The 72,089-nt window shown below is 43.8% G+C and overlaps 2 protein-coding genes across 2 annotated transcripts; one reads left to right on the top strand and one right to left on the bottom strand.

Moving 5' to 3' along the window:
- The first annotated feature begins 1,915 nt into the window (after positions 1 to 1,915).
- Positions 1,916 to 7,144, top strand: LOC117848675 (uncharacterized). The gene is made up of 7 exons (XM_034730172.2): positions 1,916 to 2,264; positions 3,337 to 3,645; positions 4,318 to 4,526; positions 4,603 to 4,651; positions 4,850 to 4,939; positions 5,043 to 5,105; positions 5,246 to 7,144. Exons 1-7 carry the CDS (start codon positions 2,097 to 2,099, stop codon positions 6,896 to 6,898), a joined length of 2,541 nt encoding a protein of 846 aa, XP_034586063.1. The 5' UTR covers positions 1,916 to 2,096; the 3' UTR covers positions 6,899 to 7,144.
- Positions 7,145 to 38,221: 31,077 nt separating this feature from the next.
- Positions 38,222 to 42,787, bottom strand: LOC117850735 (uncharacterized). Its single transcript, XM_034732595.2, has 7 exons — positions 42,391 to 42,787; positions 41,924 to 41,965; positions 40,571 to 40,653; positions 40,317 to 40,418; positions 40,000 to 40,214; positions 39,127 to 39,221; positions 38,222 to 38,651 (listed from the first exon to the last, which is right to left on the bottom strand). The coding sequence occupies exons 1-7, from the start codon at positions 42,536 to 42,538 to the stop codon at positions 38,410 to 38,412; spliced, it is 927 nt and encodes a 308-aa protein (XP_034588486.1). The 5' UTR covers positions 42,539 to 42,787; the 3' UTR covers positions 38,222 to 38,409.
- Positions 42,788 to 72,089: the final 29,302 nt, after the last annotated feature.

Below are 72,089 nucleotides of genomic sequence, written 5' to 3'. Positions count from 1 at the left end.
GGGTGGCGACGACAGCGGAAAAGGCACTGGGCGGCGACAACGGCGGAAAATGCACAGCTAGCACGGCTAAGTGTTTAGGCGCGTGAGGGTTCACGTGAGAAGGCCAGCGGGGCTTAAGTCAGGGGGTTTGCCGAGTGCTCGCGATCTGGCACTCGGCAAAGTAAAGGTTTATTTTTTTTAATTTTCAAACGGTACCCGTGCCTGTCAGCGGGCCCGTAGACATACTTTGCCGAGTGTCAAGAGAAAACACTTGGCAAACTATTAGCTTTGACGAGTGTCATGTACAAACACTAGGCAAAGTACACTTATATTTCATGTATACTCCTTCAATAACGTGTTTTACTACCTTTTTTCTGATATACTTTGAAAAAACCTTGTCAAATTCACTCAACAATGCATATTTGATTTTTCTACTAATATTATTCCATTATTTCATGCAGTTATAGCTCAAATTGAATTTATATCTATTAAAATTCTATAATTGCAGTTAATAAATAAAAATTATCAAATGGATCCGAAAAATTCCCAAAATTTGACATGAAACAATCTATGTTGTCTGTTGCCTATACAAAAATTTTTGAAGTCAAACCCAATTCAAGTGTCACTTGAACTCCAAATCTTACCAGATCCTTCTAACTTCTACGAATCTTCTCCGGAGATGTTTTGGTTTGTAAGCATCATACGTCGGAAATTATGCGAAACCTTCTCAATTTTTTACCACAGCCTCTAGTATGATATCATAACATCTTGACAAATCTTGTGATTTTTTTGCTTTTTTTAGAATTTATAAACCATTCGGCCACACGTTCGTGGTCGTGTTTTCTGAAAAAAAATGTTCAAAATTTCTTTTCATTTCCTGGATGAGACCTCAATCCAGATTCAATAACATGACTACGATTTTTCCACTGATTTTATTCCATTATTTCAATCACTTGCAGTTAAAATTTGACTTAAATCAACAAATTCCTCTAAATGAAATCAATTCATTAAAAATAGCAAATAGACTAAGAAATAGACCAACTTTTAACATGCAGTACCGGGAGTAGAAAAAGTGTGGAGGGCAGAGGTGAAGAAAAAAGTTTTGTCTTTGCCGAGTGCCTCCAAAAACACTCGGCAAACTGTTGACTTTGCCGAGTGTCGTGGGAAAACACTCGGTAAAATAGTACTTTGCCGAGTGTAGTGGGAAAACACTCGGCAAAGTACTATTTTGCCAAGTGTCGTGGGAAAACACTCAGCAAAATAGTACTTTTGCCGAGTGTCGAGGGAAAACACTCGGCAACCTATTAGTTTGCCGAGTGTTGATAACAGACACTCGGCAAAGTTCTAACGGCCGGCATGCTATCCTGACGGACGGCGCATGTGCCAGCCACGTGCTCGAGAGTTATCGAGTGTCAAATCTTTGCCGAGTGTCGTCTGGATGTTTGCCGAGTGTTTTCTCTGTGACACTCGGCAACTAGAATATTTGCCGAGTGTATTATGTATGCCGAGTGTATAGGCGGATACACTTGGCAAACGACGTGTTTGCCGAGTGCCTGATAAAAAGTACTCGGCAAAGATTTTTAACACTCGGCATATCGACTGTTTCCGAAGTAGGGTTGCTAGAAATAAAATGATAGCTGGATGCATATTTAACGAATAACGAGGGTAGTAGTTTGGTCACTGAATAAAAAACATGACGTCAACTAAATTAATAAAAAAGTCAGTGGAGTATGTAGCTTCTACATAGCAGCAACCTACTTTTTTTCCTTTTTAAATGAGCCTAGTACAAAAACTTGGTTGTCAAGGTATTAGAAGAGCCCAAGAAGCATCCCCAAATTTGACCTTCGGGGCTTTCAATTTTTTGCACGATTAAGGCCACCCAGGCCAAGGCAACCGGGTTGCGAGTTGTTCCCAGTGCACAAAGCGGAACTCCAAGCGCGGCGAGCGAGGGAAGGGGGAAAAAAGGAAAAAGAAAAAGAAAAAGAAGAAACCAAACCGCCGCTCCCTCGCCCTCTCGAACCTTCTCGCCTGCCCGGCTGCCCCCATCCCTACGCGCCCTAACACTCTCTTTCTCTTCCCCGCCGCCGCCGGGACCGATCTCCGCTGCCCCGCCGACCATGGACGACACCTGTGCGGTGTGCGCGGAAACGCTGGAGTGGGTGGCCTACGGGCCGTGCGGGCACCGGGATGTGTGCTCCACCTGCGTCGTCCGCCTCCGCTTCGTTATGGACGACAAGAAGTGCTGCATCTGCAAGACCGTCTGCCCCTCCGTCTTCGTCACCAAGGTTTGTCCCTCTAGGGTTTGCTCTCCCCGGGCCTGACCAGTTCCTGATCTGTGGTGTGGTTGCGCCGCTGGATCTTGGGGTCGTCTAGGGTTTCGGTTGGGTTGCCAGATTTGTCCTTGCTTGTGGAACTAGATGTCTAAGGGTCCTGTTCCGCTATTGGCATCATGGATTAGTTTAGGCAATTGCCCAAAATATACGAGGCTATTGGTGCTTGTAGCCTGATGTGGTCAGCTTAGGTTTTCAAATGATTTGGTGCCTGGATAGTAGGGGCTTCGAACCGGTCTTAGTGTCACTGCTCACTGAGAAGGATACAAACATCATCAGTTTAGCACTGTAGTTTTTGTTTATCAGATGATTGGTAAGCCAGGCAATTAAATTGTTTAGGATTTTGTGTGGAGGTGTTTGGTTTTGAGGGTGCCAATGCTGAATTCTATGACTTTTCTTTTACACCTGTACGCGCGGAATGCCTTGCTTAGGGTTTATAATACTATCTATGAGTTGTAAACTATTTCTGTTGTGAGTTTTATGAATTATTGTATTTTCTGTGAGTTAACAACAGTTCTTTCTGATTCATATGTACTTGTTCATATAATGAACAGATGAAATATCTTTTTTGTTTTTTTGTGTGTACTTCTAATTTGATGAATTTGTTGTTAGTGAGATGTAGATGTGTTTCCTAGTTTCATTTTGTAAATTCGGCTAGAATCATATCGGACCATTCTGCTCTACTGACGTTAATTTTTTACTTGGTTCATGTGTTCTGCATTGTTAAGACATAATGTTTCCAACATTATTATGGCTGATTGATGCTTCTGTCAACTTTTGCATTTGCTTGAAATTAATCCTGTACTGCACCTTGTAAAATGTGGAAATCAAATGTGACCAACAAGAAATTTATGTGATAAATGTGTATATCCAGCATTTTGCACAATGTGAATCATAGGAAACTGTATGTTCAATAATCACATAAAAAGGTCCAAATACTGTTTTGAAACTGATATTTTCCTTTAAAGAAAACAATAAGATTTCATATGTTGTGAATATAATTATCTTTTGTCTTCCAATTTGACAGGCCTTGGGTGAATACACGAGAGTGGTCAATGATTTCTCTCTGTTTCCCGCTGGAGTAAATGAGGGCAAGACAGGGGATTTCTGGTACCATGAGGATACGCAGGCATACTTTGATGACGTGGACCACTACAAGATGATACGGGCAATGTGTCGGCTTTCTTGTAGTGTTTGTGACAATGCAGAGGATCAGGTTGCTCTTGCTGCTCAAGCAAAGCGCAAAAGTAAGTTCAGGAGCATCGATCAACTAAAGGGACATTTGTTCCATGTGCACAGGTTGCACATGTGCAATCTTTGCTTGGAGGGGCGGAAGGTGAAATACTTCTCAAACTAACTTGCATATTGTTGGGTGTTAGGAATTGCAGATATATTTTGAATTGGAAAATATTGATTCCTTACACAGTTTTGTTGCTTTGTGTAATGAGCTGGACTAATTATGTTTATATTAATGCTGTACTTTGTGTATTCATTCGAGGATATCTTTTTCTGACATCTCAACCAACTGGAGACAGTCAAAATGAAGAACCTATTTTCTATCAGATTTCTTATGTCATCAAACCTTTTTATTCTTTACAATTAACATGGTTGACATTGTGCTATCCATTGCTTATGTGAGTCTTGGGTCAAGAAACTATAGAATGCTGTATTGCTCAATCTTTAATCTTTCATTATCTTGTTTATCTACCTCCCTTATGCAGATGCAATTATACTGTTAAACATCTCTGTTGCCTTGTCATGTGTGCATGTTCTTGCACCTGCATGCATTTTCTGTTGCTTTTTATTCACTGTCATATGAGTGTTCACTAAATATATTTGTTAGGCATTATTGTCCTGTGGTCTAAATCTTATAACTTTGGATTGGATTTATGATTGTAATCTAAATTTGACCGTGTGATCTCTGCAATAAATTTTCAAATATAAAATGATAATTTTCATAGAAATTATTGTTATTGAAATATTTCGTGTGTGTTTCACTGTTTTGTAGGTGTTCATTTGTGAGCAGAAGCTTTATTTAAGGTCTCAGTTAACTCAGCATATGAAAACTGGTGACTCTGAAGTGGATGGCTCTGAGGTAGAGCGTAGTGGGTTTGCTGGGCATCCGGTGTGCCAGTTCTGCAAAACTTCATTTTATGGAGATAATGAGCTTTACACACACATGTCCAGAGAACACTATTCTTGCCACATATGCCAACGGTATACTGCAACCTTCGTCCTTAGCTTAGCTTAGCCAACAGTTTACTTCATGTGTTGACTTTGTGATTGTTTACAGGCAGCATCCTGCGCAGTATGACTATTTTCGGAACTATGATGACCTTGAGGTATGTTGTATCAAAGTGATGTTTTTAGGCATATATCTATTGTCCGATGTCTATGTAGCAAACTTACTTCTATAAATATGTTCCCTGACTCAGGCACATTGCATTACAGTTTTTGCTTTGTTGCCTAGCGGTGCTATCAATCCCTTTGGAAAGTGATCATAACTTCATTCTCACATATTCTCTTTCAATTCAATTTAGCTGCATTTTCGGAAAGATCATTTCCTCTGTGAAGATGAAGCATGTTTGGCAAAGAAGTTTGTTGTCTTCCCGAGTGAAGCGGAGCTCAAGGCAAGTTGTACAAGTTATTGATTTGCTAATATTTATCGTTTCATCAACTACATGTTCCAAGTGTTTTTTTGGTTCTTGCTGAGTGAGTAGTGTATTTCAACAGAGACATAATGCAATGGAGCACGGTGGGCGGATGTCTCGTGCTCAGAGGAATGCTGCACTTCAGGTGTGAATCTGCTTCTAGTATTTTTCTTTCCTTTTGTCGTTTCCCTATCCATGTATCTGTCTTATATATTAAGTAAAAGATTCAGTACAATATTGATACTTTATTTGGTTGGGCTAAGTTTTCTAATTTGTCTTTTTCAGATACCTACCAGTTTTATATATCGCAGAAATGAGCAAGACCAACGGCGTGGCAGAGGTAGGGGGCGTAATGCTCACCATGATGGAACTGAGAGTCATATCTCATCATCTGCGCAGAATGGCCGTGCAACTGCCGATGATGGTCATGTGGGCCGTGTTGATAATGTTTCAGGGTTTTTACAGTCATTAAGTGTTGGTTCTAGTTCTGCGGGAGCAGAAGTTAGTTCAAGGACTGGACGAGCACTCGAACAGTTGTCCTTTCCACCTCTTTCAGACCCAGATATTCCTGACACTAGAGTTGACTCTGTTCCTGATGAAACCTCATTTCCTTCGTTATCAGAGCAGCAATCCAGATATGCCCTGGCCCTCAATCAGAGTGCAAGGGGCACTGCAAGGCTTGGGGATGAGTCATTATTTCCTCCTTTGCCTGGGTCTAGTAACAACAGGGCTCCTGCTTCAGCACAACAGGGGCTACAGAGTCTAGCCAAGAGCACACTTGCAGCAAGGCTTCAACAACGTAGCAAGGGCCCTGTGAAGGTACTTAATACTGCTCGGCCTCGTCCCTCTGAGAATCCTGAATTGCTCCCTAGTTCCACCCAGACATGGCCTACACCTGATCAGGGGCTACTCCTGTCTGGATCTTCTCAGCTTCGAATGGGAACTCAAACAAGAGAAAATGGGTTCATGCCAGCTGTCTTCAGTAATTCGGCGTGGAATCCTGTTGCTCCAAACAAGATGAAGCACTCTGTTTCTACTCCTAATCTTGTGTCTGGTGGCTCCTCTGGCCAAGCGTCATCAAGTACAGCTTATGGTAGCAATAGAAGTCAAGAACCGCCTCAAGGTAGCCAAGCTTTGCCTGTTGCAGAGGATGTCCGTGCTGCAAACAAATCTCTGGTTGAAAGAATGCGTTCTGCTCTGGGAATGGATGAAGACAGGTACTCTGCATTCAAAGAGATTGCTGGTGAATACCGTCAAGGTATCATAGATACTTCAGAGTATCTTTCATATGTCGAACAGTTTGGACTCTCGCACCTTGTTCCTGAAATGGCTAGGCTATTACCTGATCCTCAAAAGCAGAGGGAACTCGCTGATGCATATTATACAAACATACGATTTAAAAGCCTTCAAGAAAATGGCGGAGGTGGAACTACCTCACACGAGGCCAGTCGTAAAAAGAAGGGGAAGGGAAAAGCTCCTGTTACAGAAAGCAGTGCTGCTAAGGATGTGAAAGATGCACTAGCAGATAACTTTCTGGACACTGTAAGAAGGCTTCAATCAAACCACCAGGCTCAGGAAGGAGAGGCTGAGGTGCTGTCAAAGGATGGGTATCGACCTTCTAAGGGGGTCCAACTATCAGCTGGATCCTCATCTAGTCTAGACAGTGACACTGGTTTCAATTCAAAAGCTTCTGGTGCCAAAGATAATGCTGGCAAGGGAGGAGGCAACTGTAGCAGTAAGCAACCAAAGAAGACATCAAAGTTCCTGAGAGCTCGTTTAGGTGACAACTCATTAGCCACACTTGATTTAAGTCGTCCTAGCGCGAGTCCTGAACGACCTGAAAGGGAATCACAAGGCCCACAGATGGGGTTGCCTGTTCGAGGTGCTTGGAAGAATGGTGGGGGGCAGAAACTCTTTTCTAGCAATGGAAGGAAGTAGAAATCATTTTACTGCTGCAGTGACGTGTCCATACATGGCCAACAATAGAGGGAAGCCCCATTGCCAAATGTGAGCATTTTGGGATGGGTTGTTTGCTGGTTTGGTAAGCCTTCGTGGGAGAATACCACTTTGGTTTAAGGTTTGTGTTCTTCTATGTTTGTCAGGTGAAACTCAAGGGTGGAACGTGAAAATGTAATGCCTTAATATCATTTTAACCTTTAATAGAATCCATCGGTTGGCTTATTACATGAACTCTGCTGAAGATTCTGGCTTGCCTGGCTGGCTCTTTTTTCTTGATTTCAGGCTGAGGTTGTCTTTTCACGGCACATGCAAGTTATATGCTGCCTTTTGTCCGATGTTCATTACCCTATGGATTAATACAAGCTTTCAAACCATTTTTTTTCCTAGTGGTTGCGTGCTTACCTGTTATCTCTTGGAATAATTCCGTGCAATTTGATGTTCGTCTATGCTGATTTTCCTGAAATGTCATTATCTTGTCAGCGTCAAAGCTTCTGCTGCTGAAGGTACTTTGTACTGTAAGTTGAAACCTACAGGCAAGTTAGAATGACCCTGTAACAAGATAATGTTCTTTAAAAAATGTCCAAGTTGTTCTATTTCTATTATATGCACGGGCAGAAAGGCCCAAAGGGCCAATTTCATTTCGCGAGGCTTCAGCTGCAGAAAAGGCGTTGGACCTGAGCGTGTACGCGCCTAAGGAACTTTGGCAATTCCGGTTCCAGTGTGGGGAAGCACGACGATATCAATTCATAGTCGATGCTAAAAGATGAGAAGAAATGGTGTTCAATTTACGGCCAATGCTAAAAGATGAGAAGGAATAAGTCCCAAAGTTAGGCTTGTGGCATGTGGGATATATTTTCGTGTTTTTTGTTAAAAATATATTCAAATATGATGTTATTCAATAAATTCAAACAATTTTAAAAATGGGGCATGATTCAATTATATTCAACCGAAACCTGTCAGGAACTTCGAAATATAATGCTCTCTGGTCAACTTTAAATGCCATTTCAGACAGCTAGTTTGGTTGCTTGTACTTTTTTGCTGCCCATGCCAAAATTTCCTTGTGCAAACTTTGGTGATAAACCAGATGTCCAAAATTTGCAGTCATCAAATTTTTGTAAGATTATTTTGGTAACGAACCAAACTTGCCCCAAAATTTATTAGATCTTAGTATATAAGGCCTTCAAAACTACATTAATCCTTCTTATTCCATTTTTCAACGCTGAAGTTGGGTAAAACTTGGGCAAATGCTCGCCTCGTTGAAGATCGCAATTATCAAAGATGGGAAGCATTGACGAACTCTCTGCCTCTTTCAAGCATGCCAAGCAAATATCAAGATCCTATTGTAGGTGTAAAATCTGCAACACCATTAGCTAAAAGAGTAATGTAGGAATAGATATTTCACTGTTTTCTCCACCTGACAATCGAAATGCACAAAATAGTACTCCCTTCGCCAAATTGTAGATTGTTTTAGCTAGATGCATAGAAAATATGCATCTAGAAAAGCTAAAACGACCTACAGTTTAAAACAGAGGGAGTAGCTCCGAAGGACGTGAGCTTTTCTCCTGAAAATATTTGTTGATGCAAAACCTAGCCTCCAAATCTTGCACTACGAACATGCGAGGGCTTGGAAGATCTGCTTCACTCTAGTACAAAATCCAACGGCTTACAAAGGTGCTGCGCATGCTAATCAATTTGATATGAAATTGACAATGTAAATGTTAAGAGATTTTCTTTAGTGCGGTTGGCATAAAGTCCCATAAAGGTTGGGTAAGCTTATGTTGTTGCGACACGTGGCACCATCTTTTTCGAGTCACGTGAAGGAGCAGAGAAACCAACCAGGATAGCAATGTCATTGTACAGCCGCGGTCTCTTCGTATCCCCTATCCTTTGTTGATGTCGTCGATGAGTAAATGTGCACGGTCGCTGGCGGAACTCTGTACTAATCGCGGCCAGTTCAGGATAATTGATCCTGCATGTCACCCAAGAACCGGTGGGACTCTGCTAAAATTGTTGCGCCGAGGAAACTCCACCGTTGATCGGTCGATGTCTGATCCCATTTGTGGCGACAATCAAATTGTATTCATCGAAGGAGAAGGTTGGTGGTAGGGTGCCGCTGCCGGAGGTTGTCTCTTTTACTCTCAATCGTGCAGGTTACGTTGTCAGGTCTCGTATGTTACGTTCCATGTTATCTGCGTAAAGAATCGATTCGAATGTTACGCCAAGCAACACCTCTATGCATGCGGCACAAACGATCCAAAATTCTTGGTTTACATGGTTTACGTAAGATGCAGAATCCATTCGAATAGTTACGCCAAGGCTACATTTTACACAACAATACAACACCTTTGTGCATGTGTTACAGAAGATCCAAAATTTTCAGGTTACACTAAAACTCTAATGGTTTACGTAAGACATCGTCGAAACAAATTCATAGCATATAAGCACAAAAGATCTCGTGTTCGGTAATAGTAAATCAAGTAATCATCTGATGGCCCTGGGCCATCTAGTATGGGCCACCTAGTTGGAAAATGTATTTGTTGTCTGTATTGCTAACGAGCCCTTTGTACTCATCGTAATTACATCTACATTTAAAAAATTGCTTTACCGGTATTACCTCATTCTTCTTAAAAATTATAAGAACCTACATACTATTTGGCTTCGTGCCAATATAATTTTCTGAAATTACGTGCTTTTATTTCGTACTTTCATCAACTGCATTTCATATCCTTTTCCGCTGAGGCCGTCGGATCCCTCAACGGTGAGGATAAGCTGCCCCCACGCCGCAATGACTTCTGCCCCTACCGCTCGCGACGAGGCACGGAGGAAGGCCGCGCACGTCACAGAGCACCGGAAGTTCAGAACACTGCCGCTGAGGCAGTGACCATGTTGTGCCATGCCTTGTGGGAGAGGCTAGCTGGCCTCTCCCAAGCATTCCATTGCGTCGCTGATGTCCTCCACGTCCACGGGCTTCTGGCTGCCCTGTCCGCCCGCTCTCTGGAGGAGGGCCATACTAGCGCGGTGTGCATCACGGAGTATGTTGTTGCTTGCTACCAGAGCCAGAGTGACACCTACGACCCCAGCGTAGCACTGCAAAGTGATCGTCGTCGCCGCTGCCCACGAACTGAGCTAGTTTGTGCGGGCAAACAGCCAAGAGGTGGCCAACCACCAGGCTGTGGTGCCAGGGCCACCAGCCATAGAGGACGACACCGATGAGGGGGAGCTAAGTGCTGGCAAGGCAGACAGCGCCCACTAAGATGCAGACAGTGTAACCCATGCGCACCGAGGAGACGACTTGCTGCCATCTAAGGCAGATTGGGTTACGACGATAGCAAATCCTAAGGCATGTGCAGCTGGCCAGCTGGTTGTGACGAATCTGCGTAACCTACACCCATTCGGTTACGCATGAGCCATGTGGCGTGGTAAATCCATCTGGGTTTAGCGGCTTGCTGCCATCTAACTATGTAATGCAGATTGGGTTACTAGATCCAATTCAATCTGCAAGCCCAAAGCAAGTATTCGGCCAAATAAAGAAGTTGTTCCTTTCAACTAGCTTGGCAGAAACTGATGGGGTGAGCATAATTAACCAATGACAGAAAACCAAACCGAAGTACCATGATGGAAACCGAAATAGCCGCACTGAAAAAGTCGGCCACCATTCGGCCTTTAAGTTCCTGGTCGCAACTTTCTTCGACGCCACGCTCGGCGTGTTGCGATACGAGGTAGGCTACGCTAGCGCAAAATAAAAATTTTCTACCGCATAAATCAGGAAAACTTCCATATATGGATCACGGGATTACCACTAGACGCGCAGATGCGGAAGTTGATGAAGCGCATCGGGGCATGCAGCTATCAACCTCCGAGCCACTCGGTGCACCGATCCGCGGGTCGCCCAGCATGGTGGATTGCCTGCGTGTCACCCCCAAGAGGTTTCAGTCGTACCTGCAGACGATTTGCCTCCCAACCACTAGCCATGTGCTAGCGGTGCTGAAGTCCCTGTATCCTCGGTCCCGCTTGGAGCCACTCGCCACTGGTTACGCCCATGGAACCACCTCAGGGGAGATAGACAAGCTGCTATAGGAGGTGAAGCCAATCGCCATTTCCCTCGCCAACGGTGTCGTACCCGAAGATGGCGATGATGAACTTGCAAGCCAGTAGCCAGAAACAATGTTGGGTATTTAGTACTGGAACTTATGTATTTTTCCTCAGTGGGATGTTCGAGTTGAACAAGTTTTTGTAAATAGATTTTACTTTTTCATTCCATTTGACTTTAATTTCATGGGTAGTTAATCTGTTATGGGGATCCGTAGTCCCATTGGCCTTAGTTTCCTAGCGCAGAGGGAGTACTCTCGTGCACGCATAGTACCTTGGCATCATGAAGATATCTAGGTCCCTTGATTTAAGATGTGTTCTATCAAAGTACTATATGAGTTTTTAGGGTTGGAGAAGATGAGTGTTTACGCAAGAAACAAATCGTAAAAGCAAAATTGCACAGCCCCAAGTTTCGAGCTCGATAAAAAGGGATCAAAATTTAGGGTGAAAACTAGGGTCAAATATATTGACTGCCAAACGATATAAACTTTGTTCATTATCTTATTAAAACAAAAATAGAAGATACATAGCTTATTATAGGAAGAAGCATCATAGGTGCTCTATGTTGCACGAGTTTGGCACATCCTCCCTCATCAGCCGGTAGGAGCCCAGGTGATTGACTTCCTTGATGATGAACGTCCCCTCCCATGGAGCCGCCAGTTTGTGCATGTCCTTCTGGCTCTAGATGTGTCAGAGCACCAGCTCTCCAATGCAAAAGCCTCTCGCCTAGATGTTCTTGTCATGGTAGCGACGCAGACCTTGAGGTACCTTTGCGGCTTGGATGCATGCCACCATTCGTCCCCCTTCGATGTTGTCGATGTCCTCAATGCGCGCCTTCTCAGCTTCATCTTCTTTGTACATCTCCACTAACAATGCACTGAACATGAGATCATTTGGGAATACCGCCTCTGACACATACACCAGGAAGAACAGGGTTTGGCCCGCGGCTCTACTTGGCTGCATACCAGCCCCCAGATTACCGTAGGCAGCTCTCACAACCATTTGGTCGCGTACTTTTTCAACCGATCGAAGATCCTGGACTTGATTTCCTGCAACACTACTCCGTTGGCCTGCTCGACTTGGCGGTTGACCCTTAGGTGGGTGATGAAAGTGTGACAGACCTTGATATTCCATTCAGCACAGAAGTCCTAGAACTCCCAGCCGGTGAAGTTTGTTCCCAGGTTAGTTATGACCCTGTTTGGGATCCCGAACCTGTGAGTTATCTCCACTATGAAATCGGCAGCTTTAGTGATCGTTAGCATCTTGATTGGCTTCACCTCTATCCACTCAGTGAACTTGTCAATGGCGACCAGTATGTGGTCATATCCTTCGGATGCCTTTTTGAAGGGACCGATCATGTCGAGTCAATAGCACGTCAAGGGCCATGACATAGGGATAGTTTGTAGCTCTTGTGCCAGCGTGTGGATCTGTTTGGCGAAGAATTGACATCCCTCACACCGGCGAACTAGATTCTCAGCGTCCACTACCACCATGGGCCAGTAAAAACCAGATCGGAATGTTTTGCCGATGATGGTTTTGGTGCCGACGTGGTTCACGCAGATGCCCGCATGGATCTCATGGAGCAGCTGTCATCCATCTCCCTGGGGGATGCACTTCTGGAGGACGTGTCATCATGCCCCTCGGTGGTACAGGTTGTCTCCTATGAGGATGTAGTTCTTGCTTTGCTGTGTGATCCACTCGTGGAGCATTCTGTGTCCCGATCTGGATTGGATTCGAGCCGTGGAAGTGCACCATCTTTAATGAAGTTCCTGATTTTTGTCATCATGACATCATTGAGGCCGTCTTGTGGGAAAGCCAGAGTTGATGCCGCGGCTTCCTCTTCCTCCTGGGGGTTCTTTATCAAAGGCTTTATAAGGACCTGGATAAACACCCCAGGGGGCACTGCCGACCTGGTGGACCCCATCTTGGCCAGAGCGTCAGCTGTCATGTGGTTGTCATGGATGACGTAGTGGAATTCTAGTCCGTAGAACTTTCCTTCCAGCTTCCATATTTCCATGCAATAGGCATCCATCTTCTCGCTAGTTCTTGACCAATTTTTGTTCATTTGGTTGATCACAAGTGTCGAGTCACCTCTGTCAATAAGGTGCTTGATCCTGAGTGAAATTGCAATACGTAACCCATGAAGGGCCACTTCATACTCTGTAGCATTGTTCAATATTGGGAACATTATCTGCAGGACATACTTGAGCACATCCCCTTTTGGGGAGATGAACAAGATTCCAGCGTGGCCCCCTTCCACTACTAGATTTTAGGGCTATTGCCACGGCCATCATCCCATCAACTCAAATTTTGTTGCAACAGGTAGGGGTTATTGCAACGATTTTGAGTTTTCGTTGCAACTGGTAGGCGTTATTGCCACCATTTGAAAATTCGTTGCAATAGGTAGGCGATATTGCCACGTGTGTTTTTCGTTGCAATCATTAATTTTTTTCATTGCAACATCGACGGGTTATTGCCACGAAATACGCAATATTGCAAGGCTTTGACATTTTTGCAATGAACTTGTCACGTTGCCACATAGCCCAAGGCAATAATGGAAAATCTGTTGCAATAGGTCGGTGTTGTCGCGATGAGTTGAAAATGGTTGCGAGTTGCTGAACAAATTGTCATGGTTTTTTTGCGTTGTTATAAAGTTTTTTTTTGCGTTGCAATATGTAAGGGTTATTGCCATGAAATACATAATGTTGCAAGTAGGAAGCAATATTGCAAGAATTTGTTACATTGCCACATAGCCCATGGCAACAACAAGAAATTTGTTGCAACAGATAGGTGTTGTCGCCACGAGTTGAAAAATGGTTGCGAGTTTTACTTAATGGAAAAATTAAAAGATGTGCAATGAGGGAATCGAACTAGGGTCTCTAGAGTTTGGACTTGAGCACCTCACCACCACGCTACGCAATAGTTGGGTGATGGATAGGAGCCGAAGTAAAAGAAATAAATTCTATGTTAGTTACAGAAATAAATTCTATGAAAATTCGTTGAAATAGGTAGGCAATGTTGCAAGGCTTTGACAGTTATTCTAGTAACCTCATTCAATCAGTAATTTAATACTGTAAATGTATTTGTCAGCTAGACCAACAGATTGATCGAAGGTAACATGATAGATGGGGATCATAGCAAACACATTGATCAAAATGAGGCTTATCAAGCAACGTTTTTCCACCATGCACACAGGTAGTCCAAAAGAACATGATAGATGGGGATCATAGCACTAGAGGTTATGTTACAGATGAAACTAAACACTTTGTGAACCAAGACCTACTTATTGTCTACCTTCTTCTTGCCAAGCCTCTTAACTTCTGCAACTAATGTTTTTGCCTTCTCTTTAGTTATGTCAAGCTTCTTGGCAAGGTCATGGCGCTCCTGTACCACTTTGTTGTACTTTTCATTTACATGATTCGCGTACTTCTTGAGAGCAGATTTCAACTCATCAAAATCAGTCTGCAGTACATCAAACAGTTAAATAAAATCAATCTGCAATACATTCTGACATTCAATGTTCAGATTCTTTTAATGTTCAATGATTAATGTTTTAGGGGTTTATGCATGACTGACATTCTAACGTAGATACATAGATAAAAACATAGACATTCCCCTGTTCACATTCCTGTCATGTTCAATGACCAATGTTGAATCAGTCTCCCAAATATTGCCTAAATGTTCAATGGTTCAGGGGTCAATGTGCAACACATAGCTACATAGATAAATGTTCAATGGTTCAATGACTATCTAAACCATCTTTGAATTGTAGTAAAAATGAGGGATACATAGATAAAAACATAGAAGAAAGTAAGAACATTATGATTTCATCGATGCACTGGTCGCACATGTGGTCAATATCGTCATCTGTCTCTGTGTCGGACTCAGTTTCAGAGTTCAGGCCGATGATAACTACATCGGAATCGTAGTCGGAGTCGGCAGTTATCTTCACCTGAAAAGATTTCCCCGGGTAAACCCCCTCAAAACCGACCGCATGGTAGGCCGCCTGTTGAAGCCGCTGTGCAATTGTTGATGACGTGAGGAAGAAGCCTCACCACGGCAGCCCCGACCTCCCGTGGTGTGGGCCTTCGACGGCATCTCCAACTTTATGACCTTGTTCCCCCAGGCAAAATGACCCTTAGCGTCGCGATGGTACTCCTTCATTGACCCGGGCGGTGCGGATGGGGAGTGGCTAGGGCTTGGGAGGGGACCGGATCTAGGGGGAGGTGTGCGGATCTTGGCGGAGGATGATAGGAGGAGGATGGGGAGGAGGTCTGAGCACGACGAGAGGAGGCGCACTGGACGAGGACAGGGTGGCGACGGCAGCAGGGTCTGGTTGCGGTGGCAGCAGGGCGGCGACGGTCAGACGTCGGACGACGTGGAGGTAATTATATATAGATGGAGAAAGCAATGACTTATTCGCGTACTGATATGAGCAACTAATTGTATATGCAGGAGATTAATGTCGCATAATGATGATCGGAGTTGGATGCGGCTACCACAAGTATTAGATTAGTGGCAAAAAGGATTGAAGAAATTTATGGAGACTAGATTTGCAGGCACTTGTAAAGGAGATATGGCACCATGTCCATGTTCAAGATGTCGTTCCATGTCATACAGAACAATTGAGGAAATTAGAAATCATTTTCTTTTCAGGGGATTTTCTGAATGTTTCATCCAAGGGGAAGGAGAAGAAAAGGATTCATATGCGAACATCACTGAAGGAGTTGGTGTGGCGGAACCGCCCAAATTAACCTGACTAAAATGCATTTAAGTCGCCTGACATGCGATGATGCACTTTAAGCAAGTCAACTTGGTCGACCGTCGGATTTCCTCCGATAAACCACGTAAACAGGATCGAGAAGCATTGCTCACACGAGGGTGAGTCGCACAGAGATTACAACATTCCCTCATGACAACATAGTTCAACAATTTATTACATCAGAGTTTTTGGAAATTCAAGCCGAAATTTTGCATGGTTCTAGGTCAAATTAAAACTAGCGGAAGCTAAACGTCGATACAAGACATCATGACGGAGCCGATCATGACATCAAAAACTCCTTCCTTCACCATCCGAGGAAGGATCCCACTCGACAGTCCAGCCTGGAGGAAGCTGGGTCGGCCAAGTGGTACCAACACCCAAGCTACTGACATTACCTGAAAAAGATTAGCCACAACAAGGCTGAGCAACTAGTACTCAGCAAGACTGACCCGTTGGAAAGACACGACCGAGACTTAGACATGCAAGGCTTTCTGGCTCTGGGGTTTTCTTGCCAAGAGCGTCTAAGTTAGTCCTTACTTTCACCTTTTAGCTCATGTTCTATGTTCTTTATCCATTCTAGATTAGCAACTTATACTAAACAAACATGGTTTCCAAGCAATTATTTGACAACCATCAAGATTAAAATCATCATCATGTTCCATCTTTACTTAGTGCAGAATAGCGATCAAGTAGTCCCAATCTGTGAGAGGCAGACGAATCGATTCGAATTTATTAACCATGCATGGCAAACCTAATCTCACGACATCCGCGCACCACGAAGGGTCGCTTCATTTGTCAGCCGTCCCCATCGATCCCTTAGGCACGTGTCAGGGCCAACTTCCTTTGGCATGCAATGCTCCATAGTCCCGGCCTAATGCTGCACTGTGACTGCACTTGCACCCACATGATGCACCATGGGACAGACGTTCCAAGGACAGCCGAAAGGTATGCCACGCCCCAGTTCAATCAGGTACTAGGCTTCCCCATCCCATACTAGGTATGAGATTAGTACTTTCAATCACTTGATCATGAACGCCGACACGTTTCGACCTTAGTTCATTTTCATTTAGACAAACGGGGCACTCCACCAAGCATCGAACACAAGCCTGACCCCGTCCGTCGTCCTTATAGTTGCGAAAACTCTGAAACATTCAACTCCTATAACTCGCGAGTGACAGGAGATCACTCGACTTTTACCGAAACCTATTAAGCAATGCAACTACTCGGCCTTAGAAACTAGTATTCAAAAACAAGGTACTAAGTTATGCATCTAAGGTTCCATTACAACTCCTCGAAACGTAAATGCGCAATCAAGTAATCAATAAGTGGCATGAAATAAAACAGGGAGTTCATGCACTGGGGCTTGCTTTCAGAAAAAGCTTGCGGTTCCTCGGGGTCTTGCGCTGGCTCGGGCTCTCCTTCGAAGGGGTGCAGCTGTTCCTCGGCGGGGTCTTCTTCCGGGGCTGGATGAAGCTCGTACGTCCCGTCGGCGAGATTCAACTCTACACGGAATGCAATGCAGGGGTTAAACTTTTTGGATGTTTATTTAAACACTCTCACGTTTTAACACGGACACTTGTAGCAAGCTACAGGAAAGGCGGGGGAGTTCAACTTCTGTTGGTGGAGAGCAAGATGATAGGGTCGGATTGGGGAAAACTTAGGGTCTGACCCTCAGGTTTAAGGAAAATCGTACGGAGGTCCTCAGACTCAACCCAGAGGAATCCCCGAAAACATTTCACCAATACCCTCGGATCAAGGTAAAAGAATTACAACCGAGCCCTCGGGCGAGGCGGAGAAAGGGTCGGCGAAACTTGGTGGGGTCGGGCAAGACGGAAAGACAGGGGTCGGGCGAAAGGAAAAGGACAGGGGTCGGGCGAGACGAAAAGACAGGGAGGTTAAGTAGCTTACCTCCAGGTCTACCGGCGGAGCCTTGGGGCCGAGCAGGAGTAGGCTGGGGCGGGAAGGTTGTACGCACGAAGGCTTGGGCGGCGGCGAGACTTCGACGGGGGTCCGGCGGCGGCGGCGCTTCTAGTGGACACAAGCAAGCTCTAGTACCGCGCGGAGGAGCGAGCGGCGGGTGTGTTGGAAGAAGCGACTTGCGGATGGCGGCGAAGTCGCCGGAGTGTGGTGGTGGCGCAAGGGGGGTGAGCTCCACGGAAGCTCAGCGGCGGCGCGGAAAGAACGCGGTGGCTCAGAGGAGAGGCAGGGCGCGGAGGAGAAAGCGGCGGCGCAGGTGCGGGCGGTGGCAAGATGTGGCATTGCCGGTGAGGGGGTCCCCTTTTATAGGCCCGGGGTGGCGCGGAGGGTCGAGGCGGGGCTCCGGTGGGGAAAGGATAAGGCTGGGAGCGGCGAGTGCTCGAGCGAGGCGGCCATTGGCCGGCGACGCCATTGGGCAGAGGAGGCGGGGCTCCGGGTGGTCTCCGGCGGTGATTGGCCTTGGGCGGCGCGCGTCTGGGGCTTCCGGTCTGTCGGGCGGGTGAGGCGGAAAGGCTACCGTGGGGGTTGGGCGAGCGGGCGGAGACGCGGGACGTCGGGGGCATCTCAGCTTCCTCGGCGAACGGGCGGAACAGGATTGGCGGAGCAGAGCCGTGGCAGACGGAAGGCGACTTGCGCTCGGCCGGCGATTGGCTAGCCCTGCGCTGGCTCCGTCCTGTCGCGGGTGCGGGTTGGGCGCCGTGGCTCTCGTCCGGCCGCTGTCGCGCTGGTGATAGGGCGCCAGCGAGCTGCGGGTGGCCGGCGGCCACGCGGCGCGCGAGTGAACATGCTCGGGCGTGCGGGCGTCAAGGCTCCCTTCGGGCTGCAAGCCAAACCAGCTTTGGAGCGATCCTCCTCCGAATCTTTCAACACAACTCCCGAAACTCCCTTAAACAAACTGGTTCAACTCTGATCGTTCTTCAAACTTTGTTTAAGGTGTCGGTTTAGATTGTGAAAGGATTCAAAGATATTTCCGGCCAAAGTTGGCCAAAAATCTGGGATTCCAGACTTAGGATTTCTAAGCATCCGGGGTGAGTTGACTGGTTTACCTCACTTTGACCGGGATTTTGAACAAGTTTGGGCCCGATTTGGATCTGGGTCAGTGTAACAAAGTTGGAACACTCTTGAGGTACTACAACTTCTATTAAGGCTCTGACTCAAGTTTAGATAGGAAAACGGAAGATGAAAGCTTTGCAAAGATGGAGGGAAACTCGAATTCCAGGACTTAAGAGATTTCTAGGGTCCTACAGGGAAAACCGGCTTTGGTTGCTGTTTTTGACTCCCTTCCACTCCGAATTAGTCAAGGTGCCTTTAACAAAAGTTGTTGGAATGTAAAAGTTTTAAAATTCTTATTTGGGCAGAAACTTAAGTTTGTATATAGAATTTCAAGCTTTAAAAACAAACTCCAAAAGAGAGCTTCTTAGGTTTATAAAGGTCATTTCACTTCTTAACTTAGGGATTTCTTACTGGTTTAGAGTTAAAGCACTTAATTTAGGTAGAGTTGTTACAGCAATGATGGTGAATCAGGGGATGGTCCGTCTATAAATGATTTAGTTTCCTCACTAATCAGTGGTGCAATACATGGAGAAATCCAAACTGAAGAGCCAAATGAAAGCGCTAAGAAAGTCTTTAAGTTATTAACTAAGGTGCAGAAGGAACTATATAAGTATCTTGGAGAGTCAAGTATCTCAAATTTGACCAAATTATAAGTCATTCCAAGAAACTTTATGGTGTCAACTTAGTTTCATTAGATTGTTCATCTCTATTCCACGCTAATCGATATACTTTCCAATGCAATCCTAATGCTTTCTCTCTCACTAAGGGATATGCCTAATGTTTATTGGCTTCACAGGCATTGGCTTCACCGGTGAAGTTGTTTTGGATGAGCCATGCCAAAGGGGAGCTTATTGTGTGCCACACTATCTTTAGTTATATATGCTCATTGTGTGCCACACTATCACCATGTAGATCACCACGTGAATATATACATGTATAGATGAAGCAATGTGCATAGTGATTTCAATATTGAACACATTGCTCAAATGTTCCAATTAAACACGCATGAAACATAACGTGTCGAGATATACCCAAACACCTCCTCCTCCTCCCCAGCCAAATTTTTCCCGCTTGTCCTGCCCAAATTTCCCCCCTAGCCCTACCGAAATAACCCTTCCATATATTTTTACCAATCCCCATCTACTAAAATTCTGGTGCCATTAATCATGTTTCCTTGACGTTCGTGGGGGAGAGGGGGGTGATGAGCCGACGACTCTCGGTTCCTTGTCGAGATGGCGACTGAAGATGATGACAAGAGGCCAAGTCCGCCCCACACCACCAGTGACCAACAAATGGCGACTAGATTCGGCGGCAGGAGGCCGACTCCACCCCACACTACCGGCGACCAAGAGATGGCGACTGAAGATGATGGTCATGATGAGTTTTTGTTTGAACCTCCCCGAACCAGGTATGTTTTCTCAGGCTATTGCAAATCCAATCGAAAATTTGCATAGGGTTATAGTCCTATGTGATATTGGATGATCTGGATACATGCCTAGGGTTATATTCCTATCTCAAATTGGAAGATCTTGATACATGCCTAGTTTCTAGTGCTAGGGTTATATATAGTCCTCTATTGAATTTATAGATTAATATTCCTGTGTAAGAGTAAGGACATTACCTTGGTCAGTGAATGATTGCATATGAGTTTGATTGCAGACTCACTAGTGAGAGGTGGCATGTAATTATCGATTGCGTCGGGGCACCTTCGGGTCATGAAACTGCACAGTTCACTTGTGATAGATCTAATATCACATTTTTTAACTTGGTTTGTTTGAAGTCAAAACTCAGCTACTGTGGACGTGCCTTCTTGTACTATAAGGAGTGATGTGGCAGGAACACATCAGCCCTCGTCCCTCTTGATTATGACCACCAAATCCCAGCCATGTTACAAAGCAATTCAAAAGACAGGAAAATCAGGATCCTCCTAACAAGGGATCAATAGACTAACTTGCAGGTAACCATAACTCCCTTGAAGCGACAAAGGGAAACAACTACAGAAGGACCAAGGACAGGAGAACAAATAGATGCTTACAAGATATGGCTTCAAAACTTGTAGCAGGATGAACCAGACACAGGTAGGTACAATTCCTCTAGTCACAATTTATATAAGCTATGTGTTGTATTATCCATTACACTTACATATTCGTTACGTGCAGAATTTAAAGATGATTACAGGGACGAAACCATCGAGACATATAAAGAATGGTTAAGGAGTAAAGAGTATCTTCAAGACATTAGTAATTTCTATTCATTCATTCAGCAATCAAAGTTAATATTACTTGTGAACAAAAAATGTTTAGACTGATATGGATCCATTGTATGATATGCAGTATCTTATTTAGCTTAAGATGACAATGATGAAGTTCAAAACCTTCCTGATGATGAAGGTCTTGCAGCCATGCAATTAGCACCATCAGATAGGCCATCTCATGCTCGGCGTGACAAAAAAGCGAGAAAAGGTGTGTTATGTATTACAAATTTTATTTTAATGTAATCTACATTGCTGCAATTATCTGACCATTTCTTACTTAATGGATTCATAGGAGACTCCAGTGAAGGGCGCAAGCAAGGAGGACATGGTGCCCTTAAGGGTTTATCAGCAGCCATAAAGAGGATAAGGAGTGGCTCACAGAAATTTAAAATCGAATTTTCCACAAAGCTGGGAGGTCCCGTAGGCCCTAACGCTCGGTCATTTGTGGATGAAATTGTAATGTTTACAAGGAAAAGGGCTCCACTTATTGGAGTCAACAAATGGAAAGACATACATGAAAATGTGAAAAATTCTATAGCATCTGACATACTGGTACGTACGATGTTTAATTCTATTACCTGATTCCTATAATAATCCTCAAATAGCTAAATACTTCTCCATCTGCATGTGTTCTCACATAAACAGAATAGGTGGGAGCTTGTAGATGTTGATGATGAAAAGGAAAAGATTTGGGCCATCGCGATGGTGCGATACAAAGGATGGAGATCATCACTCAGTGCCACATACAAGGCGTACGACGGTTACGCAGTAAGAATGAAACACAAGCCAGAAGATCTTGACATTGCTGAATGGCACTACCTTATCTTGTATTTTGGATCTCCAAATTTCAAGGTCTCATAGCATTTCCTTTTCGTCCTTCCATATATCACATGTATTTATTACTAGTTCGATCAATGCACTACTGATGTATTTTTTTACCTACACCGCTTGTACAGAAAGCTGGCAACCAGAACTCCAAGAACCGTAAAGAAGCAAAGACGAACCATGTCATAGGGTCCAGATCTTTTTCCAACATGAGCCATGAGAAGGTAATGCTTAGACTTGTTGTATGGTCTTTTTGCATACATGTCAAGCTAATGTGCTTCATTCATGTCATCTTAGAGAGACCCGGATACAGGAGAAGAACCAAGTGATTTAAATCTTTGGTTGAGTACTCATTCATGTCAAGCAATGGTCAGATGAAGCATCTAAGGTTGTGTATGTAAGTAATCTACATAGTTCACTGTTAACAACATGATTCTTATTATTTTTAATGTCCAATACCGACACCAATGCTGCTGTTTAAATTAGGAAAATGCATGCCTAATGCTTTCCGAGAGAGAACGCAATGATGATACAAATCCCATCTCGACTGTAGAGGAAAACAATGTTTTCCAAATATGCTACAAGCAAAGTACAGGATGCAAAACCCACAGAATCCATGGTCATGGTTACTTGTCTAAAACTCCATCACGTAGTGAATTGCTGAAAGCTCAAATCCAAGAGCAAGCCCGTGCTACAGAAGCGGCCAACCATAAAAATAATGCGCTCCAACAAAAGGTTGATAAGTTAGAAGAACAACTTGCAAATGAGAAGGCTGAAAGGGAAAGGATATTGGAAGAAAAATTGCTACAGATTCAAGAAGAGGAAAATAACAAAAGGCAAGCACTTAGGGAAGATATCATGAAAGAGATGCTATCAAAGTTTGCTGAACAGAGAGAAACCCCATTACTACAGGTAAAGGCAATTTGGATATTTGTGACACAAATGAGCATATTGGAATGTGTTTTGTCCCTAAATTACTTTCACCTATTTTTTCTATGCAGACTGACCCAAGGAGCATCATCCCAAGTGATGCTATGGCAACAGTTGAGAAAAATGCTAGCAAACATAGAACTAGTACAGTGTCTCGAGGTCTTTTTCAAAATAGCAAAAGCAACAATGTGGCAGGAGCATATATTAGTACACGGCAACTACTGAATGCTGCTACAAAACGTGTGCGCACAAGAAGCCAACAGGTATTTAGAAGTAAACCTGATTTATAATCTATGTTTAAGTGCATCAGTAAACTTAGAGCAGTCTCCTGTGTGCGAATAATATGCTCTGTGCCAGACCACGTGTCCACAAGCACAAGACAAATTACCATGATCATGTTTGTTTAGTACATACTACTGCACTATGAGACCCTTTTGCTGATGCACTGCATTCTTTTTTTTTATAGGAACATTCTTCTTCAATGGATCGCATGGGCTTGGAGTCATGACATGGTTGAGACAAGGAAAATCAATGCATTGCATGATTCCTGTAGCCTACATTACAAGGATTTAGTATTGTTGATACACCAAGACTAGTTATGAACTATTTTCGATTTGGAATATGTGTTTGGCACTTTGACTTTACGAATGTTGAGATGGCTTGGTTTTATATTCATGATGATGCAATTCATATTTTGGTGAAATCATTTTGTTGCACAAACGATTCAGTATACAAATATATAAAATGCAATCCGTTGCGAAAAATATCTTCCAGTTGCGAAAAGAAATACATCCACCTATTGCAAAAGCAAATAATTGCAGCAACCCCAGTTTGTTGCAACATCTTTTATTGCATCTATATACTTTCAATTGCACAACAACTTATTGCTATGGAAGATAAAAGTTGCAATAATACATAATAACCTTCACCGCTAATTCGTTGCAACATATTATCTTGCTTCTAAATATTGTCCGTTGCAAAACGAATTATTGCCACCACATATGTTTCCATGGCAATATAGTTTATTTCGACGTAACCAATTGTGTTGCCATATGATCTGTCACAATGTAATATTTTCCGTTGTAAACTGAATTATCACCACCAAACATGTTTCCATGGCAATATAAGTTATTGCCACGAAAGCAATTGTGTTGCCATAGAAACAGTCCCCACGTAATAGTTTCTGTTGCAAAACTAATTATTGCCACCGAAAATGGTTCCATTGCAATATAGTTTATTTCCATGAAAGAAATTTAGTTGCCATAGGATATGTCACAATGTCAAATTTTCGTGGCAATATATTCTATTGCCACCATGTAAATCATTGCGAAATACCATATTACCACAGAGTTTGTACATTGCAACTACGTACTATAGCAATGACTGCTTGCGTTGCAATACATGCTAATGCAACGAAATCCTCCATTGCCATACTCTATAATGCAACAAAAATGTGTGTGGCAATTACCATAAATTGCAACGGCCCACAAAAAATGTTGCAAAGAGCTATTGCAACGCCAGTACTTGCCACGCCTGCCAACCAACCAGTCGTCATTGCAATTGCTAGATATTGCATCGATTTTGGGCATATTGCAACGTTTTTCCGCCGTTGCAATAGACCAAAAATCTAGTAGTGTTCAATCTTGAGGGATCCGTCAAAATACATGGATCAGTATTCGTGTTCCTCCTTTGGAAAGAGCATCTGGATCTTGGTCCACTTGGCCACAAAGTCGTATAGAATCCGTGACTTGATGGAGGTCCTGGGGACAAAGGTGATGTTGTGCGCAGCTAGCTCCATGGACCACTTCATGATTTGTCCCATGGCATCTCTGTTATGTAAGATATCACCTATGGTGTAGCCGAAGACTACAACAATCTTGTGTGCCTCGAACTAGTGCTTCAGCTTTCTGGCGGTGATCAGGAGTACGCACAGCAGCTTTGGCGCCTAATGGTAGCGAACCATGGACTCCATCACTACTTCGCTGATGAAGTATACGGGTTGCTAGACGTCGTATGCATGTCCTTCTTCTGATCGCTCAACCACCAGTACTATGCTGACTACATGGGTAGCAGCAGAGATGTAAAGGTAGAGCATCTCCTTGTCTGCCGATGCTGTGAGGATTGGAGGTTTCTGAAGGTAGGCCTTGAGCTCCTCGAATGATGTCCAAGCCTCTTGATCCTAGGTAAAGTTGTCCTGGTGTTTCAGGAGCTTGAAGAAGAGTAGTCCACGTACATTGAGCTTAGAGATGAATCAGCTTAGTGCTGCCATGCATCCAGTGAGCTTCTGGATGTCCTTCGGGCTTTGGGAATGCTTCATCCGAGTGATCGCGTTGACCTTGTCCGGGTTAGCCTCAATTCCGCGGTGGTTGATGATGAAGCCGAGTAGTTTCCTGGACAGGACGCCAAAAACACATTTTTCTGAGTTTAGTTTCCACAAGGGTGGCAGAACCACTCAAATTAACCTAGCTAAAGTGTTCTCAACATCGCCTCAAAAGTGAATAAACACTTTAATCGAATTAAAATGGTAGTCTGTTGGGTTTCACCCGATACAACCACGTTTTTCCAATGAAAACAAGCATACAAAGCTCACACGAAGACGAGTCCAAAGATTACAACAATCTAGATAACATATTACAGGTCCCACATCAAGTTATTACAAATCAAGTTTCAAAAGCATAAAGTGTAGTTCAGAGTTCATAGTAGTGGAAAAAGAAAATGATGGTTCTAACGATGATACACAATACCATGGTGAAGCCTGCCATGATATCACTCACCACAATCCTCGCCCACCGAGGACGGGTCCCATTCAACTGTCCATCACGGAGGGAGTTGGTACAACCAAGTAACACTAGCAATCACATCATCCACATCAACATTACCTAAAAACATAGCTAGAAGTAAGGTTGAGTATACTAATACTCTGCAAGACTTACCTGTCAGGTGGTATCTAATCCACCGACTCCTAGACATGCAAGGCTTTTTTGTTGATGTGTTTGTTTTTGCCAAAAGCTCCTAAAGTGGATCCTTACTTTCAAGTTTTAGCATCAGGTTCTAATTGATTAACCATTCTATGTAAGCACCTATTCTAAACAAGCACGGTTCACATATACCAACAGTTCCCGTCAATTTGCGGTGTTTATCGAGATCCCACATCCCTTGGATACAAGGCCCCACCAGTCCCGGAACGACGTCGTACTGTGACTGCACTTGTACCCACATGAGGCCTCAGGGAAAGTCGGTTCTAGAGAGAGTGGGAGAAAGGTCCATGCCGGTTCAATCAAGTACTAGGGTTACTGATTCCCCAGACTCTCAGCTTGTGTTTAGTACGTTCAAAAACTTGACCAAGACTCCCACATGTTTCGACCTTAGCAATTTTCCTCTATACAGATGGTGCATAAACCATCTCAGAACAGAGTACCAAGCTCCGCTCGTCAACCTTCTGATTCCAACATAAGTAAACAAGCAACTCCTATAGCTCACGAGTGACAGGAAATCACTTGACTTTTACTGTGTCCCTATTTAGTATAGCAACTACTCGACTTAACATGCTAGTATTCAAGTCATGGGTACTAGGAGCATGCAACTAAGGTTTCAAGGAACTCCTATAGACTTAATGCACAAACATAAGTAACATAACTGTTGCATAATTTGGAAACGAGGCTTATGCTCTGAGGCTTGCCTTCTTATCCTAAGTTAGCCTTGGGCTCTTCCGAATCTTGATTCGGGTCTTGAGTCATCTCGATCAAGTTCAATGCAGCAGCTGAGTGTTCCTCTTCAGCTTTCAGAACCAACTCGTACATGTCGTCAGTGAGGTTAGCTTCTACACGAGATGCATATGCATAAGATTTCAATTACACGCTTTTATGTGTAGGTTGCATTTCATTAAACATTGTAGAAGCATAGATTGCATTTCAACCACATTCACCTAGACAAGAATTTAAACTTTTATTTCTTTTTGGCCACATTCACCTAGACAAGACTTTAACAAATCTTTTATTCATCAAATAAGGTGGGTTGTGATTAAAACTTGGGTTTTACTTTGATGGTGATTGTGTACACATATAAGATTTTAACAATTAGAATTCATAAAAGAAGGTGGAGGTTATTTTGATGCTGCTTGGCAATCATTTGGAAAGTTATCCTTTTTCTGAATTAGAAACAATAATAATTAAGCATTTACTAGTTTACCATTTCTAGTAGCAATTATTATAATTAATTTAAATTAGCTATTTAGCATGCATACATGTTTCTGGAAGCATCTGTTAAGATATGATCATGAAAGTTTTACAGAAGCTTCCCCTCTGCACAAGTGATCTACTGTAAAATTTGAGATGCATTTGACTTCAACAAAATTTACTAAAAACCAAATAGTATTAAATTGCAGAACACAAAGAATAATTTTTAACTAGAGTTTCATTAACAGTTTGGCTCTACAAATTTTACAGTATAGTTACCAACACTAACAGAGGCTACTGTAAATTTTTTAGGGTTTATTGAGCATGAAAACTATTTATCACATAATAAGGACATTAAACCACATGTATTTACTTAAGCAATGTAAAATACATATCTTACAGAAGCAAATATTTTTCGTAGTCAAACATGTCCAAATTTACTTTGCATTTTTATCTATTTTCCACTACTTATCATGCAAATAACCAGATTAAAACAGCAATTAAGCATTTGAATTTAAAATAGTATGAACATCAGGGATTCCAGTAGCACAAATTACAGATCCTGAACATGCATGTTTAAAGTAGGCTAACAAAAGTGGTTTCATACTTTTCAGAGCTTTCTATGATTTATAAGGCATTTATTGGCTTTTATACAAAATAAATCTTAGTGTGAAGTACATGATAGTAACATGCATAAGAATATTTTTCAGTGAAACTAGACATCATTTGGAGTCCAACAAAATTAGTTTCACATTTTTACCATTTTTCTACATTTTTTGACACATTTTCAAAGTTTCACCCATTTTATTCAATTCTAAATTGAAAAGCATAAACATGTTTTATGTCCAGGCCCTTGATACTTTTAAACATTCACAACTGCATCCTGCATTTTATGACTTAGACCTTGGAAAGAAAAGGGGCCTTGCAATGAGGCCCTCAGGCTCGGCCGGCGGCACGACGAGCTCGATTTCGGCGAGCACCGGCGGGGAGGGGGTGAGTGAAGGGCACGTGCGTGACTAGGGGCTCACCTAGGGTCACTGCCTTGTGGGAGTCGTGGGCAGAGGATGGCCGGCGGTGGCGCTTGGCGGTGAGCTCTCGGGCATGGTGGAGGCTTGTCATCTCTGATGCCGGTAGTGGCGGAGCTAGCCGGGGAGATACTCGGAGAGGTAGAGCAGGGGGCGGAGAGGGCTCTAGAGGGCTTAGGTGCTGGCGGGAGTGCTCGGAGGGGAGGGCTCCACGGGGAGGTGGCGATGGCGAAGCAACAGAGCTTTGACGTGGGGGAGAAATGGTGGGGCAGCACTGGCAAACGGGCGAGGGCCCCTTTTATAGCAACAGGAGGGCGAGGATGGGATCAGGACACCGGGTGAAGCTGGGCGTGCAATAGGGGAGCACGGAGGCAGCCGGGGAGCAGTGCAGACATGGCTAGCGCAGCGGTTGGCTGCTGGTGGCATGGGCGCGCGTGGGCGAGTGGCGCGCTACTGGGTAGGCGGGAATGTGGCGTGGCGGAGCTGGTTTGTCGTGCGCGGGGACTGGGAAAAGCACATGCGTGTGTGGTCACATCGCTAGCGGTGAGTGGCCGGGTGGTGTTGGCCACGGGCAGGCTACAACATGGTGGCCTTGGTGGTGGGCGCGTGCAGACGTGCGTGGCGTGCGGGCCGGGGTTGGCTGGAGGCGATCTTGCCGTGCGGAAGGGGAGATCAGCGTGTGCGCGGGTTGGGCAAGCGCCGGGGTTGACTCGTCTTGTCACCGGCGGTGACTAGCTGACGGTGCTGCGCCAAGCGAGCAGTGCCGCGTGGAGACGTCGCGTGCGTTGCGTGGGGTGATCGTGCTTCGGGCGCACGTGCATTCGCGTGGCGTGGATGGGCAGCAAGTTTGGTGCAGTTTTGCTTTAAAATTTTGAACAGAACTTCAAAAATTTCAAACATACTCAAAGCTAATATATTTGTTATATATTTTATATAAAGTAGTAGAGTATCTTAAATTTTTCACTCACATAAAATTTCGACAACTAATATATATTTTATATATTGAATAAATTATAATTTGCATATTTTTATAGTTGAAAAGTGAACAATTTTGATAGTGAGAGTTGGAAGGAGAGAAAAAATTATTTAAAACTTCACCCTAACTTCCTAAGAGGCTACTGTACACCATAACCTAGGTCGACTACGACCCAGCTAACTATCCCCTAGTAAGAGCAGCGGCATTGTGGCCTCAGACCGAGAGCAGCGGCATTGTGGCCTCAGACCGATGCTTCATTCTTCTCTCTCCTGTTGGAACATTGGTTTGTACACTGCAGCATGCGATGCCCGAATGAAAAAAGCAAGCACTGGGGGGTGTTTGTGATGAGGACATCACCTCTCCGGATGCACATGATACTCCGCTGGATATTCAAGGTCCAATCACTAGAGCTCGCGCACGACAATTGCATTTAGAGGTGAGATCGTTCCTAACCAATTCATTTTATGATTTTAAGAATAGATTGCTATTCAATGATTATATTTTGATTAGGAACAAAGGAGAGGACCAGGAGATGCATGGAGAGAGGCTTGGAGGCGTGGAGGACCAGCAAGGACATACAACTCGAGTTGGAGACCCAAGCCAAGTCGACTTCGAGTCCACCTCGGTGTCCAGGAGCAGCCCACAGTGATTTGGATGCCCAGACCGCATACGGACTCCGTTTTGGATGTTCTATATATGGTTGGAAAGTTTAGAAGATCTATTTTCCAATGGCACTGGTTCCATGCCTAAATTCATCCTGAGTCAACGGGAATCGTCGAAACAAGATGGCGTCCAGAATCTGTCCTGGCGCTGCGTCGCCTTATTTTGGCCTTTGGGCCGTGTATTGACATTGGGCCCATTAGGGGCGCGTCCAGGGGGTCGACCACGACCCTAACCCCTATATAACAGTAGCCGTCACCTTTGTTAGGTTTTGGGTTTTGCTTAGATTAATCTGTCAAGAACAGTTTCGCCGTCATCGGTTTGTAAAACCCCAACTCGTGAGCTTAATCATTCATCCGCAAATTTGGTTTGCATTCTTCCTTGTTCTTGCTTGTGTTCTTCGATTCGCAGGCAAGGATTAGCCTTCTTGGCAAGGTCGACCGTGCATCGCCGGTCGATAACCTGAGGAGACGTTGTGCTGCGATTGCGGGGTTCGGAACGTGTTGTTCGGAAGCCGGATCGATTTGCGTAGCGACTCCGCCCAAATCGTCGATTAACTGAACCTTTCGGAAGATCGGGACCCTAGTCCACATCAAGTGGTAATCAGAGCTTCAGGTATACCATCAGGTTCACCCTTACCCTAGTTAGATTTATTTTCGCATTCATCCTAGAGTCCACAGAAAAGCCAAAAAATTTTCCCCGTCCAAGACCGTGTCTAGCCTTTTGCATAATTCTCTTTCAGAGTCCGTAGTGTTGAGTTTGTGTCCTAGTTCATGTCATTGTTGCTGGTTTAGATCGTGTTTTAGTTCGGTTGTGTGATCCATACTCCGCTGCCATCATCCTCATCATCATCCCATCTTTTTCTCCCCACCCGATTCCATCTCGACCGCCACAAAACCCTACATCGGAGGGTCCTCCTTAAAACGGGCATAACTTTTCGCTCGGAACTCCGATTGAGGCGTTCTTTTTTTTCCCGGAAAGCTATCGAATTTTTGCACATAGGATTCACTGGCTTTGCCAGTCAAACCGAAATTAAAAAATTCAAAAAAAATTCAGAAGGGGATCGATTCGAGTTCCCAAGTTCCAGTATCGGTTTTGTGAAATGCTCGTGATTTTCTACCGATCACACCTTACATCGGATTGAGCTAATACTTTGTGGTGTTCCTATTTTTGTGCTCCTGGCTGAGAAAAAAAAATATCAAAAAAAAAAAAAGAAAAACAATTTGATTTTTACTAGTGCTAAAAGACGAAACAGCAGGAGGCACGTGGAGAGGAACCACTTGTTTGCTGATATTGTGCGGGATACTTGCTGATCTTGTATCATTGTTGTTCTTCATATCCATCCTTGTTCGTTATTTGTTGACACTACTGTTCTAAGGACACGGGTAGGCCAGCAACTAGGGACAAGTAGCTTTGGACATTTATTCAGCATTGCTATCTGCTAGTGAATTGTGTTCCACTCACATATCTTTGGCCTTCCTATAGCTCCACATATTACTTCTGTGCAGCACAGGTTCTTGAGCCTTGCAATCGCGGTCTACGCCTTTTAGGTATCCTTTGCCTTGCTGGTAAGAACCTTGTAAGAGCTTGGTAAGGTGTTTCCTTTTGCTGTGTTGTTTGATTTGAGAGACACCACCACACCTGTGTAGGAGATTATTAGGGTTAACCTTCACCGTTTGTTCCTATTTTCTATCTACAATGGCTGCAGATAACGATGGAGGCACTCCCAAGGACTTCAACGAGTGTGTCAGCCAAGGACAGTTGCAAGCTTTTATGGATGCCACACAGACCAGGATAACAGAGGTGGTCGCCAAGGCCGTCACCGACTCCATCAATGGACTCAGGCTTGCTGACATTTTTGGGGAGGTGAATGGACGGATAACCACAATAGCTGACAGGGTTGCTGCGTTGGAAGCCCGTCCACCACCACCACCACCACCACCAGCCGATGAAGATGTGGTGTATGATGGCCATGGTAACATAGACCAAGTAGCAACACGAGAGGTACGTATACGACGACGTGTTCGTGTGAACGCAGGTGCTAATCGTGCTCCCGATGACCCTTATGCTAAGATCAAATTTACTATACCTTCATTCTCTGGACATTATGATGCTGAGGGATATCTTGATTGGGAGATGACGGTTGAACAAAAATTTAGTGCCCACCTTGTGCCTGAGCAACATAGAGTTCGACAAGCCACTAGTGAGTTTAAAGATTTTGCTATCATTTGGTGGACTGGATTAGTTGCTGCGGGTGTTGCACCTACTACTTGGGAACAACTTAAGGTTGCTATGCGTGATAGATTTGTTCCACCTTCTTACCATAGAGAACTGCGTAAGAATTTGATGCGCTTAGATCAGGGAGATAAATCTGTTCAGGAATATTTTGGTGAGCTTCAGAAGGGTTTGATGCGTTGTGGCATAGTTGAGGACAATGAGGATGCTATTTGCCGTTTTTATTCCGGTTTGCGGCGCGAAATTCAGGACATAGTTGATTATAAGGATTTTAACTCTGTCAACCAGTTGTTTCAGTTGGCTATGTTTGCAGAAAAGGAATTGCAGGGGCGTGAGTTGCAGGGCAAGAGCAAGGTTGGTAACTCATACCAGCGTATGACACCATCTTTGGGGCTGACCAAGTCCTCCTCTTTTCGCGCACCCCCACCAGCGAGCACACGACCAGCAGACTCTGGAGTTTCTACAACGCCAAGACCAACGCCTGTACGACCTTCGGGTTCAGGTAAAAATTCTTTGCAGGTTCCTGCACAAAGTGCATCCTCCGTTACTTCGACGGGACGCACGACTGCCCTTCAGTGTCACCGCTGCAAGGGATTTGGCCACGTGCAGAAGGAATGCCCAAGTCAGCGGGCATACATTGCTACAGAAGATGGAGGTTACATCAGCACCTCTGACATTGAAGATGATGTTGATGAAGAGATCGCTGCCGAGGACATCGAGGGACATGTCCTTCGTGGTGCGGATACTTCAGCCTACATGAACATTATTGTTCAGCATGTGCTCAGCACGCAAATTCAGCAGCCGGAGAGTCTACAGCGCCACAACTTGTTCCAGACTTTCTTCGTCATCAAGAACCGTCGTGCACGTGTGATTATTGATGGAGGGAGCTGCAACAACTTGGTGAGTTCAGATTTGGTCAAGAAGCTTGGCTTGTCCACACGACCGCATCCACATCCATACCATATTCAGTGGTTAAATGACTCTGGCAAAGCTAAGGTAACACAAACTTGCAGAGTTTCTTTTTCCATTGGTGCTTATGCTGATTTTGTTGATTGTGATGTGGTACCTATGCAAGCTTGTTCACTTCTGTTGGGTCGTCCTTGGGAACATGATAATGACGCTACACACCATGGTAGAAGTAATAAATACACCTTAATGTATAAAGGACAAAAAATTACTTTGGTACCTTTGACCCCTGTTGAAATTATGCAAGCTGATAAGGAACGTGCTGCTACTTTGAACAATGATAATTCTAAACATCAGCAAGTTGCTAATTCTGTTTCTCCACCTGAAAAGGGGATTAAATTAAAGGGGGGAGTTATGCTTGCAACAAAATGTGATCTTGCTGAAATTTCTGATGATGATGTTTGCTATGCGTTGATATGCAAACGAGCTTTGTTCTCTCTTGATGATATTGCTAGCTCTTTGCCTCCTGCTATCACTAACATTTTGCAGGAGTATGAGGATATTTTTCCAGCTGAGATACCCCTGGGGCTGCCACCTTTGAGAGGAATAGAGCATCAAATCGATTTGATCCCGGGAGCCACTTTGCCAAACCGTGCTGCTTACAGAACCAATCCCGAGGAGACTAAGGAAATACAGCGACAAGTCCAAGACCTTTTGGACCGCGGGTATGTACGTGAAAGCCTTAGTCCTTGTGCTGTTCCTGTGCTTTTGGTACCAAAGAAAAACGGTACTTGGCGTATGTGTGTTGATTGTAGAGCCATCAATAATATTACCATTCGATATCGACATCCTATTCCTAGGTTAGACGACATGCTTGATGAGTTGTGTGGTTCTATAATTTTCACAAAGATTGACTTGCGTAGTGGTTACCACCAAATAAGAATGAAACTTGGAGATGAATGGAAAACAGCTTTTAAGACCAAATTCGGGTTGTATGAGTGGTTAGTCATGCCTTTTGGTTTAACTAATGCACCGAGTACTTTCATGCGTTTGATGAATGAGGTTTTGAGGGCTTTTATTGGTCGATTTGTGGTGGTTTACTTTGATGATATATTAATTTACAGCAAGTCTTTGGATGAACATAGGGAGCATTTGCGTGCTGTTTTTGAGGCTTTGAGAGATGCACATTTGTTTGCTAACCTTGAGAAGTGCATCTTTTGCACCGATAGAGTTTCGTTCCTTGGATATGTTGTTACTCCACAGGGAATTGAGGTGGATGGAACGAAAATTGAAGCCATTGAGAGCTGGCCGCTGCCCCAAAGCATCACACAGGTGAGGAGTTTTCTTGGTCTTGCAGGTTTCTATCGCCGCTTCGTCAAAGATTTCAGCACCATTGCTGCGCCATTACACGAGTTGACGAAGAAAGGTGTGGTGTTTCGTTGGGGAAAAGCACAGGACGAGTCCTTTGCCACTTTGAAGGCCAAGCTTACGCGTGCGCCATTGCTGCAACTTCCAAACTTTGGTAAGACCTTTGAGCTTGAATGTGATGCTAGTGGAGTTGGCATTGGTGGTGTTTTGATGCAAGATGGTAAACCCGTTGCATACTTTAGCGAGAAATTGCATGGTCCTGTTCTGAATTACTCTACGTATGATAAGGAATTGTATGCTCTTGTACGTTCCTTACAAACGTGGCGTCATTATTTGTGGCCTAAGGAATTTGTTATTCATTCTGATCATGAATCGCTTAAGTATCTTCGTTCTCAAAACAATCTGAACCGTAGACATGCTAAATGGGTTGAATTTATTGAATCTTTTCCTTATATCATCAAACATAAGAAAGGGAAGGACAATGTGATTGCTGATGCTTTATCTAGAAGATATACTTTGCTGTCCCAACTTGATTGTCGTCTTTTTGGACTTGAATCAATTAAGGAACAATATGCGCTTGACCCTGACTTTAAGGATGTGTTGCTCAATTGTAAAGAGGGACGTACATGGAATAAGTTTGTGATCAATGATGGCTTTGTGTTTAGAGCTAACCGCCTATGCATTCCAGTTGGTTCCGTTCGTCTTTTGTTGATGCAGGAAGCACATGGAGGAGGATTGATGGGGCATTTTGGTGCCAAGAAGACGGTGGACGCTTTGGCCTCACATTTCTTTTGGCCACAAATGAGGAGAGACGTTGAGAGGTTCGTTGCTCGCTGCACAACATGTCAAAAAGCTAAGTCTCGTTTGAATCCACATGGTTTATACATGCCACTACCTGTTCCTTCTATTCCTTGGGCGGATATTTCTATGGACTTTGTGTTGGGATTGCCTAGGACTAAGAGGGGGAGGGATAGCATTTTTGTTGTTGTGGATCGTTTTTCAAAGATGGCACATTTTATACCATGTCATAAAAGTGATGATGCTGTTCATATTGCTGACCTCTTTTTCAAAGAGATTGTACGTTTGCATGGTATGCCTTCTACTATTGTTTCAGATCGCGATGCAAAATTTTTGAGTCACTTTTGGCGTACTTTGTGGAACAAGTTGGGTACAAAATTATTATTTTCTACCACTTGTCATCCACAAACTGATGGGCAAACAGAGGTGGTGAACCGCACTTTAGGCACCATGTTGAGGGCTGTTTTGAAGAAAAATTTGAAGATGTGGGAAGAATGTTTGCCTCATGTGGAGTTTGCATACAATTGGGCAACACATTCCACCACAAAAGTAAGTCCTTTTCAGGTAGTGTATGGATTCAACCCCCGTGCTCCTATTGATATTTTGCCTTTGCCTACTAGTGAGAGGATTCATACGGATGCCAAAGAACGCGCTGATTTTATTTTGCAAATGCATGAAACAACTAAGCACAACATTGAAAAAATGAATGAAAAGTATCGAATTGCTGGTAGTAAAGGTAGAAAGGAAGTTAAACTTGAACCGGGTGATCTAGTCTGGTTGCACCTACGAAAGGATAGATTTCCAGATTTGAGAAAGTCTAAGTTGATGCCTAGAGCTGATGGTCCTTTCAAGATAATTGAGAAGATTAATGATAATGCATACAAACTTGAGTTGCCTCTCGAGTTCGGGGTTAGTCCTACCTTTAACATTTCAGATTTGAGGCCTTACTTGGGAGCAGACGATGAGCTTGAGTCGAGGACGACTCCATTTCAAGCGGGGGAGGATGATGAGGACATCACCTCTCCGGATGCACATGATACTCCGCTGGATATTCAAGGTCCAATCACTAGAGCTCGCGCACGACAATTGCATTTAGAGGTGAGATCGTTCCTAACCAATTCATTTTATGATTTTAAGAATAGATTGCTATTCAATGATTATATTTTGATTAGGAACAAAGGAGAGGACCAGGAGATGCATGGAGAGAGGCTTGGAGGCGTGGAGGACCAGCAAGGACATACAACTCGAGTTGGAGACCCAAGCCAAGTCGACTTCGAGTCCACCTCGGTGTCCAGGAGCAGCCCACAGTGATTTGGATGCCCAGACCGCATACGGACTCCGTTTTGGATGTTCTATATATGGTTGGAAAGTTTAGAAGATCTATTTTCCAATGGCACTGGTTCCATGCCTAAATTCATCCTGAGTCAACGGGAATCGTCGAAACAAGATGGCGTCCAGAATCTGTCCTGGCGCTGCGTCGCCTTATTTTGGCCTTTGGGCCGTGTATTGACATTGGGCCCATTAGGGGCGCGTCCAGGGGGTCGACCACGACCCTAACCCCTATATAACAGTAGCCGTCACCTTTGTTAGGTTTTGGGTTTTGCTTAGATTAATCTGTCAAGAACAGTTTCGCCGTCATCGGTTTGTAAAACCCCAACTCGTGAGCTTAATCATTCATCCGCAAATTTGGTTTGCATTCTTCCTTGTTCTTGCTTGTGTTCTTCGATTCGCAGGCAAGGATTAGCCTTCTTGGCAAGGTCGACCGTGCATCGCCGGTCGATAACCTGAGGAGACGTTGTGCTGCGATTGCGGGGTTCGGAACGTGTTGTTCGGAAGCCGGATCGATTTGCGTAGCGACTCCGCCCAAATCGTCGATTAACTGAACCTTTCGGAAGATCGGGACCCTAGTCCACATCAGTTTGTTCCTCTAGGGGGTGTTTGTTCCCTTTGCTTATTTTTAGCACGTGTCACATCGAATGTTTAGATACTAATTAGGAGTATTAAACTTAGACTATTTACAGAACTCATTACATAAGTGGAGGCTAAACGGCGAGACGAATCTATTAAGCCTAATTAATCCATCATTAGCAAATGTTTACTGTAGCAACACATTGTCAAATCATGGACTAATTAGGTTTAATAGATTCGTCTCGCCGTTTAGCCTCCACTTATGTAATGAATTTTGTAAATAGTCTACGTTTAATACTTCTAATTAGTATCTAAACATTCGATGTGACGGGTGCTTAAAAATAAGTTAGGGAACCAAACCAGGCCTAATCCCTCATAAAATTTCTGTCACATCGAATGTTTAGATACTAATTAGGAGTATTAAATATAGACTAATTACAAAACCAATTGCACAGATGGAGACTAATTTACAAGATGAATCTATTAAGCCTAATTAGTTCATGATTTGACAATGTGATGCTACAGTAAACATGTGCTAATAATGGATTAATTAGGCTTAGATTCGTCTCGTGAATTAGCCTCCATCTATGTAATTAGTTTTATAATTAGCTATTTAGTCCTCCTAATTAGCCTTCACATATTCGATGTGATATAAATTTTAGAAGGTTACCTCAATGCTCAATGACTAAAATATATTATCCATCACTGGCTGTCTGCTGTTCCCTTGCTTTGCATGTTGGCAGTGGGAAGGAAAGATATTATTTTTGCTTCTTTAAAATTTCTAAGGGGCCCTACTTGATCCATGCGGACACTGTGGCAAAAGAAAGAGACGAGGCAGCGGTGGTGATGTGATGTTTTGGAGCATCGATGTTGTACGGGGCACTGTGGCTGCTCTAAGGGAGCACAAATCAAGTACAGATGCTGCCATTATTTTGTTTTTGTTTTTTGGTGCCACCAAGATTTGAACACTCATTGTTGATGTCTCCCTCAAATGGGGAGCTTACGACTATGCTGCATGAGTTTTGAGTATGGTTTTGTTAAGGACATGACAAACATCATAATTCAAACATCACGGTTATCCAATAGCAAGAAATTACTGTCAAGTTTGAATCTTAGATTTAATACACAACAACTTGCAAACGGTGAAATTATTTACCAAGGTCAGAACTTTGATAATATTGCAGGACCACAAATGTAGTAGAGAGCAAAGTGAAAACCTTGATTTTTTTTCATTACATCAGTGAATTTACTTCAAGATCTCACCATTGTCATAGAGAACATGTAAAGATACAGTTATATACATGAAAATCTCAAGAACGGTATAAAGAATATGTGAACCAAAAAAAGATAGCAAGCAGAGGTAACAGAATAACTCCATTGCCTGGAACAAGCCTCATGACAAGGGCTGCACATGTTAATGGTCTTGTTTTGTTGAATGGCATGACAAAAGAAACCCGGAGATGGGCTCAAGGGCTGTTGTTGCATAATGGAAATAAGGATGGGAAATAAGAACAACAAACAAAATCTCATAACAAGAACATACCAACAACTATGAAGCTGTCTCAGCTAAACGAACTGAGCGTGGAAGCAAAAACTCAGCAAAAATGGGAAAGTGTGAGGATGGATAAACACCGTCTATGTTATCATTTATGACCTCACAAAGTGCTGGTACGAGTGGGCGCCCTCTAAATAGGATCCAGTCAATATGCAAGTCCTGTGTCTGTCGATCCCAGCACAAGCAAAGAGCTCTAAATATTAATTTGAGAAATTCTACCGCGCCTTGTTTCTCCCCTGCAACAAAATATTTGTTTGATAAGATTGCTAAAAACACATACTAGGATGAGCAAATAGGAAAAATGGCAGGTATAATTAACAAGATAAGTAGATGTAATGAACAAATATCAATACATCCATGGAGCATAATTAGCACAAAAAATCATTACACAGATAAAAAATAATGCAGAATAGTGAAACATTGAACTGTTTTAGAAAGGTGATTAGATAAAGGCTACACGACAAAAACTTGATGTATCTCAATATGAAATTGAATAAACCAAGTCATTTTCCTTTCAATTCCTGGTTTCATTTTTGGATGATAAATGTGAATTTTCCAAAATAAAAAGTTGCTGAAAATTTGAAGTAATGTGTAAGCAGAGTAATATTTATTTAACGTGACATTCTTTCTGCCATCTAATTGTGCAGTGATCCACATAATGGTACAACGGGAACTGCAAAAAAGGACCTAAAATGAAGCATCAGGGGGCACCTTTAAATCCATGATATGTGTGTATTAATGAAACATTTTTTCGCACCCGAGCATTTGGCCAAGCATCTCGCATATCACCCACAACACCATGTTCTCTGTATTATTGACACCACAAAGGACTGTGTCAAAAAACACAATGAAGGAAATTGCCCAGTAAATTCACTGAAACACAGATACATATATACTAAAGAAACATAATATTAGCAAACAATAATCAGAGGCACCTCTGTAGAAACATTAATACTCCGTTGCCAAATAGATATCTTTTGAAAATGAGTGCCATCAATGTTTATAAAACTTTGACCACGGATATATATTGAAGTAGTCAGATTGAACACATAAAAAGGATATAAGTTTATTATGAAAATACCATTCGAATGGTTAGATTCTCAGTAACTTCTAATGAGAAGTACTTAGAAAAAGTAATGATCAAAGATGCATTTTCCAAAAGAGTCAATGCACTCCATGCAAAAATTTTCAAACTATGTAAGTTCTCATATTTAAAAAGGAACATTATTTCTTAAGTTTCAAATGCTTACAATATCATGTACCTTGGACTTCAGAAACAAAAAGGTGTAAATCTTTTCAAAAAGTGCATTTTGTCCATTTTTAAAAAGTGTTAAAAAAATACCATAAAAGAGGTGCACTAAATCTCAATGGTATGTACACAGGAAGCTAAAAGTCAGTGGTGGATCTGATGCAAAATTTTATTGCAAGCTAGTGGCGCAATTGTTAACTACAGGTAGAAGGTTGTGCTTGTGCTGGTGGCATGTTAACTTCGACAAAATTGATTGCAGACCACATATGCTGTGATTATATGGGAAATGACATGCTAACTTGGACAAAATTTATAATCCTCCACCAAGCTATTACCTGGATCTGCCAAGCAAAAACCGCCCGGTCATAGATTCCTTCTGCGTGTTGAAGCCTCCACAATAGATAACAGGCAAATTGGGAGGCAAGGATGCTATATGTTGCCATGTAAGCAACGCACTTCTTCGTCGAGCACGAGGGCTAACTTCATCAAGATTTGTATTTACGATCTGGAAGCTGAATCCAGGTGGTTCTACTCTTTTGAGTTGAAATGTGTGTACATCATGTTAAGGCAACAGACACTCTTCATTATAACCAAGATACTAAGAAAATGATAGAACGTTGAAGCACAAGAAGAGCATCACACCAAAGGATATTGCCCATGTTGCAATGCAGGGTGCAGTTGCTCCCCATGAAATGCTTCCTGGCACTGATGGTGATTCTGATAACCAAAATGTGCCACCTTCAGTAAGCTCCACCTTCAACAAATGCATGGAAGTTCAGCTCATCTAGGTGTATAAATTATTATTTACTTCAACATCATAATAATAAAAGCAAGATGGATATGTTTTGAAGTGAATGAGATAATTAACAAGTACTGTACAGAAATGATTAGGCAGAAATGGCAAACCTTCTCTTTTTCATAAAATATTGTGCAGTATTCATCAGCGGTGTCCTGTGAGCCTTTTCTTGAGATGCCAAACTGTTCATAACCTAGATGAGTGCAAAGGCTTAGTCATTCGACTTCTCGACACATATTGATCAGGGAACATTGTATACCTCAGAAACTCATATCTGTGTTGAACAGGGTGTAAACTGGACTTCTTGTTTATAGATCAGAGAGAACACATGACTCTTTTTTGTGTGCAACAATAGATTGTGGGCAGGGAAAAGTACTTATACAGATTTGGATACCAAGGATTGTGCCTAACTGACTATTCATAAGGTACCCTTGGGTACTCCAAAGGATTTTGTACATGCCGATGAGCAATCCAAATGCCTGAAACGTAATCCTCCTTTTCCAATTATTAAACTCTTTTTTAGTGCATCTTCTTAGGTTTCATATCTATCCTAGGCCAACTTGCTTGAGACTAGTTGCCATTTCTGTAATTATAACTTATAAATTGGTAGTCGATAGCCAATGCAGCGCTACTAGTCATACTAGACATCAAGAATTATGTACTCATGTTATTCAAATACTCGTTTGTGTGTAACTGTTTTAACTGATGGCAGCCTATTTATACTTGGTCCTTGTTCCACGCAAGCTCTATATGGTTCACAGTAAGTTTTTAGGTTCCTCTATAATGGAGAAGACACAGTGCGACTGGACCAGAGAATGAAATTGCATTATAAGGTGGCAATTGAACAGACCAAGCAAGTTCAAATTGACGTAACATGAAACCTATTAGTGCAAAAGCCCCATGGAGAGCGACAAAGGTCCACAGATCACTTAATTGATACCAACGAGTAAAATCCCCCTATGCTTCTGGGGCCCATAGTAGAAACAAAGAGCCATAAGGCCTTTGAAACATTGTGTGACCGTAATTTTTTCTGAACTACAAATTTGGTTTTGTTGAGAACCTGCATGCCTACTACCTTAATTTAAAACAATGTACCACAGATTAAGTGACATTTACTAACAATTTGATCGATTAGTTATTGCTATATAGTTGGTTGATGAATTTGTTGTAGATTCCACAGGTTATAAATAGAGCTAAAAGGTTGATATCAGGGACTACTAAGATATATTCGTTTCTATAAATCAATCCAGGGAGACATTTAGCCCACTTTTTTTTTCTTGTGATAGTTTATCGCCCATAGCTTGAAAAAAAATAGGAAGACTTTCTGAAAACAAAGATAACACGAGTACTATGATAATCGAACTATCGAAGTTATATTATGCATAAAGTGCATTACTATCATCAAACAGAAATCAAGTTAACGTACAAGAAGAGCTGATAACACTGAAGTGCACAAATTTTACCAGGCAAGCACTGTTGTAGGTAGTCCAACTGCCATCTCAAGCCTGCATGCCAAACCCGCTATTTTCAGCCAAAATTAGAAAAGCATGCAGGAATGGAGCTTGCATTGAAGAACTAAAATCCCACCAATAGGGCCAAACAACTGCTAGCATTGCCCAATCCAAGCACCACACCTCTTGGCCAAATGGGGAAAAAAGGAAAGGAAAAACCTAGCTCAGACTGTCATCATGTTCAGTCAAAAAAAAAATTCAAAGATCCCACAATGCCGGCTTATATATTAATAGGAAGGATCAAGTTCAGTTAATCAGTTCCATCCCTAGTCTGCAGCAGCACTACTTATTTCTAACAAGAAAATGCATCAAATCGGCATCTAGTTGTGCTTCTGAACCAAATCAGTTGAATACAAGAGATGCGATAGCCCATGTTCCCAAGTTCCTTTAGCTGAATCGCGTGTATCATCACCGCTCACCTTGCTGTGTGCAGAGGATGGTGGGGGAGTAGCTGGTGATGACGCTGACGCAGATGTCCCGTCGCTTCTCCCAGGTGTTGGGGCTCTCGCTCGGCTGCTCCCCTTCGTGCAGGTTCAGCGTCATCACCGTGATCGACAGGCTAGTCATCCCCTCTTCTCTCGCTTCGTCCCACCGCCGCTGCTACAGATTTCCACGGCGCTGTGCTGTTCCCTGGGCTCCCGTAAGAGGAGCAGGCGGGTGCTGCCTGGCGCCAGCGGTTATCGGAGGCGGCTAGCGAGTAGATCGCCGGCGATCTGCAGAGCAGGTGAAGATTTGGTTGGGGGTGGGGGGGCGGAGGCGTGACCTTTGGACTGCTGCCTGTCTGATTCTTTTGCCTTTTTCCCTTTTATTGTCGGGATTTTTCTTTTTAGTCTGAGAACTGGCTCCGTATGAACGCGTTCCTGCGCAAATCCCGTTCGACTGTTTCCTGTCAACTTTCCAACGTCTGATCTCGTTGCACAGTTACTCAGATTTAGAACTTAGACATTAATCTCGTGCACTGCTGAAGATGCTCTAACTGTGCATGCTGTGTGTCAATTCTTCTCTCGTCTGGTGAACGTCCGTCAGCAAAATTGCTGAAGTGGTATGGATTTTAATGCAAATGAAACTTCTATAAAACTTTCCATTAAAATTAGCCTAAATTATGAATAAATGGTAGTACTAGATATTAGGATGGTGGTAATAAAATCTATGTAGCCGAATGCAAATGTTTGATCAAGTTTTATCAAATTTTTGGATTCAAAACACTGTTAAAGTTTCACCCACATGTAAAATAAGAGAAATTTCAAGTGAATTTATTGATATTTTTAAACTTTTTGATGGTTGATGTTAATTCAATTTGCAAAATATAAGTTGCAATATTGTTGACACCAGATTTTGACCAGGGTCAATAACTAAGTATAGGACTTCGAATGTTGATGGAAGCTAAACTATTTGAGACAAGTACGGATGTCTCCGCAAAATAAGGGAAAACGTGGAGATTTATTTTTAAATATTTTTAGAATAAATTGTAATGGATCATGAGTTATGACCGTTAGGACTTCTTTGTGGCATAGGATCTAAATATACAACCTTTTTCTAGCCCAGCGCCACGAAATCCTAGGAGTAGTTTTAGAATAGTTTTCGGCGAGTTCATTCAAGTAAGCAGGGCTAGCGTAATCTCCAACGAGCTTGTAAGTCCTGTCATTATCGACTTCTGTGTTGTTTTCCATATCAAAACTTTCTCGATTAAGTTCGATATCATGATTTGCCTAATACAAAGCTAGTTTATCGTGTTTAATACAACTCTCACTAGCGAAGAAGTCGACAACTCGTGGAACATTGAACACTTGTATCGATTCTACCCATAATCTACATACTTATGTAAACTGACCATCGGCCATAGCTGTACAGTTACAATTTAAATAAAGCAAAGTAATTTCTTGTTGCACAAGACTAGTCTCTGCCAACTCGCAACTTGTACCCACAAGTTCGCACACTTATTTTTCGGGTTATTCAACTTGTTAGATAGTAGCAACTTGCGCAAAAGCAAGCCTGCACGCACAAATCTTTACCTAGACAAAGTTGTCTAGCGACAGCTTGTAATAACAAGTTTGCAAGTTTCGAGTCTTCGGAGCACAACACCCAAACAACATGGAGAGGTTGCGATGGTAGGCTCTAGAACATGAAGTCTCGAAGACTCTACTCGCCTAAAGAATTTGACTACCTAGATAAATGAGTACTGGAGCTCCACAAAGAGGAGTCACATCCTAAAGGTACTCTACGTAGTGTATTTGAAGAGGCTCCCAGTAGCAGCCTTGTGCGCGGACACTCAAGACTACCACATGAGCAAACAACTAGGTAGTCCGTGAGATGCACTAAACCGAAGAAATTCAAACAAAGTCGACAAGCACACAAAAATTGCGACCAGACTTCCAATAATTTGCATTAACATAACTTGTTTATATTACAAGCAATTGTTTTTCCAGATTATTCAAGGTCTATCTGACCAGCTACTTCTTGAGCAACGGGAGCCATCTCCTCCAAGTACTGCTGGAATTGCTCATCTGAGTAGTCCTCGGCAATGCCTTCTGCCACGGGAGCCAAGTTGGCTTGTGGGTAGAACGACTTGACCATTACCAGCAGGTGCTTGGAGACGAACTCTGTAGTCTTCTTCACGTAGCTGGTGAACTTTCATGTCATCGGTCCCTCCTACAGCTTGAACTGATACTGAGTAGCATCGGAGCCATTGAACTGGGTCCTGGTTGCCATCGTATTTGAGATGCCCAGAGGTTTGAATTTCTCAGGCAAAATAGTGGAAAGCTATCGTTGTTGTCGCCCTTGAAGTCGGCTTCGAGTTCACGCTTACGATGCCGTCCTTCGATGATATTACAAGCATCACAGTTGATATTTATCACATCTCAAAGATCTCTCATGGTACACGCGGGCTAAGGATCGACTCTGTGGTGGCGACGGCCTCCCACAAAAGGTGTCCGACTACCCTCGGGCGCATCCCTATTTTGTCTGGCACTTTCGAGCTGTCGAGCTGAAGGAGCTGCAGGGCCTCTGTAGCTACTGCCGTGTTGACTTTGCTGGGACGGAGTACGTGATACTGAGGCAATCGGATTTTGCCTGTCGAATTGTTCGTTGGCATGTTTCGCCAGAGTTGCCAACTGTCTGGTATATTTATCCTGTGGCCTGGTGTGAGTCATGAGATCAATGGAAGCAATGGTGGCGAGAGGCGTACGCTATTGCCATGTTTGGATTGCCCCGAAGGCATTGTCTAAATTCACAATCGGGAGCCTCTCTGCCAGCCGGTGGTGACGATCCGCTCTTGCTACGTTCCTTGCTCATAACTGGGTTCTCTAAGCGTCGGTCTCCTCCCCAACGACATTGGCGGTGAGTACGTCCAGCGAGACATTATCTTGGTGACGCTCGTGTCAAGGATTCCTCTCTGGTTGCTCGGTGTCCTCCATATCTTACGCTGTGATAAGGGCAAAGAGTTCTCTGTCTAGAGAGTGGCTTCCAGAACTTCAGGTAATGATTTCTGTAGAGCCGTTGCCTTCACGGATAGGAGACAAGGGTGCTCCCTCCTGGTACAGGAGAATGTCGAGGTAGGCAATGAAGCGTGACTCGTTGTCCTAGGCAAGGGGCTGATGGCCTCATGCCAGGCCAATAAACAAACCTGCCTTGAGGGTTAAAGTGTTCCCACAAGGCCCTACTACGGAACTATTAATGGTGTCTACTCGTCAAAGTCCAAGTAGTGATCCTAGTCGTGATCCTCAATCGCAACCGAGTTGGATTGCAATCTAGGCAAGGTGGATAGGTAGATGGAAGCCGTGTTACGCAGTCCAAACGGGAATTGGCTTGGAATTTAACATAATTCGCACAATGGCTGGAACACCAGCTCGTGAGAAACAACCCAAGTAGATGTAGAGCTCGAGTTGTACTCGGACTCGCTTCTTGTTAGATCAAAAAATTCATTGCATCTCTTCACGAATTCCTCCAAAGACTAGGAATGATGATTGATGCCGTAGAGCTTCTCCTCCGAGGCCTCCGCGATGTGGCGGTGAAAACCTCAAGCGCTGTTTGCGACACAACCCAGGAGCCAAAGATGAACGTCGCACCTGCTTCAAACGCGACTGTGGGCTTGATGATGCCTTGGGCTTTCAAACTCGCAAGGGGATTTTTGATGACTTCCCTTACCTGGTGCACCAGCTATTGGTGTTTAAACCTGACAATCTTCCTAGGGGAGTACCCAAGGTATAGTTTTGGTTGGTGGATGTTGTCGAAATCAGGAACTCGATGGTGTACGTAGGCACGCGATTTAGACAGGTTCGGGCGCTAGACCGCGTAATACCCTACGTCCTGTGTGTTGTTCGTTTGTATTCAATTGAACTTGTTTAGAGGGGGTCCCTGCCCGTCCTTATATATTGGAGGAGTAAGGTTACAGGTTGGTTGGTTTAGAAGAGTACTAGTCAGATTCGACTAGAGAGTCCTACTCTAACTACTACGAGTAGTCTTCAAGTCCTCTACTCGTTCCTATCCTCCATGTAGACTATGCCGTCTAGCACCATAGTCTCCATGTCTGACACGTCTTGGTGTACATCCCTGTATACAGATGTGTCCAAACCTTCTTGTGGTCCTATCAGTGTCTGTACGACACTGTGCAGCAGTCATCCAATCAGCAAAGTACCTTGAAGGAATCCGTCGTTACCACGATTGCAACGTCAAAAAACGTTCGTTCAACACAGGTGACATGGTCCTCAAGCATATACAAGACACCAAGGGGCTGCACAGGCTAAACTCGCCTTGGGAGGGGCCTTACGTCGTATAGTTCACTAGACCTGGGTCATACAAGCTCCATACTCTCACTAGCTAAGAAGTCGACAACTCGTGGAACATTGAACACTTTTATTGATTCTACCCATAGTCTACATACTCATGTAAACTGACCATGGGCTATAGTTGTACAGTTACAATTTAAATAAAGCAGAGTTATTTCTTGTTGCAAAAGACTAGTCTCTACCCACTCGCAACTTGTACCCAGAAGTCTGCACAGTTATCTTTTGGGTTATTCAACTTGTTAAATAGCAGCAACTTGCGCAAAAGCAAGCCTACACACACAAATCTTGAGCTAATCAGCTTCTTGGACAAAACATTTCCATCAATGGTCTTCGCAGACAGAACTTGTCAAATAACTTGGGAGTTATCTGTACTACCCAAATCCTTACCTAGACAAACTTGTCTAGCCACGGCTTGTAATAACAAGTTTGCAAGTTCCGGGTCTTCAGAGCACAACACCCAAACAACATGGAGAGGTTGCGATGGTAGGCTCCAGAACATGAAGTCTCGAAGACTCTACTCGCTTAAAGAATTTGACTACCTAGATACATGAGTACTGGAGCTCCGCAAAGAGGAGTCACATCCTAAAGGTACTCTACGTACTATATTTGAAGAGGCTCTAAGTAGCAGCCTTGTGCGCGGACACTCACGACTACCACACGAGCAAACAACTAGGTAGTCCGTGAGATGCACTAAACCGAAGAAATTAAAACAAAGTCGACAAGCACACAAAAATTGCGACAAGACTTCCAATAATTTGCATTAACATAACTTGTTTATATTACAAGCAATTGTTTTTCCAAATTATTCAAGGTCTATCTGTCCAGCTACTTCTTGAGCAATGGGAGCCATCTCCTCCAAGTACTGCTGGAACTACTCATCTGAGTAGTCCTTGGCAATGCCTTCTGCCACGGTAGCCAAGTTGGCTTGCAGGTAGAACGACTTCACCATCACTAGCAAGTGCTTGGAGATAGACTCCACAGTCTTCTTCCCGTAGCTGGTGAACTTCTCGGGTACATCCTTGAGTATCCCTGCCAAGGGATGAGGCTGCACGCCTTCCTCCAAGGGCTCTACCATATCAGCAACGGGTTGAGCAGCTTCTGAGAGCAAGGTCCTTCGCCTCCAACTCAGCCTGCTGCGCTTGAAGTTTCTCCATCAGGTCCACAAGTTGGACCTCCCATCCTTGCGCAACTGCGTCTCCTTGTCAAGCTTATGTTCCAGGGTCTCGTACTTCTTGGTCACCTTGTCATACTCATCAATGACCCGGTAGTACATGTTTTGCCAATCCACAGTATGACCCTGGAGATCGTTATTCTCCTTAGTGAGTTCTACAACATCAAAAGCAAAGAACAAGTCAGCATCAGCAAGGGAAGATAAGTACTCGAAAGCAACAAAGGATAAATATCCTACCTACATTTTGGGTCCTCAGGCCTCTATTAAGTACCCGGAGCCAATCCTTTTCTTCATCAGCTTTCTGCAGGAGGTTTCGGTACTCGGCGGCCTGGCCATCATACTTCATCAACAGCCGGGAGGAGTACTACCTCTCCTTGGCTAGTTTCTGCTCCAGCGCCTCGACCCGTTGGATGATGTCTCCAACTACTTTGAGAACTTTCAACTTCTCACGGGAGCGTTGGATCAATGTCTACAACAACACAGCAAGTGCTCGTGGTCCGTAACGAGTACCAATTTAAAGACGAAGATCAAGAAAGCAGTGAAACTTATTGGTGTGTACTCACCTACCTGGCGGTACATGTCCATCAGCTTAGTCTCAAAATCCCCACTGGCCAGGGGGTTAGCTATCAGCCAGTCTCTCTCTCGGTTTGCCACGGGAGGGAATTGTGTGTCATCATGTTCCCCGGCACCCGGCACACCGAGAGGGACCATCGCCCGGCTAGACGATGGACCAGCCTCTGATGATAAAGAGGTAGTCACCATGCGACTAGTCGACGCCCTTACCTCAAACGGTGGGACAATGGGCAACACTTGCAGTGCCCCGACAGCCTCCACATTAGCTTCTGGCTTTGGGGCTACACGTGCAGCCTCGACTTCATCGGTGGCCGCCATTTCATCCTCGACTTTTGGCTCCACCCTGACCTCCGGTTCCGGCTCACCATCCGGATTCAACATCATGGCCAGTAGCTCCGTCACCATCGTGGAAGTACTCTCCGCGATGGGTTCGACCTCTGGTAGCTCAGGGGCTAGTACTACAAAAACATCAAGTGATGACAACAAGTCATGCATAAGAGTTGCAACAAGAGATACCACACCTGGGGCAACCTTGGGTGCAGGCTGATGCTTCGGCGGTGGACAGGCGGGCGCCAAGGCAAGCTTGGGGGCTAAGCGGCTACTGCCATCAGCTCTAGAACCCGTGATGACTACCTAGGCTGAGTGACTACAACCATCAGCACCAAACTTTGTACTTAGGCTCTTGGTCTCCACGCTGGTGGATCTCCTACAACAAAGATAAGCATCACAACATATTACTCGCGCGATACTACTCGATGACATCAAGATGAGATCAGTACATGGATACTTACTGGGTGGACCTCCTTATCTTGAGGGAGGGCCTAGTTCCCAAGCGTAGTGCCTTGATGGTTGGTGATGACTCCATTTTCGCGTCTTGCTAGATCACAGTCGGATCCTCACCAGCCTTGGCCGCCACCTCCTCTCGTCGAGTACTTGACGCCAGGACTTTTTGTATAGTCGGCAGCCTTCGCCGCCGTAGGATTAGAGTAGTCGGTTCTTCTACCTCCGTCTCCTCCTCGACTACCTGCACATCAGCAGTGTCTAAGTCAGATTCTGGTGATAAAGCAAATAACAACAGGTACTCGATCCTTAGGATCTTGTTACCTGAGGAAGGACTTCATCGGCCGACGACTTCTTGGCCACCCTCTTGGCAGCGGCAGTATGCGCCTTCTTCGAGGGCGGCGCCACATCGACTTCCTAAATACTTTTCACTGCACGCTTCGACATCCCGGAAGATGACCCATCCATGTCAGAAAGATGGGGCTTCACAAGATACTTTTCAGTAGACTCTGAATTAGAGCAGCTGAGGGAGGACAGGTTTGGCGACTCCTCCCTTTCTCCTTCCTTCTCCTGCTCCTCCACGAGGGCCCTCAGCACAGCCTCAAGGGACTGCATACAGGGCGTGACATCAGCGCCTGGTAGAGGAGGGATGGAGACATACAAGTTCAACTCTTCCTGCAGGCAACAGAAGACTAGTTAGCAACAATGCACCAGTACTCAGGTGCTGCAGGCCACGGGTACTTACAGGATTCGGTGGGTTCCCAGTGCAGTGCTCCCTCAAGATCACTGGGATACCAATGACACGCTTGAAGAAATATTTCAGGCACGCCATCACCTTGTTAGGGGACATGTCCTCTGATGTCATCCTTGATGGGTCATGGGGACCCGAGTAGTCATACCCTACAATACAACGAAGTTGCAGGGGCTGGGCATGAAGCTGAAGGCCACACCGATGCTAGTCAGGCCATTACTCTTGAGGCGAGCGATCTTCTTAATCAAGTTCGGTAGCTAAAAGCCGTCAGAACTACTCAGCTCTGTTGGAGGTATGCCCTAGAGGCAATCATAGAGATGATGATATTCCATTTGTATCTATGATTTATATTGTGTTCCTTGAATATCCATTAAAGACTACTTGAATTGATTTGCAATTATGTGAATTGTGTGTGAAACTCTTTACTTGTATGGTTATTCTAAAGTTGTCCCTAGTCGGAGTTCATGTGAGGACACACATGAATATTAGACTAGCACATGTATTAGTTGATGACTATGTTTCACAAGTCATGGACATGGAGATGTTGAACTAATAATGTGGGCACATGTGGAGACATGTGCTAGGACTGACCCAACACGAGAAGTAGTTCTATCTTTACACAACATATACACTTTGTCCTTAGACCTGAGATTGTCGCATGTACTCAAGATGTGGATCGACTTACTTAGGGGCTATCAAACGCTACGCCGTAACAGGGTAGTTATAAAGGTAGCTTTCGGGTTTGTCAAGAAGCATGCTATGAGACATGGTCAATCAAGATGGGATTTGCCCCTCTCTGATTGAGAGTGATATCTTTGGGCCCCTCGAGTGATCGGATCCGAAAATGCATGGCCATGCTACGTACGGTTAAGAGTTAACCTACAAAGGGATTCCGAATCACAGGATTGAGAAAGAGCGGTCGGCTTGAAGCTAGACCAAATATCGTGAGTCAAAGGGAATAGCATGTATATAATGTTGTGATAGTTCGTCTGATATGATCTTCGTGTGCGTATAGGAGTTGTCACGTCTTGCTAGAGGCCGCTACCGACTATTGGGCCGACTAGGAGTACTCGGGCCATGTATATATGTATCCGAACCCATAGGGTCACACACTTAAGGGGCTGGAAGCCCAACTCGGATGTGATTCGAGTTAGATTAGGTTTAGAAGTACTAATGGGCCTCGGACCCAGAGGCCCGTTAGGAACCTCTATAAATAGAGGGGTGGGGGCGCCCTAGGGTTTACACCTTTTGGCGAAACACATCTGCCGCGCCTCCCACGCCCTCGCCTGTTGCAACTCGCGGATCTAGCAGTCCGGCTTGCGACGCTTCCTCCCTGCACATGTGGATACCTTGGAGGTGTTGCGTCTGCAGCACTTGGACGAGCCGCTGACGAGCCACGACGAGCCGCCGATGAGTCACGACGAGCCGACGTCGAGCCGCGGCACGAGGGCGATCTTGCTGCACGTGGACGAGCTGCTGAGGAGATTCTGGACGTTGACGTGATCGACTACATACGACTACGTTGATCGTCTTCACTGCATCAACGCAAATCTACATCTTCCGCACCAGTAGTGCGTCGAGTGGTAATCCCGTGATCCTTATATGGCAGTTTTCCTGGTTTACGCGGTAGAAATTTTTTATTTGCGCTAGTGTAGCCTACCTCGTATCCCAACAGTGGTATCAGAGCCGTAGCTATTTAGTTTTGGATTCGGGATGTGTGCATATGGAGATATGTGAGTTTTCAGTTCGATCTATGTCCTGGTTTTGTGCCCTTGCTGCAATGGTAGTGTAATGACATACTCCTACCGGTCGGTTTCCGCCATCGGAGTTAAGTGATACACGTAAATCCAGTTGCAGTGAGCGAAGATCAATATGATTGGTCGAATCGAAATCCAGGGTCATACGCCAGGCGCATTAGATGTGCAAAAGTAGATGGGATCTACTACCGGGGTCGGGATTTTTGCTTTATGCGTATGCTTCGGTAAATCAGCCGTAACTTTTCGGTACGATCTTGGATCGGGGCAAATTTTATATGAAAATTGATCTACAGAAAAAGTTACACATGAAATTCAAACGCTTTGTCGTTTTCGGCAAAGTTAGATTTCCCAAATTCGGCTTGGAAGATGGAGTTTCGGGCATCCGAAGATTGGAACGTTAGGACGCTTAACTCTGTTTTGCAGGATGTATGTATCTTGTGATCAGTATGGCCCTTTGTGTATGTGATGCATGTGTGTAACTCATTCATGACCTGCGTGTCGCGCGTACGGCAACACGGCAGGAGCCATATGTGTTGTCACTTTATTGTATTTAATGGTCTGCGTACCAATCTGTGATGATCCAAGCAACTATGTAATCTTCATTACTAGCTTCTTTACTAGCTATTAGGCGTAATAGCATGATCTTCATTACCAGGAGGATGGCGCACATGAAACATGGAGATGGAGATCACCATGGTGAACAGATTCTATGGAGATGGAGATCACCATATGAAAACGGGCCATACTGTGTCACAATTGTGTGAATGTTATTCTGTTTATGTTTTACTTTCTGCATGCTGTGATGTTAGAAGTAGAACGATCCCTCACAAAGTTTAAGTTAGTATGCCCTCCCAACTAAAAATTGCACCGTCCCATGTCTTGTACAATTAGTGGTGGGTCTATGAAATTAGGGTGCCACTGGTTTTCCTTGACTAGACGGGTTTGTGTCGGACACTTACACGCATAAGGGTTGGTTTGCTTAACGAGGTTATCTTAACGGTTAAGGACCTTGGGGCATAAAGGTTGGGCGCCGAGACATAGAGATGTCACCCAACAACAGGAGTCATATGTGATATGATTAGCAAAGGTTGCTTACCGATCTACCTTGTTTGCTAGCGGTGATGCTAAAGCTCACTAGTAGACTTGTTAGTTGTGGATCCTGAATCACTAAGTTTCAATAGAGGGATATTGATTTTAGTGGGAGTAGATTCTGTTAAAATAGTTTAATGTGATTTGCTCTATCATGGATACGTTTGTCTTAGTGTATTTTTCATTACTTTGTTGTAGATTAAATGGCACCTAGCAGCACTACACCGTTTGCTTTGCGTTCGGTCCTTGAGAAGGACAAGTTGAATGGAACAAATTACTCGGATTGGATCCGTAACCTGAGAATTGTTCTCAGGGCTGAGAAAAAGGAAGATGTTCTAGACAACCCACTACTAGAAGAACCTGCTGATGATGCACCCACTGCTGCTAAGAATGCTTACAAGAAAGCATGTGATGCTAACCTCGAAGTAAGCTACCTTATGCTTGCTTGCATGGAACCCGAGCTGCAGATGCAGTTCGAAACAAACCATGAGGCGCACGATATGATCGTGGCGCTTAGAGACATGATCCAAACACAGGCCAGGACTGAAAGGTTCAATGTGTCTAAGGCCTTTGTTGAGAGCAAGCTAGCAGAAGGCGCAGCAGTAGGACCACACGTAATCAAGATGGTTGGTTACACTCAATGGTTGGAGAAGCTGGGCTTCCCATTGGGCCAAGAGTTGGCCGCTGATTTCATTCTTTTGTCTCTTCTGCCTAGCTATGGGAACTTCATCTCGAACTACCATATGCATGGGATGGAGAAGGGTCTGAATGAGCTGTGTGGCATGCTTAAAACAGCAGAGGCTGACATCAAGAAAAGCGCTAGTACCAGCCATGTGATGGCTATACAGAACAAGCCTAGCTTTAAAAAGAAGGGCAATTCTTGGAAGAAAAAGGGCAAGGCTGGAACGTCCAAGCCAAACCCAACGCCCAAGGTTAAAGCTGGACCTGGAGCTGCTCCAGACAAGGAGTGCTTTTACTGTCATGAACTTGGTCACTGGAAGAGAAACTGCAAGCAGTACCTAGTTTCGTTGAAGAATGGCGGAAGTAAGAGTACTTCGACCTCAGGTACGCTTGTTGTTAATGTTATAGACAACATTTTTCTCGCTGATACAATTATTAATTCTTGGGTATTTGATACTGGATCGGTTGCTCATATTTGCAATTCGATGCAGGGAATGATAAGAAGTAGAAGCGTGGAAAGAGGAGAAGTTGATTTCCGCGTGGGCAATAATGCAAGAGTTGCTGCGTTGACCGTCGGGACGATGCAACTCCACCTCCCGTCAGGATTTATTATGGAGTTGAATAATTGTTATTTCGTTCCTAGTTTAAGTCGAAACATTTTGTCTCCTTCATGCTTGATGAAGGATGGTTATTCATTTGCGAGTGAAAACAATGGTTGTGTGATCTCTAAGAATGATATGTTTATAGCTTTTGCACCCATTGTGAATGGATTATTTGTTTTAAATCTTGATGGTTCACCTGTGTGTAACGTAAGTGCTAAAAGGCCTCGGCCTAATGATTTGAGTCCTACCTACTTGTGGCATTGTCGTTTGGGTCATATAAGTGAAAAACGCATGAAGAAGCTCCATTCTGATTGACTTCTAACTTCGTTTAATTTTGAATCATATGAGACATGTGAGGCTTGCTTGCTAGGCAAGATGACCAAGATGCCTTTCATAGGATTTCCTGAGAGAGCAGTAGACTTGTTGGAACTCGTACATAGTGATGTATGCGGACCAATGAGCACGACGGCTAGAGGAGGATTCCAATACTTCATAACTTTCACTGATGATTTTAGTAGATATGGGTATGTCTACTTGATGAGGCACAAGTCTGAAACCTTTGAAAAGTTCAAGGAATTTCAGAATGAAGTTGAAAATCAGTGTGGCAAGAAAATTAAGGCCTTACGATCTGATCGTGGAGGCGAGTATTTGAGCCACGAGTTTAGCAATCATCTAAAGAGTTGCGGAATTGTTCCACAACTTACGCCGCCTGGAACACCTCAGAGAAACGGTGTGTCCGAGCGACGTAATCGAACTTTGTTAGACATGGTTCGATCAATGATGAGCCAGTCGGACCTATCGTTGTCATTTTGGGGATACGCTCTAGAAACAGCAGCTTTCACACTTAATAGGGTACCATCTAAATCCGTAGTTAAGACACCATATGAGATATGGACTGGAAACACTCCTAGTTTGTCTTTTCTAAAGATTTGGGGATGTGAAGTGTTTGTCAAGTGACTTCAGTCGGACAAGATCACACCCAAGTCGGATAAGTGCATTTTCATGGGATATCCAAAGGAAACTTTGGGATATTATTTCTACAACCGATCAGAAGGCAAAGTGTTTGTCGCTCGGAACGGGGTTTTCCTAGAGAAAGAGTTTCTCAAAGGAGAAAAGAGTGGAAAGACAGTGCATCTTGAAGAAGTTCAAGATGAGCCGATCGGGCAAGAATCAATGAGTGATGCTAACGTAGCAGAACAAGTTGAGATACCTATGGCAAGAGAAGCACCGCCACAACCACGAAGGTCGGCAAGGCTCCGCGAAATGCGGGAAATATTATTGTTGGACAATGATGAGCCTGCGACATATGGAGAAGCAATGATGGACCCAGACTCCGAAAAATGGCAGAGTGCCATGCAATCCGAAATAGAGTCCATGGGAGACAATCAAGTTTGGAACTTGGTTGACCCGCCTGATGATGTTAAAGCCATAGAGTGCAAGTGGATCTATAAGAAGAAAAAGGACATGGATGGAAATGTTCACATCTATAAAGCACGACTTGTCGCAAAAGGTTTTCGACAAGTTCAAGGAGTTGACTACGACGAGACCTTCTCGCCCGTAGTGATGCTTAAGTCCATTCGGATTATTCTAGCTATAGCTGCATATTTCGATTATGAGATATGGCAGATGGATGTCAAGATAGCTTTCCTGAATGGAAACCTAGCTGAGGACGTGTATATGATACAGCCTGAGGGTTTTGTTGATCCAAAAAATGCTAGAAAGGTATGCAAGCTTCAGAGATCCATTTATGGATTGAAGCAAGCATCCAAGAGTTGGAACATTCGTTTTGATGAAGTGGTCAAAGGGTTTGACTTCACCAAGAACGAAGAAGAGTCTTGTGTTTACAAGAAGGTTAGTGGGAGCTCTGTAGTATTTCTAATCTTATATGTGGATGACATATTACTGATTGGAAATAACATTCCTATGCTTGAGTCCGTAAAGACTTTACTGAAAAAATAGTTTTTCGATGAAGGACTTAGGGGAAGCGGCATATATTCTGGGCATTAAGATCTATAGAGATAGATCGAGAAGGCTTATAGGTTTAAGCCAAGATACTTACATTGACAAAGTGTTGAAGCGGTTCAGCATGGAAGAGGCAAAGAAAGGTTTCTTGCCTATGTCACATGGCATACATCTCAGCAAGACTCAGTATCCTTCGACTGCTGATGAGCGGGATCGCATGAGTAGAGTGCCATATGCCTCGGCTATTGGATCTATCATGTATGCAATGATAAGTACTCGCCCAGATATTTCATATGCGCTAAGTATGACAAGCAGACACCAATCTGATCCAGGTGAGAGTCACTGGACAGTGGTGAAAAACATTCTTAAGTACTTGAGAAGGACTAAAGATATGTTCCTCGTCTATGGAGGTGAGGAGGAGCTCGTTATAACAGGTTACACCGATGCTAGTTTCCAAACCGACAGAGATGATTCAAAGTCACAATCAGGATTTGTGTTCACGCTAAATGGTGGTGCTGTTAGTTGGAAGAGTTCCAAGTAGGAGACGGTGGCCGATTCTACGACAGAAGCCGAGTACATCGTGGCTTCGAAAGCCGCGAAGGAGGGTGTTTGGATAAGGAATTTCCTCATTGAGCTTGGTGTGTTCCCGAATGCGTCCAACCCATTGAATCTCTACTGTGATAACAATGGGGCAATTGCGCAAGCAAAGGAGCCAAGGAACCACCAGAAGAACAAACACGTAATGCGGCGATTTCATCTCATTCGAGACTTCGTTAACCGGGGTGAGATCATGATATGCAAAATACACACGGATCTGAACATTTCTAATCCGTTGACAAAACCACTCCCGCAGGCTAAGCATGATGCGCATGTAAGAGCTATGGGTATTAGGTACCTTCTAGATTGACTCTAGTGCAAGTGGGAGACTGTTGGAGGTATGCCCTAGAGGCAATCATAGAGATGATGATATTCCATTTGTATCCATGATTTGTATATTGTGTTCATTGAATATCCATTAAAGGCTACTTGAATTGATTTGCAATTATGTGAATTGTATGTGAAACTCTTTACTTGTGTGGTTATTCTAAAGTTGTCCCTAGTCGGAGTTCATGTGAGGACACACATGAATATTAGACTAGCACATGTATTAGTTGATGACTATGTTTCACAAGTCATGGACATGGAGATGTTGAACTAATAATGTGGGCACATGTGGAGACATGTGCTAGGACTGACCCAACATGAGAAGTAGTTCTATCTTTACACAACATATACACTTTGTCCTTAGACCTGAGATTGTCGCATGTACTCAAGATGTGGATCGACTTACTTAGGGCCTATCAAACGCTACGCCGTAACAGGGTAGTTATAAAGGTAGCTTTCAGGTTTGTCAAGAAGCATGCTATGAGACATGGTCAATCAAGATGGGATTTGCCCCTCTCTGATTGAGAGTGATATCTTTGGGCCCCTCGAGTGATCGGATCCGAAAATGCATGGCCATGCTACGTACGGTTAAGAGTTAACCTACAAAGGGATTCCGAATCACAGGATTGAGAAAGAGCGGTCGGCTTGAAGCTAGACCAAATATCGTGAGGCAAAGGGAATAGCATGTATATAATGTTGTGATGGTTTGTCTGATATGATCTTCGTGTGCGTATAGGAGTTGGCACGTCTTGCTAGAGGCCGCTACCGACTATTGGGCCGAGTAGGAGTACTCGGGCCATGCCTATATGTATCCGAACCCATAGGGTCACACACTTAAGGGGCTGGAAGCCCAACTCGGATGTGATTCGAGTTAGATTAGGTTTAGAAGTACTAATGGGCCTCGGACCCAGAGGCCCGTTAGGAACCTCTATAAATAGAGGGGTGGGGGTGCCCTAGGGTTTACACCTTTTGGCGAAACACATCTGCCGCGCCTCCCACGCCCTCGCCTGTTGCAACTCGCGGATCTAGCAGTCCGGCTTGCGACGCTTCCTCCCTGCACGTGTGGATACCTTGGAGGTGTTGCGCCTGCAGCACTTGGACGAGCCGCCGACGAGCCACGACGAGCCGCCGACGAGCCATGACGAGCCGACGACGAGCCGCGGCACAAGGGCGATCTTGCTGCACGTGGACGAGCTGCTGAGGAGCTGCTGGACGTTGACGTGATCGACTACGTATGACTACGTTGATCGTCTTCACTGCATCGACGCAAATCTACATCTTCCGCACCAGTAGTGCGTCGAGTGGTAATCTCGTGATCCTTATACGACAGTTTTCCTGGTTTACGCGGTAGAAATTTTTGATTTGCGCTAGTGTAGCCTACCTCGTATCCCAACAAGCTCATCTAGTGGTTGTTCCACACTGGACGGTGGCCGGTGACCTTGGGAAGATAGGTCTTGTGATTTGCAATGTAGAACCACTGTTGCTTCCATCTAGAATGGGAGTAAATCAGCTCGTACTCGATGTATTGGCTCTTGTAATGCTCGTGAAGCTAGATCCCCGCATGTAGTGGAACCGCTCAAATTAACCCGGCTAAAGTATACTCAACATCGCCTCATATGCGAGCAGACACTTTAATCAAGTTAAAATAGCAGTCCGTCAGGTTTCACCCGATAAACCACTTGTCTCGGATCGAAACAAAGCATACTCGCACGAAGATGAGTCCAGAGATTACAACAATCCAGATACTTCATTATAGGTCCCACATTTAGTTATTACAACTCAAGAGTTCAAAAGCATAAAGTAAAGTTTCAGAGTTTAAAAAGTAGCAAAAAATAACAGTAGTCTAAACGTCGATGCAAAATACCATGGTGAAGCCTGCCATGATATTAATCACCACGATCCTCACCAACTGAGGACGGTCCCACTCAACTGTCCAACCCAAAGGGAGTTAGGATGGCCAAGTCACACTAGCAACCAAGTCAACAACAACACCTGAAAAAGAGAGCCACATGCAAGGCTGAGTATACTAATACTCAACAAGACTTACCCGTCAGGTGGTGTCTACTCCACGACATGCAAGGCTTTTTGGTTGTGGGTTTGTTTTTGCCAAAAGCAACTAAGGTTGATCCTTACTTTCAAGTTTTCGGAATAGGTTCTATCTTCATTAACCATTATAAGTGAGCAACTTACTCTAATCAAACATGGTTATCAAATAGTTAGAGACAAGCATCAATATTATCCTTATCATATTGTTCCATTTGTTACTCAGTGCAGCATAGCAATCAAGCAGTCCCAAACTATGAGAGGCACATGATTCGAATTGAGTTTATTAACCATGCATGGTGAACCTAATCCCATGACATCCACGCACCGCAAAGGGTTGCTTGACTTGTCCACCGTCCTCGTCAATTCCCAAGCATGTGTTAGGTCCAAACTTCCCTTGGCATGCAATGCTCCACACTCCCGGACTCTGCCGTACTGTGACCGCACTTGCACCCACATGATGCACCATGGGAACTACGTTCTAGGGAAAACAGGAGTATAAGCTACGTGTTGGACCTACTTTCCTTGGATACAATGCCCCATAGTCCCGGTCGATGACGTACCATGATTGCACTTGTACCCACATGGTGTACCACGGGAACTAAGTTCCAGAGACAGTAGGGCAATCCACTCACGTCCCGGTTCAATCAAGTACTAGGCTTTCCCATCCCATACTAGGTATGAGATTAGTACTTTCAAAATCATGAACACCATCACATTTCGACCATAGTCAATTTTCATGTAGATAGACGGGGCAAACCACTGAGTACCGAACAATATGCCCGGCCCTGTCCATTATCCTTATAGTTGTAACAAAAGTAACCAATAAACTCCTATAACTTGTGAGTGACAGGCAGTCACTCAACTTTTACCGTGTCCTATTTAAGCATTGCATCTACGCGACTTATCATACTAGTGATCAGATCAAAGGTACTAAGTTCATGCATCTACGGTTTCAATCAACTCCTAAAACGTAAATGCACAAGCATAAGCATCAACATATTGCACAAGTTTAAAAATAGGAATTCATGCTTCGAGGCTTGCCTAGAATCCAACAATAGGTTAGTGTTTGTTAGATGACACTCGCTTGGCGAGCATCTCCCACCTTGGCACTTGCTTAGTCCTTCCATCTTCGGGATAAGTCCACCATACACCGTCTTCGGGTTCGGTTCCATCATCACATCCTTCATGTGGTTTATCTAGCATATCTAGATGAGATGCAAGATGCAAGAGCATGAATATGAAGAATGGTAATATGAGATGCATCACATAATAGCATTCAAGGCAAACATAAGATCATGCAAGACATCGGCACCTAGAGTTATTTAACTATACATCACACAACCTACTATAGAGGGATAGCAAGCATGTTAGGCATGGCACACAAGTGAACTTAAGTTCAGATTGCATACATGCATCAATCAAGAACTAACCATCATGTTTCGCCAAAACAAGAGCAAGCTAAAGCAATCACCTAGCACATGTATAGAAATCTGGACAGCAGCAGAACAGTCACTTGTTTTAACCATAACTAGAGATATAAGCATCCAATAAGGGTGACCCTAGACTTTTGTAAAGTTAATAAAATTATTTAAAACTTTGTTATTCATTTCAAAAGCTAATTCATAGGTTAACATGATTAAATATGCCAATATCTCAGGTCTGTACCGATAAGGACAGAAAACTGACATGAATTTCAGAAATGTATAACTGGAGTTCTAATCAACCAACAAGCATGATAATTAAATCTATAGAAATCTTATAAAGTTATCTACAACTTTATTATTATCATCTTTAGGTGATTTAACAGTTATTTAGCCTTAAACACACAAAGCAAAAATTCTGCCTAAATATGTACTGAAACTGACATGCAACTTTAGACAGCAATAAGTTGAGTTCTAGCTTTCACAACAAGGTGGTTCTAGACTTTTTAGAAATCTTAGAAAACCATGCACAACTTTGCTATAAACACCACAAGTAATTCTAAAGTTAACCAGGTCAAGCATCACAAAGAAGACATCTCTATCACGATTAGGACAGATTCTGTCATTCCACTTCACAAGCTCATAACTGGAGATTTAGACCACTAAAAGAGGTGATCTTTAACAATTTGGAAAGCTCATGAAAATCACTACACTTCGTCTATTATCTCCAAGATATTATTCAAAGCCTAGATAAGTCAAACAACACAATCATTTAGACCTATATAGAGAGCATGCAAAAATGGATAATGAACTTGTAAAATCTATAGCTCCTAAATCATCAGGGTTATGGTCATGCAAATTTAACACAAGATATATTATGAAGTTACCTATAACTTTTGTACTCACCACATTTACAGAAAACATCACTATCATCTCAAAAATGATTGGACCATAAAAGTACACATGCAGCCATATAGCTCAACTACATGTATCATTCAAAGGCTCAAACAGACATCTATATAGCTCAACTACAAATCATAAAGTTAGTGTAATTAAAGTAGTATCTCATGGCTTAGATATATGCTTACTTGTTATTAACTTTCATTAACTTCCAAGAAGGACATATATGTATATTATTTTTAGTGCCATATGAGAACAACTAGTTTGGGGCTGAGATTTTTATGAGTGGTAGATGTTATCAAAACATGGCTAATGTACCAATTCCACATGCTCAGGTTTTATAATTTAATTTCTATGAAAAAGACAAATCGCTATTGCAAGAGAACATGTAAAAGACAAATAAGTCTAAAGATCATCATTTTCTATAAATACATAGCTATATTATATGCTATTATGGTAGAAAAACATCATACAAAGATAGTGGAACCATATTTTCCATTTTTTACACCTACATAAAAATTATAACTTATTTAAAACCATTTATCAAGCAATAAAAAAGTTAAAATAATAAATCAATCATACTGCATCTAATGAATATTAAATTTTTACCACAGCACACATATAGCATCAGTAGCCTACCATAAAAATTTCACAGCAATTGGAGCACCAAAACTTTAGATATGAAATTGACAAGCAAAACAAGCTAAAATTGCCTATTTATCAAGATTAAATCAAAATATGATAAAAACAGTACACAAATAGCATGTTTAATATTTTTTTAGCTAGAGAGTGTCATCACAAGACTAACACAACTGAAATCATAATTTTTGGACTTCTATAACTCAAGGTATGCATCTAACCAGCTGAAAATGATTTCTAAAAGCACTTTGTAAGAATAAATAAAAACATCAGAAACTTTCTACTAATACATACCATATCATGACTCTACTGTGTAGATCTACTCACAAAGATTCCAAAAAGTCCTCATTTGCTATTTTATGATTTTTCTACAATTTACTATGAATTTTCAATTTTTTAGCCTTTTAGATCTAGGGAAAAAAATAAAGAAAACTGAGGCAAAATGCCATCTAGCCCCCAGGTCTATGGGTTAAATGCGCAAAGGTCCCTGGAATCTTTCCCACCTCACACATAACTCCGGATTTTTATGCAGGACACCTGAACTCTCTCCTTCCTCTCCCCTCAGGTCCCTCACGCAACAACACAGGCACGACACAGGCACGGCACAAAACATGGCACTTGGCACTTGGGGGCCGGCCGTGGCAGGGGGAAAGGAAGGGGCGCACGGCAAGAGAAGAGAGAGGGGTGGCACACAGGGCTAGGGAGCTCACAAATAGGGCCTGGCGATGAGGAACAAGGTGGCGCGCAGAAACTCAAGGAGGTAGAGGATGTGGGGTGGAGGTGCTTGCCGTGGAGGGGGCTATTCGGCGAGGGTGGGCATCCGAGAAGCAGCAAAACAGATGCGCGACATCGTGGGCAAGGCGTGGCTGCGAGGAATCGAGCTGAGGCTCACTCACGGAGATGAATTTCTCGAGTGAAGGATGGGGAATAGTTGGAGCTTGGTTTTGGCAATGGAGGTTGGGAGGAAGGGGCGAGTGGTTCTGGAGGGGTTGGTGCTGCTTATATAGCCGAACCGAGGCGAGGATAAGAACGGCGAGGTGATAAGGATGCCACGTCGTCGCTACTCGGCCATTGGCAACGAGAGCAAGCTTTGGTGGCAACTGGCCATGTGGCGCCGATGCTCTGCACGCCAACGGGCGTGCGTTGAGAAGCCGACCTGATGAGTGGGTTCAGCTAAGAAATAAAATGGTTCAACTTTGCTTCCTTAAACAACCTAGCTACAGGTGTCCAAAAATTCTCAAAAAATACTCGTTGGAAAGCTAAATCACCAAGGATCCAATGCAATAAGAATCAACTCTAAAGCTTATGGTTTTCACGCAATTGACAAAATAAAACAGCTAAATTTGAACTTTAAATGAATTTTTGGCACAATAAAACGTCTCTGAAAAATTTGGTAAAAATATTTTAAAATTACTAAATGGTATACAATATTCAAATAAAAATAATTGGAGGCATAATTGTATAGCAAAAATTAGGGTTTCTTCACAATTTGAATTTTTAACAATAAACGACTACTTTGTGACATTAACAATGCATAACTTCTACTTAATTTTGGACATCATCTCTTCAAAATCAGAAAAAGTGCTAATAACAAAAGTTGTTTTTTCTTAAATGTTCTACAATTTTTATATTGGCCAAAAGTTGAGTTGTTATATGAAATTTGAATTTATGATCCACCCCCAACTTAAGCTTTTAAGGGTCATTTTGGTCCTTTTAAGTGCTAGAGTAACTTATAAACACTCTACTTAAGCTTTGACAAGATTAATTAAAACTAGGGTTGTTACACCACCCCTCCGACTACTAGCGTGTGGTCCATCCAGGGTTGGGGGCTTCACTCTGAAGAACTTCCTAAAGAGCTAGAAATAGGGCTAAATCCCTAGGAAGGCCTCGTAGAGATACACGAAGATGGCAATATGCAAAATTGAGTTGGGGTTGAGGTGGACCAGTTCCAAATGGTAATACCTCAGTAACCCCCTGAAGAGCTCGGACGACGGCAGAGCAAGCCCATGCTCAATGAAGTGCACGAAGATCACTGTCTTGTCTGGGTATGTCTCAAAGGGCCACGGATTTTCGGCTGCTTCCCTCCAATCCCTGAACTCTTTCTCGTAGAGCAGATTGGCACGCACCAGTTCTTCAATGTCCACCTCCTTCAAGGTAGACTGCTTCCAGGTCATGGCTTGATTCGGGGGCACCGTCTAGTCGATCTTCCCGTACTTGGGCGCTGGCAGCTGGACCTCTTTCTCTTTCTTGGCATCCTTGCGCTTATTTGACTCCGCTGCCTTGCTCGAGGATGCCTTCTTTGGCACCATTGTTCCAATTGTCTTCTGGTGCATCATCTAGCTAGCTACACAGTGGGGGGTGCCAATGCTTCGAGGAGTGCAAGTGGCAGCGCTAGGGCGACAGTGGAGAAGATGAGTGGCTCGAGCATACTAGCTCGGGTAAATGGAAGGGATAAGATTCCTCCATCATTTATAACCATGGCACAAGGTAACTAAGCGACGAAGATTACGGGGAATATTCCATTTTTTAAGCCATCAGTTATCGCTAGAATAGTTACCAAGTTTTTCATAAGAGATATGTTCTCTGAAGGCGAACAATCACATTGGACTAGTGGCTGACCCTTATACCCAAACTAGTCGTGCAACAACTCGGGGGGCTATGTGCCATGTGCCCGTTGGACAAAAACTTTTTTCTTTGGGTTTAAGGGGAAAAGAAGGTGTGAAGTTACAAGATTGATCCTCAGCCTGATTCTTTGATTCAACCTAAGGATCAGGGGCTACTCCATATGGAGTGTGATTTTTTTAAATCGTACTTCCATATATGATTCAAGACTAAGTTAAATGAGGCTTTAGCACTTTCTAGCCGCATGGCAGTACTCGAGCACATTCGAAGACTCAATTCGATGGAGTACTCATGAAGGACCGAAAAGGCGACCAGATGGGGGGTGAATGGGAGCCTCAAATATTTCTTTCAAAAACTTAGGCCTCTATCCCAAATTCAAACCCTAAATCCAAGCAAGTAGAAGAAGAGAGATCCACAAGACAACAAGGTGGCTGGGTGTCTATGGTTATGACCAAAAGACACAGTAGGACCCTCGAGAAGCAACCGGAAGCAAAACTCAAAAGCTTGAAGCAAAACAGAACTCAAAATACCTTTGTCGGAACTTCCGACACCTATCGAGACCCTCGTGAGGTTTCTATGACAACCCTAGCTAATTTAACCTTGCTTAAGCTTGATCAACTATTTTGAAGTCTTTTTCATTTGTTGGCTTCACCTTTGCTGACCCTGACTTGTTTTCTGGTATTTCAACTTCTGTTTGGTGAAGTTTCTTTGAAGCTGCGAAAACTTGTTGGATAGGGCTGGGTTCTTGAGAGGTTGCGGCAATCTCCACGGCTTTGGTGTCGCACTCGTAGGATCGCTGTAAATCTCCTCATAGCGTTAGTTCTCCCTTGGGCCCTGGCATTTCGAGTAACAGGTAAACGTAGTGTGGTATAGCCAGAGCTGGTCTCCCGAGTATGGCGTGGTAAGATGTCTCAAAGTCGGTGACTTCAAACCTGATGTACTCGGTTCGGTAGTATTCCTTAGTTCCGAAAGTAACTGGTAGGATGACTTGTCCTAGTGGTATGGCTACGTTTCCTGGTACGATTCCGTAGAAGGGTGAGTTTGTTGGAGTGAGCATGTCCGTGACATCAAGACACATTTTCCTTAGTGTTTTGGTGAAAATGACATTGAGTCCGCTTCTGCCATGGATGAGTACTTTTGTCAGTTTTGAGCCTACAACAACAGGATCGAGTACTAGGGGAAATTGACATGGTTCTGAGAATTTTGTCCATTGGTCCCTTCTACTGAAGGTTATGGGTACCTCTGACCATTTAAGCGGTGTTGGATCTATTGGTTCAATGGCCATGATTTCCTTGAGTACCAGTTTACTGGATCGCTTGTATGCAGTGCCTGGGATTCCGCCAAAAATAACATTGACTATTTTGGAGGCGGTCTAGAAGTCACCTTCTCCTTCTTCATCGTTGTGGACCTTGCTTTTGCCTTTATCTTTTTTCTTGTTGTACTCCTCAGGAGGTGGTGGTGCGGGCAAATCTTGCATTACTCGGCGCATGCTGTAACAGTCTATTGCTGAGTGTTTGCTAGTAGAGTGCCATGGGCACTGTTTTTTGAGTAGCTCGGTGAAGCATGGTCCATCATCATTTTTGCGGGATCCCTTCTTCCCTGAGTTAGTCATGGAAGCAATGGTGTTGTCGGGTTTGCGTTTGCGATTTTGGTTACTCGAAAAGTTGTTTCGAGTATCGTTGTGTCGATTCCTATCCTGGTCATGGTTGTTATTGTCGTGTCCGTGGTTGCGATGAGAGCCAAACCGCTCTCACTCTTTGTCATCCTCATCTGCCCATTGTTGCACCATGACTTTGAGATCTTTGACAGTGGTTGGTCGTCGTCTGCCGAAGTCTTGGTATGTTCGTCGATCATAGAGGCCATTTTGGAAGCACTCGATGACGTCTGTTTTTGAAATGTCGACTATAGTGGCCTTCTTTTCGAGGAATCATCGTAAGTAGTCTCGTAGTGATTCGCTTTCTTTCTATTTTACTTGACTTAGGTCGATCTTGTTACTTGGTCTAGTCATGGAGCCGGCATAGTTGTTGGTGAAAGCTTTTGTCAAGTCTCCCCAAGAGTCGATTGATCTGGGCTTGAGTGACTCAAGCCATGTTAGAGGCGCGGGTTCCATGCATATGGGAAAATGGATGACTTTGGTGTCGTTATTGCCTCCGGCTGCCTGGACTGCCAATGAGTAACATTGGAGCCATTGAATTGGGTCTTGCTTGCCGTCATACTTAGTGAGTCCTGATGGCTTGAATTTTTCAGGTAGTCTTGTCCTCATTACCCGAGTTGTGAAGGCAGGAAAGTGGTTGTAATTATCAACTTCTCGCTCGCGTCGACTATTGATTATTTCCCGTAGATCGCTAAAATTTGATACTTCATGATTTTTCGGACATGGGGAGGACTTTTTGCAGAATTGGTGCAGCTGACCTCTCCAACATCTTTTTGTCGTACTGGAGCTTCGTGTTTGCTTGGTCCTTGGCTATGTTGCCTTGGTTGGTTGACTACTTCGTTGTTATTTCTTTGTGCTTCGTGGAAGTCATTGTTGACTGCAGCACCTCTACTGCCATCGTGATGAGTTGTAATGCGAGGAACAGATGGGATTGGTGATTCCTTATCGAGTAGCTAGTAAGCTTGTTCTGCGAGTTGTGCAATTAGTCCGTTGCCTTGCTACGCAAGTTGAACTGTCATTTTGTTGTCTCTGTCTCGAGGTATGAAAGTTGATATGAGGTTGATCGAGGCAATTGCTGCGAGTTGAGTGTTGTGCTCTTGAGCCTGTACTGCGTCAAATGCTCTTTCAAGGTTTGTGATGGGAATGTTTGTAGCTAGCATTTGTCGACGTTCAGCCCGATTAATATTGCGCATCCTTCTTTGGTTTCTTTGATCGGAAGTTTAATCTTGTGGGGCGTTAGCTGATGACTCATCCTTTGAGACGTTGTCGAGTTGTGCTATCTGTCGAGGTGTTCTCTGTTGGCTAGTATCCGCGTTGTTATTTTGAGTAATGACAAAGACTTCTCTATCTGGATAGTAGCTTCCAGAACTTGATGTTGTGATTTCTGTGGGACTTTCCTCGCGACTTGAAGTGAGTGGGACGCCTTCCTGGTACGGGAGGATGTCTATATGGGCGACGAGGCATGACTCGTAGTTGCGGGTGAGAGGAGATGGTCTCATTCCTAGCCAGTGAACGAATCTGCCTTGCGGTGTTGAAGTTATTACTAGTCTTTGGGCTGGTCCTGGTAGCGGGATCTCTGGGACGTAGTCCAAGTCGGAGTCGTCGTCCTTGTCTTCCCCGTGTTCGAGTTGAGTTCGAGTGCGGAGACCTTGGTAGACCTCGACTGTATTGTGGAGTCCGTATGGGAACCATTTTGGAGTTGAAGTCGATTTGTGAAGTGACAGGGATCGACTAGTCTGAACTAGGGTTGAGTCCGCAGCGTAGTCGAACTCGGGGTTGTTGATTTTGAAATTTCGGTTTTTTCTAACTGAATCCTCTGTTTTCGGCTGAAAAAAGCTTTCATCGAGAGATTTCTTCTCCTGGATATTGATGATTCGGCACTAAAACGATCCTGCGTTGTCGGCGATAAAGAGCCAAGATCCGAAAATGAAAGTCGCGCCTGCCTCGAAGGTGAAAATAAGCTTGATAACGACAGGTGCCATCGAGCTCGCACAGAGAAACTCGACGACTCCCCCTACCTGGTGCGCCAGCTATCGGTGTTTTAGACCGGAAACTCGCCTAGGAGGTACCCTAGGTGGTCTTTTTTGCGGTAAGGGCCGTCGAGAATCAAGGAGTCAATGGTAATGCAAGGAACACGATTTAGACAGGTTCGGGCCCCTAGATCACGTAATACCCTACGTCTTGTGTGTTAGTTGTATTGAACTTGGATGAGTTGGAGGAGTTGTCTTTGAGGGGCTCCCTGCCCGTCCTTATATACTCGGGAGGGCAGGGTTACAAGTTCGAATCCTAGTCGGGTACGATTACAGAGTTCTACTCGGTGTAGACCGAGTAGTTTCCATATGCTCACCTAACTAGTCCGAGTGGGATATGCTTCCTGTCGCGTGGCCCCCTAGTCTTGATTGTGTCCGAGTGCGCCCCTTAGTGGACTGCACAGGGCCTACTCATGGGCTTGGGATGTATGCCCGACATAGGGTAATTAGGAACTCATTGGGCACATGAAAGGTCTAAATTGCCCTTTTAGAAGGTTAATTTGGGGTCAATTTAAAACTTGAAATTTTATATAGGAACTTGAATTTTTATCAATCTAAGAGTTGTAAAACTTTACAAACCCAACAACTTTAATTATTAGCACTTTGTCTAATTTAGAGAGGAAGAAGTTCAAAAACTAGAATCAAAATCAGTAGCAATTCAAACTTACTTCAAAACTTTAAGTGTTGAAAACAGTGAAAATCCTCAACTTGGCCGCCCTGTTTCTCACCAATTTGTACATGAGCTCGAGTCAAACTCTTTATAGGAGTTTAAGTACTACAAGTCTATTACAAATTCACTTATTTGACCCAAGGTCAAATCTCAATAAAAATCCTCAAAAATAGGGTCAAAGTCGACAGAAAGGGTCAACTCAACCCAAACCAGCAAATGGTGCTAAGTGTGAAACTAATTCAAGTGTGTATTTTGGCTAGCAGTTTACTCGCAAAATTTAAGCTGACCTCAAACAAAAACCTTTATAAGAAATTGAGAACCAAGTTTATAAAACAACTTAATCAATTAGACCTTGGCCAAATTCCTAACATAAGGCCTTCAAAATTTAAGCCCAAGTTAGCCAAAACCATCATTTTCGCCCCAAAGTGCAGAATCGGCTAAGTCTAAAAGCCCGGCGTTCCCACGAACTTTGAGGCCTCGTACCTCTTAATCTGTAACGAATTTGACCCAAATCCTTTCTAACAATTGAAGTGTGACATCAGGACTACATGTTTTAGTTTTGGTTTGCAAGTTCATTTGAAAAATTTCGAACAAAACGCCCCCATAATCCGGCCCTTTCACCTGCACCGCACAAGCACATGGTTGCTCGGAGCGTGCCCGGTGTTGCCCAGAGTGCTGCAGCCGCGTGTCCTTCCCTCACCGGCGCTTCGCCGCTCGCACTATCACCGGTGTGACTAGACGACTCAGCGCCACGGTTGCCCAATGCGCTCGCTTGCGCATCCTACCCTCTGCCCGAGCATCGGCCTTGCCCAATCCCGCACCGCACCTCGCCCCTCTACGCGCACCACGTCATCACCGGCCATGGGCCAACCTCCGCTCCGCCAACTGGCTCCCTGACTGGACCACACGGTGCCAAGCTCCGCCAATCTGCCCGCTCGACAAAGCCGCTCCTTCACGCTTGCTATCTTCTCGGGCCAATGGCCAAAAGATTGCACGGAGCTCCCGCATCCCGCCCTGCCAATGGCATCCACCCCAATACTCGAGCGCCAGTGACCCTCCAGCTCCCCTTCGACAATCACCAACCCAATGGGACGACTCACGCCGCCGCTTCGCCAATCCCTCCGCCCGGCAAAGCCGCGCTTGAACGTTCCAAATCCTCGCGAGCCAATCACCACGAGATCTTCCCAAGCTCTGTGCGCTCTTGGCCAATGCGCACCACCAGCCAATGGTGTTCCTTCCCGTTCCTCTCTTCTGCTCACCTCCAGCCATGTAGGTCACCATAGTTGGCCCGCTTTACTCCTCTACTCCCTCCCGGCGCTATAAATAGCACCAATGCGCCGCCCGACGCTCCCCGCACCCGAGCTCGCATCTGCTCTGCTTTCTGCTTCACACCACCGCGCACCCCACCGTAGAGACCCCCTTTCTGCTTAGCGCCCTCACTCGCCACCACCCCTAAATGCCTCCGCACCACCCCGCAAAGCTCTCCGCACCGCCCGTTGCCTGCCGGTACCGGAACACCGGAGCTCCTCGCCACTGCACCCGGCTTTCGTCCCCATGGCCGTTTGCCGTCGTTTCACCTTCGCCGCCGCCCAAGACCTGCCCCAAGCCCCTCACAGTGAGCACACCCGCACCCCCAACCATTTGTTCCCAGGAGTCAAGCCCTAGATCACTGGAATTTTATCCGCCCGCTGCCGTGGACGCCATAGGGACCACATTGCATCGATTGCGTTTTATCCAGGGGCCTCCTCGTTAGTTTTCAGGGACCCGCTCATGATTCTTTAAAAAGTCTAAGGGTCCTCACGTAAAACTGCCACTGCTTTTCTATTTTAAATGTGAAATAAAAAGGCTGAACTTTGAAAACGCATAACTAAAGGTAGAAAATAGAGAAAAATGTCAAGCCAAGTTTGCTGAAATCTCTGAGTCGTGTAGTTTCACATAAAAATAGTTTTGCACATGTCACCATTAAATGTATTTCTCTAGGTTTTATTTCTTGTTTAAGCCATTAAATGCCTAATAAATCATAGAAAAATGGTAAAATAGTGAAACCACCTTTGTTAGCTTTGTTTCAGTGAGCTTGTGCTTATAAAAATACCTTGGCCCCTATTATAGATTTTTTTGTCACTCTTTTAGTTTTATCCTTGAAATCTAGTGAAAAATCTTTCTTTTTGCATAAGTAATGGAATCGAAAAAATATGAAACCACCTGGGTAGATCTCTTATAAAACTTTCTTGCTAGGAAAAATATTAGTCACTGAATGAAGCTTGAAGAAACACGCTTAACTTTTTATACAAGTTTAAATGAGGGGAAAATATGGACAAGCAATGTCCTTCACTATAAATCTTGGAAAAATCATAGGAGCCTCTATCACACTGGTGTAACCTCCTGTAAAAATACCGAAACCAAACTGCTGATGGAGCTTGAGTTAAAAATAGATCCCTCTAATCTACCTTAGGGTACTATTTTAATTTTAGTTAATTTTGTAGAAGTTCAATGCATCCCAAAATTGTACAGTAGCTCATTGATGTGCTTAGGAAGCCTTTGTAAAATTTTTAGAACCATACCTCATCAAGAGCTACCAGAAACATTTATGGAAATTTAATCCCAAAAAGGAAATGAATAAAAACCATTTGGTAATAGTAAGGGTAAAATGGTAATTTTGGAAGAGGTACAGAAAAATATTCAGAAACAGGATAACTTTCTAGATGAATCTTGAGCAACCCTAATGTGATGCCACCATTCTTTGTGAAGTCTAAGTTGTAAAACCATATATATGTACACAATCACCATCAAATACACACGAGGTTTAAAATGCGAAATTACTCATCTAGTATATAAAGTTTAATGTTTATCTAAGGGTAGTGGTCGTTGCACTTAATATGTCTTTGCAACTTGAAATGCATCTTGCTCGCAAACTTGTGAAACTTGAACATTGCATATGCATCTCGTGTAGAAACGAACCTCGTAGACGGAACCTACGAGTTGATGCCTGCTGCCGAGGAAGGATCTGCAGAGCTGCACCACATCGAGGCCGAGCAGGAGATTCCTGAAGCTACCAAGGACTC

The sequence above is a fragment of the Setaria viridis genome, chromosome 3 (assembly GCF_005286985.2).
Source record: "Setaria viridis chromosome 3, Setaria_viridis_v4.0, whole genome shotgun sequence".
In the NCBI taxonomy this organism is placed as follows: domain Eukaryota; kingdom Viridiplantae; phylum Streptophyta; class Magnoliopsida; order Poales; family Poaceae; genus Setaria; species Setaria viridis.
Note: the sequence above shows the minus strand (reverse complement) of the source record. Positions and strands in the feature narration are given on the sequence as shown.

Coding starts and splice junctions, on each gene's coding strand:
- LOC117848675 (XM_034730172.2), top strand. CDS start 2,097: ATGGACGACACCTGTGCGGTGTGCGCGGAAACGCTGGAGTGGGTGGCC. Junction 2,265..3,336: donor CCTCCGTCTTCGTCACCAAG/GTTTGTCCCTCT, acceptor CCAATTTGACAG/GCCTTGGGTGAATACACGAG. Junction 4,940..5,042: donor CGAGTGAAGCGGAGCTCAAG/GCAAGTTGTACA, acceptor GTATTTCAACAG/AGACATAATGCAATGGAGCA.
- LOC117850735 (XM_034732595.2), bottom strand. CDS start 42,538: ATGACTAGCCTGTCGATCACGGTGATGACGCTGAACCTGCACGAAGGG. Junction 40,419..40,570: donor TATTTTATGAAAAAGAGAAG/GTTTGCCATTTC, acceptor CATTTGTTGAAG/GTGGAGCTTACTGAAGGTGG. Junction 40,215..40,316: donor CCTGCATTGCAACATGGGCA/ATATCCTTTGGT, acceptor CATGATGTACAC/ACATTTCAACTCAAAAGAGT.